The 72,089-nt window shown below is 44.9% G+C and overlaps 1 protein-coding gene and 1 long non-coding RNA gene across 3 annotated transcripts; one reads left to right on the top strand and one right to left on the bottom strand.

Moving 5' to 3' along the window:
- Positions 1–28,590: 28,590 nt before the first annotated feature.
- On the top strand, positions 28,591–33,556 carry LOC146567872 (uncharacterized). The gene is made up of 5 exons (XM_085283541.1): positions 28,591–28,640; positions 30,878–30,929; positions 31,785–31,940; positions 32,174–32,269; positions 32,441–33,556. Exons 3-5 carry the CDS (start codon positions 31,827–31,829, stop codon positions 32,678–32,680), a joined length of 450 nt encoding a protein of 149 aa, XP_085139667.1. The 5' UTR covers positions 28,591–28,640; positions 30,878–30,929; positions 31,785–31,826; the 3' UTR covers positions 32,681–33,556.
- A 206-nt stretch (positions 33,557–33,762) lies between these two features.
- Positions 33,763–37,749, bottom strand: LOC146567871 (uncharacterized). Of its 2 annotated transcripts, none has more exons than XR_014893540.1 (3): positions 36,880–37,749; positions 34,022–36,553; positions 33,763–33,934 (listed from the first exon to the last, which is right to left on the bottom strand). It is a non-coding gene; the product is annotated as an uncharacterized LOC146567871 (long non-coding RNA). The 2 variants fall into 2 exon arrangements; XR_014893541.1 differs by having other exon boundaries at positions 34,022–36,539.
- Between the last annotated feature and the right edge of the window lie 34,340 nt (positions 37,750–72,089).

Here is a 72,089-nt window from a genome sequence, read left to right as displayed (position 1 = left end):
TACCTGGCTGTCAGTTTGGGTGTGGAGGCAAACTAAATTAAAAGCTTGTAATCTAGTGTATTAATATGATTTTATTATTACATTAATATAGTACTCAGCACAAATATAATAATGACGTGTACCGTTTCCTGAAAGCTTTCTACATCATCAACACTTGTGTTGCATATGCACCTGTCAGTAAAATGTGTATTTCCTCGTAGCTGGAACGTGTAGCAGTAAGACTACACACCTTTAGAGCGGGAATCTCAAGCTCAGTTCCCACCCAGTATCCGGTAAGGGTCCTGGCTAGACCCCCCATACTAAAAACCAAGCCCTGGGGTGGCGCAACTACATCTGCAGTCTGTCCACAGCTCGGACACAAGCATTTCACTACATGTTGTACCCTGTGTGATTGTGTATATGGCAAATAAAGGTTGTTTGTTGTTTGTCTCCTACGACTTTATGCCGATGAAATGAAAGAGAATCCAGGCTCATCAAGACCACCACTCCCACTATTCTTGTGAAGTTTGTATTATTGTAGGATCTTTACAATATAAAGCACCTTGAGGCACAAAATAATCAGTGTGTGTGTGTGTGTGTGTGTGTGTGTGTGTGTGTGTGTGTGTGTGTGTGTGTGTGTGTGTGACGGAGTGACCCGTCTCAAGGCAGAGTCCGCTGAGTATGGCACCGCCACCATTAGATCGCCACCATTAGTTCGATTTGGCACCAGGGGCGGCGTATCTTCCTGTCGACCGAGTAGAGGAATAAAAGGGGTGAGGAGCAAGTTGTGAGCCGCATCGGGGGTGGCTAGATTTTGGTTCCCACTTACTTGTTAAGGGCATCGGTCGGGGAGACGTGCGGGGGATCGCCAATCGTGCAGGGTGACGCAAGCCGATGGTATGGGGGCGTGGGGTTTAAATAATGAGTTCACGTGTGTCTGGACCGTCATGAGAATGGCCTCATTACGTGGGCCGTTAATGTGTATATGAAGTCGGGTAGACTTCCGGGAAATAGTTGAGAGCCTGTATCAATGTATATGTTTTGTGAGTGTAGAATGAAAAAGAAATTCTGGGGGAGGGAGACGGGGATTAAAGTTAGAATAAAGAATTGGTGGTGACGCCAAGGGGGAGGGGTTACGGGATATAAGAGACGGCGAGCCGGATATGAAGGGGAGTGTGTTGTAACATACAGGCTGTGTAGCGCGGATCTCAGTTTTATGTCTTTGTAACCATCTTTTTATGCACTGGGGAGGCTGTTTCAAATAAAGTATCCACACTAATACCTTACCGACTACGCCTGTGTTTGTCCGGGAGAGGTCTGGAAGGGGACCCCGTGACAGTGTGTGTGTGTGTGTGTGTGTGTGTGAGTGAAGGAGAACTGAAGATGATACGAATGAATTTCAATTGAATAAAGTGACTTCCAGCAAATCAGTGGGATCGATCTGCTCACTCTGACTTCATGGGAACAAAAGGTGCTTTCAGAAAAATGAAGAAGATAATGTATCTTAAAAATATTGTTTAGGTTGATAACCAAATATATTCAAAGCCATACAGCAGCACTGCTGTTAGGTGTGTCTCCCCCACAAACACAAATCCATACCATCCTGTCCCATCTCTGTAGGTTCATTTCTCTCAGGGATCAGTGGTGATTACGGGCCCGATGGTGTGAAGCTCCGTGCTGAGATGGTCAACAGAAAGATCGATTTCTGTTTTTACCGACTTAATTTAATGTGGGCTATTTAAAATGGCAGGGCAAGAAGAAATTAGATTGTATTTGCTGAGTATGGATTTTTCCCCTTTGAAGGCAGCAAGAGTAAAAGGGAAGGTGGGGTGGTGATTTACAAGGCCCCAACTCCCATTTAGGTGTTTCGTACACGTACCAGGGTAATCAGAGTAAATTACCTTACATTGATTATTCAAAATGTTCCCAGATCATGTTGTTTTCATCTCTACCAAAAGTCTTCACAGATCATTGATACTCACTAACAGAGAGAAAGGATACTGGAGCCACGGCAGTGGGTAGCATTTTTACCAGCTTACACACAGACATAGCAGTGCCATGCAGTACATACGTGGTAGTGTAATGTTATGGTTTCCACAACTGCATGTGTGTGTCTGTATAGCACACAGACCACAGTTAATTTCCATCAGGAAAAATGGAAATGTGTGTCAAATGAAATCTGCTGCGCTGAGTACAGCAACCTTCTCAGTTCAGACTTTGTGTATTTAGGCTAAATTTCTTGTTTGTTGTCAGACAATATTGCTACTGAGAAGTTAGTACTCCTTGTTAAGTTTAAAAGCATAGCATTGTTCACCACTGCTTACTAAAAGACCTAAGTGAATGTATGTTAACTTGACACAAGAAATGAGGACATTTGTGTTTTGTTTGCAAATATCTGCGTTCTACTCCTTACATTTTAATTAATCAATTACGTGCCCATTACAGAAGTTAGCGAGCCAGGAGAAGTAGATGGAAATATTTTTGAAAACACTTCCATTTAGCTGATTTTTGTTAGTCTTTGTTTAATGTTTCACAGTTGTTGGTTATTCAGTGTTACCTTTTTTCACAATGTATGCAGAACAGGAATGTGGTACTGATATGAAGAAGAGTGTATACACTGAAAGGATTACAGCAACAGATACTGATGACCAAATTACAGAATTCTGTATGCAATTTGGCTGTGTTGACAAAGTTCGTCGAGTAAGACAGACAGGGCAAGGTACTGGTGTTAAAGCCCTGGTGGAGTTTGAATCTGTCATAAAGTTGGCTTCCACCCTCCCTCTGTACCTTCCCAGCGTTTCGAACCCAGACATTATGTGGCGTGTAGATGGTGCCTATAAAACTGCTCAGTCGTCAAAGACAATCTCACCCACACTTTTCTCACGTCAACAAATGAACCAGATGATAATAGATGGACTCCCCTGCTATGTAGACAGGCTGCGAAGAATAAAGAGTTTGAAGAGGTTGTAGCTGAAACCACTTCTAAAGTAAAAGGATGGAGAACGGTCTCCAAGCCAACTCACCCTGTCTCTCAACTAGCATTAGACAGTGATGTGTACAACCCACGTGAAGTCCAAAAGATAATCATGTCTTCCACACATGATGCAAATACTGGAGGATTTGAGGAATCAGGTAACTGTGTCAGCTTCCAAAAAGACAAAAAAACAAACTAAAAACCAGCAACAAACAACTTAAACATAAACAATTACAAAGAAAGAACAATACAGTATCCACATCTGAACCAAAAAGTAAAACAGTGAAATGTGGATTATTAAATATTAGGTCTCTCTCCTCCAAGTCTCTGTTAGTACATGACTTAATAATTGATCAACAAATTGATTTACTCTGCCTTACAGAAACCTGGTTGCAGCAGGATGATTATGTTAGTTTAAATGAATCAACACCCCTGAGTCATTCTAACTACCAGAAACCTCGAAGCACAGGCTGAGGGGGCGGTGTGGCAGCAATTTTTCACACCAGCCTATTAATCAACGAAAGACCCAGACAGACTTTTAATTCATTTGAAAGCCTGATGCTTAGCCTCGTCCACCCCAGCTGTGAAACTCAGAAACCAGTCTTACTTGTTATCATCTATCGTCCACCTGGGCCTTACACAGAGTTTCTGTCTGATTTCTCAGACTTTATATCTAATTTAGTTCTGAGCTCAGATAAAATAATTATTGTGGGTGATTTTAACATCCATGTAGATGCTAAAAATGACAGCCTCAACATGGCATTTAATCTGTTATTAGACTCAATTGGTTTCTCTCAAAATGTAAAAGGACCCACCCACCACTTTAATCACACTCTAGATCTTGTTTTAACATATGGCATAGAAACTGAACATTTAACAGTGTTTCCTGAAAACCCTCTCCTGTCTGATCATAACATTTACATTTACAATAATTGATTACACAGCAGTGGAGAGTAGACTTTATCACAGTAGATGTCTTTCTGAAAGCGCTGTAACTAAGTTTAAGAATATAATCCACCCACTGTTATCATCTTCAATGCCCTGTACCAACATAGAGCAGAGCAGCTATCTGAATGCTACCCCAACAGAGGTCGATTATCTTGTTAATAATTTCACCTCCTCACTACGTACGACTCTGGATACTGTAGCTCCTGTGAAAACTAAGGTCTCTAATCAGAAGTACCTGACTCCGTGGTATAATTCTCAAACACATACCCTAAAGCAGATGACTCGTAATCTGGAGAGGAAATGGCGTGTCACAAATTTAGAGGATCATCATTTAACCTGGAGGAATAGTTTGCTGCTGTCACGATCCTGGGTCTTATGACCCAGTGTTTTGAGTTTTAGTTCATTTTGATGTTTATAGTATGTTTAAGCTCATTAGGTCTCCTATGTTCATTTGCTTATTAGTTCCCCCTTGTGTTTCCAACCCATGTTAAGTCTCCCCTGCTCTTCATGTGTTTCATGTCTGTGTCTTACGTTGTCAAGTTCTGGTTGTCATGGCGGCGTCTCATTATGTTTCCTATTTTATTTTGAAGAGATCTCGTGTTTTTATATTATGGTTTATGTTTTGAGTCCTTTGTTGTACTGTTTCTTGTTTCCCTAGGTCTGTTATGGTTATCATAGGTTTAGTTCTTTGGCTTTGTAATATGGCTTCCCTGTGTTCCATGTTATGTCCACTGCGACGTTTTTGTACCATGTTTCAGGTCCCTATGTTCTGTCTCCCCAGTTGCTGTTAAGTTTGCATGTTTAGAATTCAGTCAGTGTGTTTCCTGTTTTACTTTGAAGGTCCATGTCTCATGTGAGTGTTTCTAGTTTTGCTTCCCTTGTCTCGTCCAGCCTGATTACTCCCAGCTGTGCTCTCCTTCTGTGTCTCATTCCCTCGTTATCCCTCTGTGTATTTAAGCCCTGTGTTTCTCTTTGTCAGTGTCGTAGTCTCCCTCATGCTGTGTGTGATTCTCCCCGTGTCTCCTGGTATACTTTATGATTAGCTTTCCCAGTTTAGTTTTGTATTGCCTGTGTTCTATTTTCCCAGCAAATTAAAGCTGTGCGTTTGAGTTCAAGTTCTGTCCCCGTGAGTTTGCGTTTGGGTCCTCTCCTGCCTGCCACACAGCCGAAACATGACAGCTGCTTTATAAGAAAGCCATCCGCAAAGCCAGAACATCTTACTATTCATCACTGATTGAAGAAAATAAGAACAACCCCAGGTTTCTCTTCAGCTCTGTAGCCAGGCTGACAAACAGTCAGAGCTCTTTTGAGCCAACAATCCCTTTAATGTTAACTAGTAATGACTTCATGAACTTCTTCACAAATAAAATTTTTATCATTAGAGAAAAAATGACCAGTAATCATCCCACAGATGTAATATTATCTACAGCTACTCTTAGTACCATTGATGTTAAGTTAGACTCTTTTTCTCTAATTGATCTTTCTGAGTTAACTTCAATAATTACTTCCTCCAAACCATCAACGTGTCTTTTAGACCCCATTCCTACAAAACTGCTCAAAGAAGTCCTGCCATTAATTAATGCTTCGATCTTAAATATGATCAACCTATCTCTAATGATCGGCTATGTACCACAGGCCTTCAAGCTGGCTGTAGTTAAACCTTTACTCAAAAAGCCATCTCTAGACCCAGCAGTCTTAGCTAATTATTGGCCAATCTCCAACCTTCCTTTCATATCAAACATCCTTGAAAGAGTAGTTGTCAAACAGCTAACAGATCATCTGCAGAGGCTTATTTGAAGAGTTTCAGTCAGGTTTCAGAGCTCATCACAGCACAGAAACAGCTTTAGTGAAGGTTACAAATGATCTTCTTATGGCCTCTGACAGTGGACTCATCTCTGTGCTTGTCCTGCTAGACCTCAGTGCAGCGTTCGATACTGTCGACCATAATATCCTATTAGAGCGATTAGAACATGCTGTAGGTATTACAGGTACTGCACTGCAGTGGTTTGTATCATATCTATCTAATAGACTCCAATTTGTTCATGTAAATGGAGAGTCCTCTTCACACACTGAGGTTAATTATGGAGTTCCACAGGGTTCAGTGCTAGGACCAATTCTGTTTACATTATACATGCTTCCCTTAGGCAGCATCATTAGAAGACATAGCATACATTTACACTGCTATGCTGATGACACCCAGCTCTATCTGTCCATGAAGCCAGATGACACACACCAATGAGTTAAACTGCAGGAATGTCTTAAAGACATAAAGTCCTGGATGGCCGCTAACTTTCTGCTTCTTAATTCAGATCAAACTGAGGTTATTGTACTCGGCCCTGAAAAGCTTAGAAATATGTTATCTAAGCAGATTCTTACTCTGGATGGCATTGCCTTCGCCTCCAGTAACACTGTGAGGAACCTTGGAGTCATTTTTGACCAGGACATGTCCTTCAACGCACATATTAAACAAATATGTAAGACTGCTTTCTTCCATTTGTGCAACATCTCTAAAGTTAGAAATATCCTGTCTCAGAGTGACGCTGAAAAACTAGTTCATGCATTTATTACTTCCAGGCTGGACGACTGTAATTCATTATTATCAGCATGTCCAAAAAACTCCCTGAAAAGCCTTCAGCTAATCCAAAATGCTGCAGCAAGAGTCCTGACAGGGACTAGAAAGAGAGGGCATATTTCTCCTGTTTTGGCTTCCCTTCATTGGCTTCCTGTTGTGTCCAGAATTGAATTCAAAATCTTGCTCCTCAGATACAAGGTCTTAAATAATCAGGCCCCATCTTATCTTAATGACCTTGTAGTACCATATCACCCTATTAGAGCACTTCGCTCTCACTCTGCAGGCCTACTTGTTGTTCCTAGAGTATTTAAAAGTAGAATGGGAGGCAGAGCCTTCAGTTTTCAGGCCCCTCTTCTGTGGAACCAGCTTCCAGTTTGGATTCGGGAAACAGACACTATCTCTACTTTCAAGATTAGGCTTCAAACTTTCCTTTTTGCTAAAGCATATAGTTAGGGCTGGACCAGGTGACCCTGAATCCTCCCTTAGTTATGCTGCAATAGACGTAGGCTGCCGGGGGATTCCCATGATGCATTGAGTTTTTCCTTTCCAGTCACCTTTCTCATTCACTATGTATTAATAGACCTCTCTGCATTGAATCATATCTGTTATTAACCTCTGTCTCTCTTCCACAGCATGTCTTTTATCCTGTCTTCCTTCTCTCACCCCAACCGGTCCCAGCAGATGGCCGCCCCTCCCTGAGCCTGGTTCTGCCGGAGGTTTCTTCCTGTTAAAAAGGAGTTTTTCCTTCCCACTGTCGCCAAAGTGCTTGCTCATAGGGGGTCATATGATTGTTGGGTTTTTCTCTGTATCTATGAAGCGCCTTGAGGCGACTTTTGTTGTGATTTGGCGCTATATAAATAAAATTGAATTGAATTGAATTGAAAATGCAACTTAACAAAAAGGAAAAGCAAAGGAAACAAAAACATGCTGATAAGAGAAATCCCACCCTAAATGCCTCCAGTTGCCCTACAAGAGTGGGCAGGAATAGCTCAGTAGGTAGAGTCGTCGCCCCATGATCGGAAGCTTGGGGGTTCGAATCCACTGGTACCCCTGAGCAAGGTACCATCCCTACACACTGCTCCCCAGCTGCCTGCTTAGTGGCTGCCCACTGCTTCACTGAATGAATGGGTCAAATGTAGAGGAAAAACAAGTAATTTCCCCATGGGGTTCAATAAAGTATACATTATTATTATTAAGCCCAACAAATGGCACCTAAACCAAAACCTTGGTTCTGTTTCAAGTGTGGCAACGATGGATATATAACCAGAGAGTGTGAAGGTCCTCCGAATAAGACTTTGGTTGGTCGGAAATACAAGGAGTTTAGAGAGAGGAAAAGAGAGTGGGAAGCCAAATATGGTCATTTAAACTGGGCCGGGTTGCAGTGGAGGGAGTCACTGAGCCAGGATGTCCCATAAGATTACAGGACAAAAGAAAATCAAATGTGAAAGCCATTCCCAAGCCCAATTACTCTGTGACCGTCTTCCAAAATGGCTTATTGGCCTGAAGTGTAACACAGCAGTCTTCATTGAAGGGATTCACTGTAACAGTCTAATTGATTCAGGTTCCCAAGTAACCACAGTATCAAGGTCCTTTTATGACAGGAACATTTCCAGTCAGAAAATCGTTCCCATCCGGGATCTGCTGGACATTGACGGTGCTGGTGGTCAGGAAGTGTCTTATCTGGAATACATATCCACAACCATCCATTTAAAAGCCACAGAAAACCGGTGTTTAGAAATGTCCCAGCTGGACATTTGTCAAAGCTGGGAAGGCGCCTAAAGAAAGCTCCAGCCGATCCAGGAGAAAAAAGACAACTGCTGCAGATGTACCCTTAGGGTAATTGTATCTAGCTCTCAGTTTAAAGAAAGACTGGTGACCCCTGTTATAGAGTAGGACAGCTGCGGGGATTATATACAAATATTCAACTATCCCAGAATTAAACCAGGTCTAAATAAAAACAAAAAGGAGTATCACTACAAAGATTAACCCACAGTGGTCCTCATACCACAGTTTGATATCAGCAAACACCGAGAGCATACACTGATATGACACCACAGCCATGTTGTCATTGCAAACACTGATAACAGCATAAATCGAATTAAATCGGGACTTGATGAGACCTTCTGAATATCACTAGAAATATTATCAGCATCAGCATTCACTGATAGCATACCACATCCATGTTAGCAGTGTATAAACGATAGTTTAGCATATATTAGCACAGGTATCAATGAAGGACTACCGAAGTAAACACTTTTACTAACCTCAGGCAGATGGACAGGCGCTCTGCAGGTGGGATTGAGCACCTGTAGTTGGTGTCTAGGTGGGCGATGCTTGGACCAACGCGGGACAGCAGGTCCTCAAACTGGGCGAGGGAAAGACGGTGGTACCGCTGAAAGCGGCCGTCATCCAGGCGCAGCTCCTGGAGCAAATGGTGAAACTCACCAAACTGCTCACGCCTCTGGAGGACCTGATGGACCCAGGTATGGCGAGGACGTCCTTAATGCCGCTGCTCTGCTCTCCACAGTAAATAGAGAAGGGAGACTCTCTCTTCAAACACTAGCTCGACAGCTGCCATCTTGCAAACATACCGTCTGGACAACTTCCTCCCACATTTCCGGTTCACGCGCGTCAAAATTGCATATTTTGATGCGCGATTAATTCGAGTTGTACACGCGTCAAGGTGCGAATTTGCACGCGTCAAGTTAGGGGCGTCTGGCGCTGTCTATCACGTTCGGTGTGAAACACATGGTCAGAGGTCTGCAAAGTCTGCAAAGACTTTGTGTGCATTCCAGAGTGCTCTGGCATTCACACCCACATCCTGGGAGCATTCTGAGAGGTCACACCTTCTTTTATTGTTTTATGGTAGGATAAACATATCTATGTCGGGCGACCGCGGCTCAGGGGGTTGGGAATCGCATCTGTAACCGGAAGGTTGCCGGTTTGATCCCTGGGCTCTCTGTCCTGGTCGTTGTGTCCTTGGGCAAGACACTTTACCCTACTTGCCTACTGGTGTTGGCCAGAGGGGCCGTTGGCGCGATATGACAGCCTCGCTTCTGTCAGTCTGCCCCAGGGCAGCTGTGGCTACAACTGTAGCTTGCCTCCACCAGTGTGTGAATGTGAGAGTGAATGAATAGTGGTATTGTAAAGTGATTTGGGTGCCTTGAAAAGCGCTATATAAATCCAATCCATTATTATTATTATGTCTGTTTTAGTCTAAGTGCCTTTTGTTTAGATGAACTGCTGGACTTCCAGACCAGCAGGTTTAGGGAAGTTGTTTATGGGGTCACACTCTGACCCCACACACACACACACACACACATACTTACACGACACACACAGACAAGTTATTCTTTGTCCACATGAATACCTTGTTCATTAACATATGACGTTTCATATGTTAATATGAAACGTCATATGTTAATGAACCTAAGCATATTCATGTAACCACAATAAAAGGAGTGCTATGGGGAACCTGGCTGAGAGTCTGACGGAGGTCAAGTGGGTGGAACGACACTTGGCTCCAGAAAGCCTCCCTCATGCATGAGTAACACAAAGAACTTTGCCTACTTGTGTCTTGCTTTTTGCTGTGTAGTAAATTGTCTTGAACGTTCCAGCGAATAGGTTTATGCTACAAACCTATCAGTTATGTGTTGTGCTGTATAAATGCCATAGTCTTCTCTATAAAACAGCATAAGGAGGTGTTCTAGTTTTCTTGTTTGACTCCAAGGTAATGCCATCCAGAGTAAGAATCTGGTTAGATGCCATATTTCTAAGATTTTTAGGGCCGAGTACAATAACCTCAGTTTGATCTCAATTTAAAAGCAGAAAATTGAAGGGCATCCAGGTCTTTATGTCTTTAAGACATTCCTGCTGTTATGTGCTGGATTGTCTCAAGGGGATCTTTACATAGCCTGGGGTCTTGCCTTGTGTGTAGCCTCTATGGATCTTGTACTTAGGGCGTGTTCCTGATGATGAGTGTCTCTGTGGTGTCTTTCAGGCCAGCTTTGTTCAGCCACTGGATGGATTTCTGGATGTCAGCCACTTCCTCCATCTCCCGGTGGTATGTACCATGCAGGGGCCTGACCTTTTTTGATGGCTCTTCTCCTTGCACCTCTTCTATCTCAGGTTTCTGCTACCTGAGGTACTCACTAAGCTTGCAGTGGGTTGTGGCCATCTTCCTTTTTGTACTCATGGATGTTCATTGTCTCATTCTGGACAGTGGTTCTGACACTCCTCAGTTCCCGGCCTCCTTCATTTCACTTAGCATACAGTCTCAGGGTGCTGGCTTTGGGGTGAAACCACTCATGTATGGTCAGAAGCTTACTTGTCTTGATGTCAGTGGCTCATTTCGTCCTTTGGCCAGCTTATTATCCCAGCAGGGTACCTGATCACAGGCAGGGCGTAGGTGTTGATAGCCAAATCTTATTCTTCCCATTCAGCTGACTCCTCAGGACTTGCCTGATCCTCTGCAGGTATTTGGTGATTGCCACTTTCCTAGCAGCCTCTTCATGGTTCTCATTGGCCTGTGGCATCCCCACGTACGGTTCTCGATGGTTGCAGTGTTGCCTTCTGGTAGTTGAATCTCCTTAGTTCTGACTACCTTCCCTCTCTTTGTTACCATTTGACTACACTTCTCCAATCCAAATGAAATTCTAATGTTGATGGTATTCGGGACAGAGTATCTCCTTGATAGATCCCACACTTGTTTGACACACTTGGTCAGTTTAGTTTTGCAGTTTTATGTTACTGCTCTGTTTACATGTTATTTCACCCCTCTGGTAAGTTATATACTAGTAGTTGGATAGTCCTTTCAGGGGGTCCTTGGGGATTAGGACTCTCTAGCTTTCAGTTAGAAAATTTGGGTTGTTCAGGGAGGTTGCTGTGATCTGCTCTTATATCCACCAGCCACTGAGCATTACCGTCATGGGTTGCATCCTTCTCCCAGATGCTCTTCCAGTTTTGCTCCATCTCCAGCTTTGGTGGGGCTGTTCTCATATTGTTCCCTTGGCACCAAGAGGCACCTTGGATGGTTCAGTAGAGTATAGTTGGCTTACTCTCTTGTCTTCTTTCACTCTTTAATCAACCGGCCCAGGCTGTGAGTCATTGCTTAGCTGTTTCCATTGCCTCAGGTATGGCATCTTGCTGGACTTGTTAAGCACCCCTTTCTCTTTCGCAACTTTCTGCAGCTCCAATAGTTAACTTCCCGCCATGCGACCTTGATCTTGGCCTCTAGTCTCCTTCTTAGTGGAAGATACTGCTCCTTGTGGCTGTTCATCTTGTAGCCAAGCATCTTTGTGATCATTGCTGCGATGGATCAGCTGGTTGGTTTCAGTGATGTTTGCAGTAGGGATTGTCCGTAATGCTGCATTTCCATTTTCTAGTAGACCTTCAGAAGATGCTACTTCACTTAGTCTTCGTAACCGGTTTTGGAGGGTCCAGGTTTCCAGCTTCACCATGATCCGGTCTTTCAGGTCAGCTCCTCTCACACTATTTATACATATAGGTCCAGAGCTCCAGAGAATTGCACGATGGCCATTGTTGATGCTGGAAAGGTCAGCTAGCCTGAAGAGAGGAAGCAGGGTCAGGTCTGTAGGGGTGAGTTTTTCAAAGGTTATTGTTATTGTTATTTTACCCATAGCTACTTCTCTATATGAATGCCCCTGAGACATACAATGGGGATATAAAGCACACCATTATGTTTTATGTTTATAGTCAATACTGATTTGTTTTACATTAAACTACAGGGACAGCATCTTCTGCCAGCATCTACCATTCAAAACATTGTTGAAGATATATAAAACATACATGAATTTGGACAGATGTATACATTGAATACACTAAGCCGATGAACAGAATCAACTTTTTTGGGATTTACATGCCTGGATGATTGAGCATCAAGATGATACTTTTGGCTTGTTTAGTTTCATGTTCGGTTGCTTCCACACTAATACACTGGTAACAACCATATAGGTTCAGCCAGTAAGACATTCAAACCCTTGTTTTAATTGGTTGTCATTGTTTGGGGTTTTTTTGTTAGGTTTTTTAAAATTCTCAGGTTCCTCCTGCTTCGCTGCTCAGACATGCGTGTTGAGCATTGACAAGACCGCGTCACAACCTTCACATCTGCCATCTGCCTAATGGTTGGCAGTTGCTACTGCTTTAATATACACTACCCTGTGGAACTACGATCAACGCTGGAGTTCCTTCAACGGTAAAATTTCTTTTATTATGGGTTTATTTTTGTGTATATCAAACTTAGCCATTTGATATCCCACCTCAGGTTGTTAATTTCCTCAATCTCTCTCACCCTTTTTTTCATAAAGTTGTTTCTTTTCCATAAATCCTGATAGAGGCACCAAGGTTGAATGCAAGAAGAAAAGAGTGATCTTAGTCATTCCCAGAGTCCTCACTCTCATCTCAGACATTGCTGACCATGAGTGGATCTACCCCTCTTGTTTGAGATGTGATAAAGAAGTGATAAATGTATCCTGTGCTACTTACTCGGCAGATGTTGTGTTTTTGAAACAGTTGTTACATTTCCAATTGTGAAAGGGAAGTTTTTAACAATGTGAAGTTTTACTAGACACAATTTGTAAAAGTACATTCATACAGTTCTGCTTTTGCTTCACTGTTTTATATCTGTTTCAAATGTTTCATTCTCTATATTTGCATTTGGATAAATTGAAAAAGCAAGATTCTGTGTTTACTGATATTTATGTAGTGAGAACCAGAGGTGGGACCAAGTCATTGTTTTGCAAGTCTCAAGTAAGTCTCAAGTCTTTATCCTCAAGTCTCAAGTCAAGTCTCAAGTAATGTCAGGCAAGTCAGAGTCGAGTCTCAAGTCACTGGTGTAAAAGTCCGAGTAAAGTCACAAGTCTGAAACTTTGAATTTCAAGTCCTTTCGAGTCTTTAAAAAAAACGAAAAAAAAGCATGTTGCAGTTATATGCTAAATGTAAATATTAGACCATGTAATTTTTAAATCTGTGTTTTTCTCAACACATGACAAAATAGTGAACTTAGAAAATATACACAAATTGTGAAATTGCACCTCTTTAAAATGCAGCTCAATTAAACCTAGCTCCAAGAATAATTTTCACCGACAGCTCTGAGATAAGCTGCATGTTATTCTTGGATGCGGTTGTAGGACCGGCTTAAAAATCGCATGACAAAAATATCATACATATTAAAAAAAACTGCATCACCAACGTAGCCTGGACAACATTTGCTAGTTAGATGAAGTCAGCTATCTCATTGTAGCATATTTATATGCATATTTATAATCATACGGTTCTTGGAGTGAGTGCATACACTAATGAAGTTTAGTAACTTCAGGTCACTGCAACAAGCCCAGGTACAGTTTACCGACGGATGGGTGCAGGACCTTGAAATGCACCGTGTAGAAAGTAAAGACCATCGTACGTATCATAAGTTTACCAGTCTCACAAATCGTCGTCATAAATACACATTCGTTAACCGTTTATTAATAGGACCTTTGAGCTCAAGGGTAATTAATTAGTAGTGGAAATAATTTGTGGTTCATCACAGAAATGTAGCAGTGACAATAATACTGTATGCTGTAATCGCACTGGGCAATTAGTGATACAAAACAACTGTTTTATCCTGTGAATAAAAGTATATGTTTTTGTCATTGTACCATGGTAATAACAGAAGCGAAACACAATATTCTGTCAGGACAATTCACTATTTATGCACAATAAATAAAGGAGCATAGCGCCACAATTTCTGTTCAGCGCCAGACTTGCTTGTAACCTATATCACCAATTATGTTAAGAAAAATGACGTATTAACTACAACAGCAGACTGACCTTTGTGGAAATGCTTGGAGCAGACTAACCTATGAGCTGGAGTGTTCTGAGACGTTATATTTGGTCTTTGAATGGCTGCAATCCAGGCCATCCGTCGCGTCTTTGTTACTTCGGAAACACGGCTCAAACAATTTCTCTTCAACGACGTAATCCGATAACAACTGATCTCTTTACCCGTCGGCTTCCCGTGGCTGTCATGCGACCGGCTATTGCAGTTAATAATACAACAGCTTCTTGACATTTTTGTGTTTCTTTTTATCGCTGTGTGACTGATTTCAATTGAAAGCCTGCGTGTGCTAGTACCTCTTGCCACGAGTTCCCAGAATCCTTTGCGGTTTTACCCCTGAATGACGTCACATTTTCAATCTCTATATAATATGCATGTTAAATTTTATATTTGGGGTGAAATATCAAGTCTTTTCAAGTAAACCGGTTCAAGTCTAATTCAAGTCCCAGGTCATTGGTGTAAAAGTCCAAGTCAAGTCACAAGTCTTACAACATTTTTTCAAGTCAAGTCTAAAGTCATAAAATTAATGACTCGAGTCTGACTCGAGTCCAAGTCATGTGACTCGAGTCCACACCTCTGGTGAGAACAGCACCAATAACAGTTAAGTTCTCTAAGTTATAGTAAAGGTGTCTGAACTGTCTGCTACAGGTAATGTAAGATATAATGTATGCTCAACTTACAACACTGGTTTTGCACAATTTGAACAGAACTTGTAAAAAATCAGTAATTGTTTACTCTTGCTGTCATGGAGTTAACTAGTAACTATTTGTAATTTGTTGCGTAAAAATGTATACATTTGATGTTCACAACATCAAAGATGTTAAATAAAATACTTTCTTGGAAATTTAAAGTGAACATTTTTGTGTTGCATTTAGGAATTTGAATAGAATCATGGTTTGTGTATTAAGCATACAGAGTAGAACAATTAAAAGCCCTCTAGTCTAAAAAAGGTTCTGTATCATCCGCTAACAGCAACTGAACTGCTAAGCACGCTGCATATTTTACTTATACTCACAAAATATTTGTTTGTATGAAATAAAGTAGTTGATAATTGATACTACAAATTGAACAGTGAAAGGTGATCATATTTCATGAGGTAAAAACTCATGATAGTTTGTGATGTCATATTAAGTTATGGAAAAAATAATTTATTCAAACAGAAAATCCATCCATCTTCATCCGCTTTATCCGGGGCCGGGTCGCGGGGGCAGCAGCCTAAGCAAAGAGGCCCAGACCTCCCTCTCCCCAGCCACCTCCTCCAGCTTATCCGGGGGAATACCAAGGCATTCCCAGGCCAGCCGAGAGATATAATCTCTCCAGCGTGTCCTGGGTCTGCCCCGGGGCCTCCTCCCGGTGGGACATGCCTGGAACACCTCACCCAGGAGGCGCCCAGGGGGCATCCTTGGTAAATGGTAAATGGCCTGCATTTGTATAGCGCTTTTCTAGTCCCTAAGGACCCCAAAGCGCTTCACACTACATTCAGTCATTCACCCATTCACACACACATTCACACACTGGCGATGGCAAGCTACATTGTAGCCACAGCTGCCCTGGGGTGCACTGACAGAGGCGAGGCTGCCGGACACTGGCGCCACCGGGCCCTCTGACCACCACCAGTAGGCAAACATGGGGTTAGTATCTTGCCCAAGGATATTTGGCATGCAGCCAGGAGGCAGCCTGGGATCGAACCACCGACCTTCTGATTAGTGGCTGACCTGCTCTGCCACCTGAGCTACAGCCACCCCAGATGCCCGAACCACCTCAGCTGGCTCCTTTCGATGTGGAGCAGCAGCTGCTCTACTCTGAGCCCCTCCCGGATGGCTGAACTTCTCACCCTATCTCTAAGGGAGAGGCCAGCCACCCTTCGGAGGAAGCTCATTTCTGCCGCTTGTATCCACGATCTCGTTCTTTCGGTCACTACCCACAGCTCGTGGCCATAGGTGAGGGTAGGGACGTAGATCGACCGGTAAATTGAGAGCTTCGCTTTTACACTCAGCTCCCTCTTCACCACGACGGACCGGTGCAGCGTCCGCATTACTGCAGCTGCAGCCCCAATCCGTCTGTCGATCTCCGGCTCCCTTTTCCCATCACTCGCGAACAAGACCCCGAGATACTTGAACTCCTCCACTTGGGGCAGGAACTCATCCCCGACCCGGAGTGGGCACTCCACCCTTTTCCGGCTGGGAACCATGGCCTCAGATTTGGAGGTGCTGATCCTCATTCCCGCTGCTTCACACTCGGCTGCGAACCATTCCAGTGCGAGCTGGAGGCCCTCACCCGATGAAGCCAACAGAACCACATCATCTGCAAAAATCAGAGATGAGATTCTGAGGCCACCAAAGCGAAAGCCCTCCGCCACTTGGCTGCGCCTAGAAATCCTGTCCATAAAAATTATGAACAGAACCGGAGACAAAGGGCAGCCCTGGCGGAGCCCATCACCCACCGGGAACGAGTCCGACTTATTGCCGGCAATGCGAACCAAGCTCTTGCAACGGTTGTATAGGGATCGAATGGCCCGTAGCAATGGGCCAGACACCCCATATTCCCGCAACACCTCCCACAGGACACCCCGAGGGACACGGTCGAATGCCTTCTCCAAGTCCACAAAACACATGTAGACTGGTTGGGCAAACTCTCATGCACCCTCAAGTATCCTGGAGAGGATAAAGAGCTGGTCCAGTGTTCCGCGGCCAGGACGAAAACCGCATTGTTCCTCCTGTATCCGAGGTTCAACTAGCCGACAAACTCTCCTTTCCAGCACCCTGGCATAGACTTTCCCAGGGAGGCTGAGGAGTGTGATCCCCCTGTAGTTGGAACACACCCTCCGGTCCCCTTTCTTAAAGATGGGGACCACCACCCCGGTCTGCCAGTCCACAGGTACTGCCCCTGATCTCCACGCAACATTGCAGAGGTGTGTCAACCAGGACAGCCCTACAACGTCCAGAGCCTTCAGGAACTCGGGGCGGACCTCATCAACACCAGGGGCTCTGCCACCAAGGAGTTGTTTAACTGCCTCAGTGACCTCACCCCCGGAAATTGGCGAGTCATTCCCCTCATCCCTAGACTCTGCTTCCTCCTCGGAAGACGTGTCAGTGGGATTAAGGAGGTCCTCGAAGTATTCCTTCCACCGCCTGACAATTTTCTCAGTCGACGTCAGCAGCGCTCCGCCAGCACTATACACAGTGCAGGTAGAGCACCGCTTTCCCCTCCTGAGACGTCTGACGGTTTGCCAGAATCTCTTCGAGGCAGTCCGAAAGTCTTTTTCCATGGCCTCTCCAAACTCCTCCCACACCCCAGTTTTTGCTTCAGCCACTGCCCGAGCCGCATTCCGCTTGGCCTGTCGATACCTGTCGGCTGCCTCCGGAGTCCCACAGGCTAACCAAGCCCGATAGGACTCCTTCTTCAGCCTGGTGGCTCCCTTCACCTCTGGTGTCCACCATTTGGTTCGGGGATTACCACCACGGCAGGCACCAACCACCTTGCGGCCGCAGCTCAATGCAGCAGCTTCGGCAATGGAGACTCTGAACATGGTCCATTCGGACTCAATGTCCCCAGTCTCCCTCGGAATGCTGTTGAAGCTCTGCCGGAGGTGTGCGTTGAAGATCTCGCGGACTGGGGCCTCTGCTAGACGTTCCCAGCACACCCTCACTACGCAGGTGCACCAGGTCTGTCCAGCGTCCTCCCCCGCCACCTGATCCAACTCACCACCAGGTGGTGATCAGTTGACAGCTCAGCCCCTCTCTTTACCCGAGTGTCCAGAACATATGGTCGCAGGTCTGCTGATACGATTACAAAATCGATCATCGACCTACGGCCTAGAGTGTCCTGGTGCCACGTGCACTTATGGACACTCTTATGTTCGAACAGGGTGTTCGTTATGGCCAAACTGTGATTAGCACAGAAGTCCAATAACAAAGCACTGCTCGGGTTCAGATCAGGGAGGCAATCACGCCCCTCCAGGTCTCGCTGTCGTTACCCACGTGAGCATTGAAGTCTCCCAGCAGGACAACAGAGTCTCCAGGTGGAGCACCCTCCAGCACCCCCCCCCCCCCCCCCCCAGGGACTCTATGAAGGCTGGGTACTCTGAACTGCTACTCGGCGCATAAGCGCAGATGACAGTCAGGACCCGTTCCCCGACCCTAAGGCGCAGGGAACAAACCCTCTCGTCCACCGGGAAAAACCCCAACGTACCGGCAGCAAGCCGAGGGGATATTAGGATACCCACCCCAGCCCGCCGCCTCTCACCAGGGGCAACTCCAGACTGAGACAGAGTCCAGCCCCTCTCCAGGAGACTGGTTCCAGAGCCCAAGCCATGCGTAGAGGTGAGCCCGACTATATCTAGCCGGTACCTCTCAACCTCACGCACTAACTCAGGCTCCTTCCCCACCAGAGAGGTGACATTCCATGTCCCTATTGCCAGTCTTGGCAGCCGGGGGTCAGTCCGCCAGGGCCTCCGCTCCTGGCCGCCACCCGGCACACAATGCACCCGACCCCTATGGCGCCTCCTGCGGGTGGTGGGCCTGCGGGAGGATGGGCCCATGTCTCCTCTTCCCCATGGACTAAGGCCCGGCCACCAGATGCTCGCCCTCGGGCAACCTCCCCGGGCCTGGCTCCAAGGCGGGGCCCCGGTAACCCTATCCCGGGCAGGGTAAACTGTTCCCTCGGTGTCCTTTTCATAAGGGTCTTATGAATCGCTCTTTGTCTGGTCCCTCACCCAGGGCCAATTTGCCATGGGAGACCCTACCAGGGGGCAAAAGCCCCCAGACAACAGAAAATTATTTTATAAAACAATAACAGAAGCAGAAGCAACAGAAGTAACATCCTTTTAGTTGTACTAGAAGATGTTTCAGTATAATATTTACAGGGAAGTTTTCTTATCTTTTTTTATAATCCTTAAAAAGGGAAACTTCTAATCATATTTAAAGTAAATTATGGGAATTTTTTCTGAATAATATTTTGGACTTCTTTAAGTTACTTGAAGACGTTTCACCTCTCATCCGAGAAGCTTCTTCAGTTCTAAGGTCAAATGGTGGAGAGTCCCAGATATAAACCTAGTGGGAGTATCCCCCCACAGAGGGACAAAAGGACCCCCTGATGATCCTCTAATCGCCTGAGCCAAGGTGTGAAACTGGGTGTGGGTCCCAATCAGCCAGAGTTTCGGGTGAGATCATTGTGAAACCTGGCCCCACCTTATCTGGGACTCTCCACCATTTGACCTTAGAACTGAAGAAGCTTCTCGGATGAGAGGTGAAACGTCTTCAAGTAACTTAAAGAAGTCCAGACACTTTTCTTTGCAAGCTCCTTTGACTACGATGACCTGGATGACTGAGAACCTTCACAGACACTGAATAATATTGTATTTTATCATTTTCATAGTGGATTTTACAGTGAAGATTTTTTGCATTTTGTAGCACAAACTTTATTTTATAGGTCATTTTTATGTAAAATTTAGGAAGACATTGTTTTTTCTTTCTTCTACAGTAAAATACTGACCATAGCACTATTTGTAACTGTAAAATCAGCAATAACAATACCTTCTTATGGTGAAAGAAAAAAAATGTTTAACCCGTAATTTTACAGGGATTTTCAGCAACCACAGCTGACAGCGTTTTACCGTGAAATATATGGGGTTCTTTTTTTGGGGGGGGGGGGTTACAGTGTGGCTTTATGATTAGTAGTGCATTTCACTTTCTGTGGTCTGACATACTAGTGCCTGCTTGTCTGTTTTTCTTATGCCTTGGTTGGTCATTGTGTGTGGTCATGGCCATCAGTCCTGGCAAACTCCCTGTTGGCAAGAATAATTTTTTGGTGACAGCTCACATAGCTGCCATCGTTTTCCCTGTTACACTTTGTATTTGTTGAGTTTGCTTGTTGCATCCACTGAGGAACACACGCGACACAAGAAATGTAAGACAATGGAAAGTGTGTGTGTCTTTCCATTTCTCAGCATTAGTGAAATCTGTGATTAGTTCTGAATGAGGGGAGATGAATTGTTCTAATTTTTAGTTCATACCACTGAGATTGAGCTCCTCTCACTGTGAATGGGAAGCACTAGTAGAATCTCAATCTACTGTCATGAAAAGGGTCACATTTGAGCACCGACTTAATTTTCTGACTCAGTGCTCCAGGTTCCAATGGTATAGATGGGTTGGTGGGTGTGGAGGCTGACGAGGATCCTGCTGAATGGTGGAACACAGAAAATAGATTAAAATGGTGCGCCACAGTTTGCAACATTCAAGAAAATGAACTAAGCCACATATAGGCAGCACCTAGAAAAATATTCATCTTTCTGTGTATCATTTACAAGCAGATGTATCACTGCTGTAACACCTGTAACATTCAGCAGTCGCCTCAAAACTATTGACTACACTACACACTAACTACACACTAACAACACACTAACTACACAAGATTTGCGCTAAACGTCGCAAATCTCTCACATCTCAAAACACCGTCGTCACTCCTAAAACTTCCCTCTTCCTAAACAACTAAATGCCATGTTGCCATATCATTTTTTGATTGGTCGACATGGTACATTTTTCCACCAATAGGAAAGGGTGGGGTTTTTTCGATTTTGTTTTTGTTCACAGGCTTTCCAGCGTTTTCCTTATAAAACGCCGTTTTTACCGTTTCTTCCCGCAGTAAATATAAACAACGACAGTATTCAGGAAGAAAACCAAACATTGCAGATATTTTATCATAACTCTGGTTTTACGTGGCCGATCAACACAATTTAAAAACTGGTATAAAGTCCACACTTTGTCCGTCAGTTGTTCCGTCTGTCCTGCTCACATCTCCAGTGGTTGTACACGTTGTCATTAACGTGGCTTCACTCTACATCAGCCGCTTTGCTAAAACACCGGTGTCGGCTAGTGATGCACGAATCATGAACAAATCGTTCAATACTCGAGAATCACTTTACTGACTCATGAATCATTATTCACAAGCCCAACTGACTCACTGACTCATCCCTGTTGCTGTTAGCAAACTAATTTCATTAGTAGAAATATATCTATCTTATATTTAAAATTGTGGAGAAAAACACAACATCCAGTACCTTAACAAAAAAAATTCTGCTCTGAACTGGAAGAAAAAATCCTGAGTAGAAGCTCACATCAAGACAATAGCTCCTCGGTTCACAGTAGCATCGCTCTGCTAACATGCTAACAGCACATTTGAGCAACTCACCCCGTCCCTTCCTGTGCTGAATCGTAGCGTAAGCGAATCACTCAGGACTCACTAACCCCCTCCCTCCTGTGCTCAGTGGCGGGCCTGTTTGGCGCCCTGGGTGAACACTCCCTCTGCCATTATCCAATGACACATCTGCTTACCTGTATCCTTTGCTCGTTTCTCCTCCTCTTCTTTTCTCTTTTTTCTAATCTGACCACTTGATGGCTTTGAACTTTTCTTGTCCATCTTCCATTGGTTTTAATGTTGCACTACAGTATGAGCACCCATCCCCCAACTCGAGGATCACCACAACATAACCTAATAGACCTACACCTTCAGATTCACTTTGTCTAAGGTGTATTTCTGGGATTTCACACAACCCAGGATTCAAATCATGAATACATAATGGGCTTGGATTTACAACATTATGAATGAAATGTGCTCTATTTGGAAGCAGCTGGCCCCTCCCCTTTCGACGGGTTGTGTGTGAGACTTTAAATCATCAAACTGTAAATTATACATTTTAAATTGTTATTGATCCCTTTACCCCGAGTCCTAAAGTGTATATTTATTTTCTTATTCTTCTTATATTTATTGTTTGTTTACTTGCACTGCTGTAACTGGAGCCTCGTCGTCTCTTCTCTCTATATACTGGACTGTATGTAGCAGAGATGACAATAAAGTTTACTTAAATAAAGTATAGAATTTCAAAAAAACATCGGTGCAAATTCTGTATCATGATGTCTGGTATTTTCGTGTTTGTTGGTTTGTTTTTATTTTGTTTTATTTTGCGAGTTGGTTATTAGATGCCGCTCCAGCCAGCCAAAGAATCCCCCGCCGCCCCGCCCTCTCCTCCCTGTGCCGCAAGCAGCAGGCGCACCTCGCAAACGGAGGGCGCCCTTACTCCCAGCAAATGGGGGACAGAAAACCGATCGGTGCCTATGCCATTCCCAATATGCGCTGGCATGATGTCGGGGCAACATGAGTACGAGCAATTTATTTATTTATTTGGTTTTTTTGCCGATGCCCGTGATGCCGCCCCCCACCACAATGCCGCCCCGGGCAACCACCCGTGTCGCCCGTATCAAAAACCGCTACTGCCTGTGCTGAATCATAGCGTAAGCGAATCACTCAGAACTCGCTCATCCCCTCCCTTCCTGTGCTGAATTGCAGGCTGTGTCCCAATTCAGGGTCTGCACGCTTGAAGTACGCGCACTACGTGTACTACGTACGGTGCGTACTATAAGTACGAGAAGTGCGGAAGTGAGAGGCTTGTGAAATGGGACGGTCTGGCCTTCGTCGCGCTGTTCAGGTTGCCTAGCAACCATGATACTAACAGCGAGAAACGTTACATACATGAAGGAGAAAAAATGTTTTGTTGGTCATTCATTTTTGTCATGACATCACTTTGATTAGTTGTGTATCTGAGGCTGAGACCACAGGACTGTAAATCATGATTGCTGGGCTTCATTTCTGTACCGAACAATTATATAAAAAAAAAAAAAAAACAGCACGCCCCTGCGGGCGGTTTATCCTTCAAGCTCGGGTCCTCTACCAGAGGCCTGGGAGCTTGAGGGTCCTGCAGTATCTTAGCTGTTCCCAGGACTGCTCTCTTCTGGACAGAGATCTCCGATGTTGTTCCCGGGATCTGCTGGAGCCACTCGCCTAGCTTGGGAGTCACCGCACCTAGTGCTCCGATTACCACGGGGACCACCGTTACCTTCACCCTCCACATCCTCTCGAGCTCTTCTCTGAGCCCTTGGTATTTCTCCAGCTTCTCGTGTTCCTTCTTCCTGATATTGCTGTCATTCGGAACCGCTACATCGATCACTACGGCCGTCTTCTTCTGTTTGTCTACCACCACTATGTCCGGTTGGTTAGCCACCACCATTTTGTCCGTCTGTATCTGGAAGTCCCACAGGATCTTAGCTCGGTCATTCTCCACCACCCTTGGGGGCATCTCCCATTTTGACCTCGGGACTTCCAGGTTATACTCGGCACAGATGTTCCTGTACACTATGCCGGCCACTTGGTTATGGCGTTCCATGTATGCCTTGCCTGCTAGCATCTTGCACCCTGCTGTTATGTGCTGGATTGTCTCATCTTTACACAGCCTGGGGTCTTGCCTGGTGTGATAGACCCCAGCCTCTATGGATCTGTGCTCAGAGCTTGTTCTTGTGCTGCCATGATTAGTGCCTCTGTGCTGTCTTTCAGTCCAGCTTTATTCAGTTCAGTTTTATTAATGACCTCCTCTATTTTATTTGAACTCTCTATGTTCTTGTTGGTTAAAATACTGTTGGAAAAGCAATAAATAAATCTTTGAGAAAAAAAAATTGTGACCTTAGTGAGCTCTTTTACTGAAACCGTTGCAGGCCTGGTCGTTGCTCGGGCTCGTTGGGCCAGAAAACACACAAATGGCCGCTTCACTTGTTAAACAAGCAGAAAATAAAAGGCACGCGCTCAAGTCTACTCACAAGTCCTTTGGGCTAAGTGCGAGGGCAAGCTGAGGGGCAGGCTCGGTTTGTGACCATGCGGCCTCCACTCGCCAACGTGGTTGGAATTAGCGGCATACCTGGGCTGCTGAGTACACTGGGACAAACCCACGGAAATCCTATCAACAGCAGACGGGTCCAGAGAATTCTTCTCGGTCCATCATCACAGGGTAAAACAATCCATAACAGGTAGACTCTGCATCCATGGCTATTGTTTGACTATTCTCCTGTTAGCTCTGGTATACAACCACCTCCGGTAATGTGTAGCTGCCGACTCTCACTAGCTTAGTTAGTGTTCGTTTCTTTCGCCTCGCTTAGACCCGCCTTCCTTACGTCTGATTGAACAAAAGGTTTACATCAACCAATGGGATAAAAGAAAATACAAGATTGATAACCCAAAATGAACTTGTAAAACAACTTGCAGCAAATACAAAGTTTTCCTTGTTTCACATTAGATAACAAACTTTTTGTTCTTGTAATTTTTAACTCCATGAACACTTACATTATGATTAACTTCTATTTATTGTGATTTTAAACACGTTTTTATTGCATTTGAACTCTTTTTTGTTTTTTAAACAGATATATGAAATATTTACAATAAAGTCTTTACATTACAATATTTATATCCTTTTAACATGTAGGGTCTAAAATAGATATTTGAGACCAGGCTACACCCTCCCCGTCCAAAACATTTAGACGTCCTCATCTAACGCAGGATTTTAGTCTTAGGCTCAGAGTAGTGCCTTCGGTGTTTAGAGTGTTTTATATGATGGTTTTTATCTGTGGTGCTACTGAGGTTCAACTGTATAACCATGCCTTGGTGTACAATAGTCACAGGCTTCTCAGACTGCATTCCAGGTTTGTCATAGGTCAAACGGATTACTGGTTGCACCTGTCGCATTGACTTTTGGGTTTTACGTCTTGTGAGAGTCCTCAACTCCACCTCGGTGTCTGCAGCCACTGGTATCTCCTTCCACATTTGATGGCTGACATTCCTCTTCATCCCTTTCAGAAGGTCCTTCCTCCAATTCCGGTTCACTCTCAAATGAGGGGGAATTATCAGAGGGAAGAGGTTCTGTGTTAGATCTGTCTGGCTTGAATTCATGTCTCTGAATATGGTCACTGGTAATGGTGGGGTACGTGCAGACATACTCGTTCTCAGATTCTGAGTCTGGCAAGACATCAGATAATCAATCTTCTTGGTCCCGTATCTGACGTCTGCTGGCATGACGTCTTCTGGTAACTGGTGTTCTTACTCTTTCAGGTGAAACTGAGTTATCTGCAATTCTGACAAGATAATTGCAGATAACTCAGATAGTCTCTGTGTAGAGTTTTGACACCTCCAGATCCCTGTTCCGGTTTTACCTTGTACACAGGTAGGTTCGGCAGCTGTGTGATGACAATGTAAGGTATTGACTTCCATCGGTCTTGCAGTTTGCGTTTACCAGTAAGGCCAACATTTCTTATCAGGACTCTGTCTCCTTCTTGTAAAGGTTGGTCTCTTACTCTTTGGTCATAAAGTGACTTGTTTCTCAAATGGTTCTTTGTTGCATTCTCGGTAGCTAGATATTATGCTTGTTTGAGTTCTTTCCTCATTTTGTCGATGTACTGCAGGTGAGTCATCTCTGCGTCATCTTCAAGAACAGCACCAAAGCAGATGTCAATGGGCAATCTGGCATTAAGTCCAAACATTAAATAGTATGGAGAATATCCAGTAGACTCATTTTTTGAGCAGTACTAACTGGCTAATGTGCTGACTCCAGTTTTTGTTTCTGTACATTTTCAAGAGTTCCAAGCATTGATAGCAGGGTTCTGTTGAAAAGTTCTGGCTGAGCATCTCCTTGCGGATGATATGGTGAAGTACGTGATTTTCGGATACCTAGCATAGACAAGAGCTCTTTGATAAGGCGGCTTTCACACATTTTGATGTATTGGTCCACATCAGCATTCATGTGTGGCCAATATAGTCTTTTGTCTCTTAGTTCAAGTTTTCCGCTCTCACTACTTAACAAAGACATATCAGGTGGTTGATTTTTGGATGTGACAAGTTGCTTTCCAGTATGTATGGCTTGTTTGACTGGTCCAATGACTGGGTCCAGATCTTGAGCGACTTGTAAGTCTGTAGGAGTCAATTGATCTTCCAAAGTTGCTTTTAGGTTTACTGGAAGAACGTAAGCTTCTGGAATCATCGATGTAGGAACTCCAAGTTGGTCTACTAGCCTGAGAGAGGACTCAGTAGTTTCATAGATAGATTCCTTTTTACAGATGGCTTTTATGGCAGATTGTGGAACATCTGTCCATTCGGTGTCATTGCTGTGTTGTCGGGACAATAGATCTGCGTCTATGTTGTGACGACCAGGACGATATTAGATGTTGAAATCGTACGTGGCTAAAGCTGCAAGCCAACGATGTCGAACAGCATTTAGCTTTGCAGTGGTCAACACGTAGGTTAGGGGATTTTTGTCAGTTCTAACCGTGAACTTAGCTCCATAAAGATAGTATGAAATTGTTAAGGTTCAAAAATTGAGGAAGGAGAGTACAAACAACCATGGTCCAGAAGATCTTGGTCAAACAATTGATTTTAATGAATACACGCGTGGGAAGACCATTCTGTATGCAGACAGGAATTAATCTTCGACTTAATCAAAGCATACACAGATTTTTATAGCATCAGGGTTTGAATTAATGACGCCCCTTCATACGTCACAGACAGAATACATACATACGTCAAATCAAAACCACAATGACTTTTAACACAGTTTAAAAGAACGTTGTCTTCATCTCGTCTGGAACACGAGCCCCACATCCTGCCAGACGCTGTTCCTCTTTCCAGAGACAAACATGACCAACTTCTCACCTATAAATGAGTCTACTAATGTGTGTGTGTGTATTTGTTGACCCTACATGCCCTCTCATCTCACCCGTTGCACTTCTGACCTTTTACCAGACCAGAGGCTCATCCTTATGTGTAATAACCTAACTGAAACTACATGTACTATGTTGATTAAATGTTTTAATCAAGAACCTCTACTAAGAGCTTAGTAAAAGAATATAAAAGTATAACAGACAATTTGAATAACCTAGTAATTCAAATAGCCTCGTCTAACCTGCTCAGAATAACTTAGACTCTGCTTTCACTTCTGCAAACTCTCTGGAACTTCCTGTCAACTGCAACTTATTCTTTCTAAAACACACACACTGTTTAAACCTCTGAATACAATATCAATGCTGCAGATTCTATTATTAATGCAATGGTAATGATGATGATTATTTAACAATAGCAGTAAAATAATTTCCCTGCTCCACACTCCCTCTCTCGACCTCTGGAACACCAGAGGTCGCAATACATTGTGTCCTCGCTCTGACCCTCTCTGGCTCAGCAAATCAGACAACCTCATGTCCTCTAATTGGTCCAGTAATAAACACCAGCTCCCATTCGAGAACACTCCATGCGTAAGCTTAGGTTTTCTTGGTCCCTCTCTTGTGGTCCATCAGGCCTCGGACCTCCAGGATCCTCACCCCCCTGTGGTCACCGAGATCTTCTGCAAAGGAAACAAAACACCTTTTCCTGCACCTCCCTAACTTATCATATTTGGGACTTCTGTAATCAAAAGCCTGATCCTAATTATGTTCTTAACTTATTGACTTGTAATTATATAGATATTCTTCAGCGTTACTCATCACTTTAAAACTCTTCAAGCGCTGCTTTCACGTCCGGTTGCTTGCTCTATTTTCCCTTATCTGATCATCAACTTCCTTTACACGAACTGTCGCTGCTCAACAAGAAAATCATTATAAGCGCCTATTCTACTAAAAGCTCCAAAAGAAAACAACCACTTTAATCAATTAAGTTTAAGCATATAAGAGAAACAACTCCTGTGTGTTAACACTAACTTCATTTTAACCTCACATTTCCTATGTTATAACCTGTTTTTGGTATAGCCTTTTTATTTCATTTTGCTCATTTTAATGTAACAATACCTCCTAATTTTAGTTTATCAGACTTAACCAAAATATATGCTTTCCTTCCTCTTTGGTCCGTCCTTAAGTTCAGTTAAAAGCTAAATGAATTTGAGGCCTTTTGCCTGGAATTAATACTGTCATGTGTGTTTATGGACTCTGTGTCTGTAAGCGCGTGCAATCCTTCAATAACTCATATCATCCTCACAGTAGATTGGCTAATCATAGCGCTAGCCAAAGGCTCGTGACCCTCAAGAGACAAATTGAGCCACAACTCCTTTAAAGGCACAAAATGCAATATGTATAACAATCATTTCTACGTATAAGCTCTCCCGTTTATCCCAAAAATAAATCTATGTAATATCTGTATGTGTAAGCCTACACTGAAAGAAGTGATATTGTCTCCTTTTAAATATAGCATATTATATTTTGGTATATCTTTTCAATTCAAATGAGTAATTCCTGTCTACATATATAATTCGAGTAACTCCAGAATACATTCCCTGCGTTTTAATCCAATTAATTTTAGTTAATTAAATGTAGCTCAAAATGCTTAAGTATGTTTTTCATAGCCTCCTGCTGGGCCATTTTGCGCATGCGTTAGGACAGGCCACCATTTTGCACGCGGACTGAAGAAGCGGACTCTTTGTGTGCTGCAAGCAGGCTCAAGTTAATCGCACAACTTCATATAAAGGTGGTCTAGCTTCGGTAAGTAAACCTTTTACGGTCGTTTTTGTTTTATTTTTTTACCTCAGTCAAAGCATGTTGACTCTTTAAGACGTGTGCACATGGAGAAAGAAGTCTAAGTAGTTGTACACCTCTGAACTTTGTCATGAATTTGACTTAAGCTAGCTATGTGCTCTATTAGCTACTGCTCTATTAAAAGAGTAATTGTATTGATGCGTTAAAATGTCATATGTTTTTAGCTTAGTTCTTGTGGCACACTTTGTACTAACAAATTATGGAACGAGGCAATTTCTCTGTAGTTAGCTGTAAAGTTCACTGTACAGTCGCCTGCAGTTTTAAGTTAAGAAATTGTCCCTCCCGCCACAACATTGGCATTAAGGAATAGTCGGGCGGGGGAGGGGGCTTCTGAACGCACCTGCACAGTCAGGGGTGCAGTAGGAAATAAGTAGGATTGGCATTGCACAACGTCTTTTGTGCAGAAAAAAATAATGGTTGTAAACTGTGGAGGAGAATAACTCAGTGGTTGCCAAAAATGTGAGATCAAAAGGCACTGAGAGTGATGTTTGTCAGAACTGAAATTAACTCAGAAAAGAAGTTGCTTCACTTGATAGAGCTGTTGAGTGCGAGACCTGTCAGCGGTCTGGTTTAGCATTTAAAGCCTCGCTACGTGCTTCCAAACCGCTGCATTTAATCTCAGAGAAAACTAACACAGAGAAGTAAAGCAAGTGTGTAAGTTCATCTCTTTATGTTTGCATAGTATTTCCATGTTGAGCTTAACAACCGATGTATGGAGCCACAGCTGGACTGGCTGTCGGAGTTTTGTATTGAGGGGGAAAGGAAGCGATTTGTTTTATACTTCAGCTAGAATGAAAAAAGACACAAAGCTGGAGTTATTCGGTGTCTTCATGCTGAACAGCTAAAACTTCTTTCTTCATTCTCCCCCCTCCCTCTCCTGTTGCTACTTCAATCATGAAACTGATCGATTATCAGGTGATCGGCTTTTCTGTCGCTAGTCTCTCTCATTTGTTAGTCACCCAGTTTGCGCTAGAAAGAGGAAAACGGCAGATAAACAACAGCAGCACGTTTAAACTTGATAAGCTGTTGCTAGAATTTTTTTAATATTACTTCTAGTATCCGCTTATGTTTTCTGGAGCCACAGCCGTAATAGCTGCTGGTCATGATAGTTTGGATATGTGGTGAGAAGGAAACATGAAGGTGAAACCAGGAGAAGTTTTTACTGAATCATTAGAGCTGAACAGGTAATGAAGAAACAGGTTTACATTTTAGGTCACATGAATGAGTTGAAGGGAAGTTATGAACTGTTTATGAGAGACAAATAACACCAGGATCCTTTTCTATGTAGCTGACATCTGGTAACTGTGCAGGGGCGGATCTAGCAAAGTTTTGCCAGGGGGCCAGGTAGGGCATTAACAGGGAAAGGGGGACACAAAGACATAATTTTCTTTCTTATTCTCATTTAAAATGTCTAGCTTTTAATAAATAATTATTCTAAATCTTACTACCAAAGTGGTGATCTGGTTAAATGTATAGAGATCCATTATTGTATGTAGTAAATATTAAGTCTAATATATGCCCTAGTAATAGTAGTACATATAGCACTTTTTCCTTTGGGAAGGTACGCTGTCTGCGCTGTCTGCAACTGTATTGAAGAAAAATGTTGAATCAAATTATTATAGAAAAATAATTGATTTCTGTGCATTAAAGTAGATTACGTCAATTAAGCATTATCAGGCGAAGGGTGCGGGGTGGTTTCCTAATATTTTTGCTGGGAGTTGGCAGTCCTATTAGTTAGTTTAATATTTCTATGTACTGTTTAGAATACCTGAATAAGGAGGATGGTGTAAGTTTTTTAGGTTGATCAGTATTGCTGAAGTATAAAATATTTTGGGTGCAGTGTATTTTTTGCATACAGGTATAACAGAATAGCTTTAATGTTTTGTTTTTAAAACTGAGTATGAACTTATACAAAATGCAGCAAAATATTCTTAAAAACAGTTTTATTTATTATAAAATACACTATATCAGATTCATATCGGCATCGGCAGATAATCAAATTTATGATATCGGTATCGGACATAAAAAAGTGGTATCGTGCCATCTGTAGTTTGCACAGAGGCACAAGTAAGATTTGTTTTGTTACAAGGGAGTATCATGAAGTAATGCACTAATGGCTTGGAAACGGTAATTGTTTGTCTTTCTAAAGTTTATTTTTTTTATTTGTCTTCCTTTTCTGGCAGATTTTCTTCCCCTTATGTGTTACTGTTTATTCAAGAAGATGGTGTTATTTTGGTAAGTACATGCAAATTCCTTACATATTTATCACAACAGTATTTGTCACAGTATTGCAGGGACAAGTTTATCTATCTCATCTTAAGGGGTCTTGTGATTATTAATATTGATATTAATTAATATCAATTAATATATATGATTAAATTTCTTTTATCCAGGACAAAAGAAAAAAAAAACTTGCGAAAGTGAAATGAAAAACAAGAATTTAGTTCTTGTGAGTTAAGAGGATGCAGAGCATAGGGTTAGATGGAGGTGGATCATTCACTGTGGTGATCCCTGAAGGAAACAGCCAAGAGAAAAAGGATCAGATTGCAAAAAAAAATGTGGTTTGTTTGCATACATGAGTCTTTACGGTACCCACAGGACTCCTGAAGTATAAGTACTCTGAAGTTTGCAGAGCAATTTCAGAGATGTTTGGGGCTTACATGGCAAGCATGTTTTTAGTTGCACATCTAAATTTTCTCTGCTCTCTGTTGCTGATGGCAGAGTTCTGCCCCGCTGACCTCACAGGTGAGACACTCCCACCAGTGGACAAAGAGCACAGGAAAATGTGTTGCCAACCACCTGAAACAGACAAATATCTGCTTTTTAAAACCCTTTAAACCCGTTAAATGGACTGATGCCATTCATTTCTTCTTTGATTAACAGTAGTAACATCCTTCATGCACTGTATACTAACCCATATGATAATCATGCTTTATGAAGTGATGGCAATTGCATTGTAGCATTTAATGAAGAAATAACAAAATAATCATACCAATGATTAAGCACCAGTCTTCTTTTTTTCTGTGTGTGTGTGTGTGTGTGTGTGTGTGTGTGTGTGTGTGTGTGTGTGTGTGTGTGTGTGTGATACAGGTAAATGCTGAATTCCAGTGTATTACAACACTTCAACTGGAGATGACCTTCGCGGCACAGTTAGACAGAATTACACCTCAGTTGATGACAGTTTTCCAGAAGAAGGGCGGTGTTTCTGGGCAGAAACTTGCCCACCACTTGCAGATCATGCAAGAGGTAAATCTGAATATTGCAAATTCTATTTGGATTTCTTTTGTCTTAAGTGGCAGGTCACTGGTGAGTCCAATAAGCCGTTTTAGGTGACCAGCCAAGCAATCTAAATTTTGAAATTTCATATATAAATTTTATTTACTATGTTTGAACTGACATATGATAACATTTACTTATTGCGAATGTCAGACATTGTTCTTTTTTCCAAATTGGTTTAATCAGCAACTCTCTTTAAACAGGCTGAAAGTGATGTTAAAGTGAAAAGGGAAGCAGTTCTCAGGGCACTTTGCCTCTACCTTGGTGAAGAGGACGGAAGCCTTATTCGGGAGTTCTTTGTAAGTCATTTAAGTCATTGTAAGCAAGTCATCTATACACACACTTTTTAGATAGATATCTGTGTGTGTGTGTATTACACACACACACACACACACACACACAAACGACTAGATTGGAATTTAATTGTAGAGTTAATTGTTTTTTCTTTTACCTTTTTATTAAATGTTTAGGACATTGAAGGAGATGATATCCAGAGAGACCTGAAGAAGCACACCATGGGCATTTATGTCATCAACAGGGAGGATGGACAAAATGGACATTATGATGACATTGGAATATTTGTTGAAGGGGAGATAGTCATGGACAACATTGGATCTCTGGCCCAAGCTTGTGCATTGATGCTTGGAGTAATCTATGCACTAAACCTAGCCTTCCCCAAGGAATTGAAGGACTATTATGAATTCATTTAGAAAGTGTTGATGGGATTCGATGGTGAAAAGCTCTCCCCCAAAGTCTTTGGGCTGAAGAACAAAATTGCTACTGGATAGGAAGATTTCTAAAATAACACATCAAGAGAATGCTGTTATGTAAATTACCAATGACTGGTGCTCTTGTGAATAGGAGTGAAACTCTTGTACAACCATCATTTGTTCTGTGTTATGTTTCGATTGAACATTTTAACTTTCAATAATGAATGTTTCACGTGTGGTACATTTGAGTAGCTTGAAGAGCAACTTTGTAATTATTCAGTTATAGCTGCTGCCCTGCGTATAATCAGTGTTAACTCAACCGGATAAAAAAAAAAAAAAAAAAAAACATTCATGATTACCACACTGCAGCACACTGGTAACACTTTAAAGACTATTAATTGTTTTGAAGCGAGTATGTTAGGTCAGAAAATATGTAAAACATTCAGAATCTTCAAGGAAGGACTAGAATGGAAAGACAGTGGTCAATAAGCAGTAAGGAAAACACAAGTTTAATTTTAAGTCTAATTACCTTATTAAAATGCAATTTCTAAATATGGATCGCAGAACAGCAAGTCTGAAACTGGTTAGTTTGTGGATGCATCAGTTTCTAATTGTGATACATTATACTGCTGGTAGTGTTTTATTCTTTTATGTAAGGAGTTTGTTTGTTTTTTCTTTTTTAGAGGAAGAGAAACATTGGTTAACATTTCTCTTGTCTGTTGTTTCTGTTTTGTTTGAATACAGCTTTTTAAAGCTACTAGTTCATAGGCAAAAGTTTTGTAATTTGTATTATACAAATTGCAGCAATTTCCCTTAGAGATGTGGATTCTTATTCTGTTTGCAACAAATTTTGCATTAATAAATGATGTGAAAGAATGTTGTAGTTTTCATTATTGACGTTTTTAAAAACTACAAATCAGGGTAAGCAATTTTTTTTAAGTAAACTTAACTTAATTGAAATAGAGAGAAATTAACAATTTGATTGATTTGAATATAAGTTTGGGACATAAGTGTAAAGGAAACAAATTATTCTGGTTGTCACGGTCTGGCTGGCAGACCGTGGGGATGTGGGGAAGGAGGACCCAGGCGCGGAGCTCAAAGTTCAAGCAGTGCGTTTATTTACAGAGGGTGATATCAAACAACAATAAATCCCCGTGTCTTTCCCCAGACTCCCGTGTCGTGTCCTCCAAGTGCTCTCTGCTCCCGTGTCTGCACTCCCGGTGCTCGCTGCTCCTTAAGCCTTCCACGCTCCTCCTGCGGGAAACAATAGCGGCAGTAGTCAGGACACTGAACAATGGCAGGCATACACTACACGACCAAAACCTAAACTGGGTAACTAACGTGGAGTCCCAAGCAATGATCCCGCGTCGGTGGGAGCTCCAAGACTCTCCTAAGTAGCTCCCCCGACGAGCCCTGATCAGCGGCAGGTGTGTGGCTTCGGGTGTGGCCAGTCCTTCCGCAGGGCCACACCCCTCAGGCCTGCAGGTGGCTGAGCTCCATCCTCCAAGCATCCCCGCAGACATAAACACACACACTCACATCTACAATCATGGAGGAGAGCAGCAGCAATACCAAAATAGATATAATAATAATAATAATAATATAATACATAACTGCTCAGGGATCCTGGGTTGCCCAGTCCCAGGACCCTGACACTGGTACATTTAACACGACCTTAGTTGGACTTACTAATAATATTTGACTAAGACGTATCCACAACAGTTAAGTTAAAGTAGCTTAAAAATATATGTTGGTTTTACTCGCTTAAATTAAATTCAGTGTACTTAAAAAATATTTCTGGATTCAAACAAATTTATTTCGTGCAACCACTTGTCATAAAAAAATTGAGTAAATTGAACAAAACATTTTTTTCAGTGTACATTATAACCACTACTTCTAGACATCAAAAAGAAATCAAACCTTTTCTACTCCTTCAACCCTCACTAATTTTCCCCCAAAGCATATCTTTTTGTCAACATGTCCCACAATTTCCCTCTAAGATTTGTACACAGCTTTAAGACACTGGCATTGTATCTACTAAACAGGATTCAGTTCACTTTAATCCTTTAACCTTAACATAAAAATAACAGTTTCAGTTTTACCATATCCAAATGATCAAAAAACCCAAATGTCCTAATATGATCCTAAATTATTAAACAATTAAATTAATAAACCCTAAACCCCCCTTTATTTTGACACATGAAATGTGTCAAAATACTATACAAAACTAAAAATGCTCAGTTTCCCCACTCATGATCCAATCTATGTCTTAAAACACAACAATTATCAGTCATGTGTTTCTTCAATTAATGGTAACATGAGTTATATCAAAAAATGTTTCCCCTTTAGCATTTGGCATTCTCCCAACAATATACTATAATACCATAATCTAACCCCACTCAATAAAACAGAAATTTTCTCTGGTAATAAGCAAATTGTTTGTCCACATTTATTCATTCACACCTTCATCCAGTCACACATTCACTCACATGCAGTCACACCATATTTTTTGCTAATAGTGGAGACCCCCGCGCAAGTGATCAGATTCTCCACCCTCAGCAAAATGAGCTCATTCATTTTTTCTATTTTCCATAGGAAAATATTTCTTTATGCTTTTGAACTGGATGGACTCGCTACAATCCTTTTTCAGACAGGGACTTACGACCTCATCAGGTCCCCACAGGTAGCTTTCTCCTCAGCCAGTTGTAATCTGGAAAGCCCACCTTATATTTGCTCTTCCCGAGAATTTGTCAGCGCTGTTATTCACTGTTGCAGGCCTGCTTAGAACAAAAATGAGGAAAAAATAGAGCTGATTATTAGCTCATGAAAACACAAAACAAAATCACCTGACAGGTTTTCTCTAAGTGCACTGTTACAAAAATAATGGGCCCCCTCTTAGACATGTCCATGTTTCCTAAAACTCCCTCTATTAAAAACAAAAAACAAAAACAATCCCAACCTAACTAACAGAATCAACCCATCACCACAACAACCTAAAAAACCTTAAACACACAAAAGTTTTGCCACCACATAATTTCACCTCCTCAATACACCGAAAGTCTTGTTAACGCCACACAATTTGCACACAACAATCACCCCCTTTATGCACTTTAACATGCTTACATTCAACATAAAACATAACCCCCTTACGACAACATATAAGCACTAAACTATAAATTTCCTACCCAAATCTGCACTCCTCTTCTCTGGCATGCTTCCTCTTCTGAAAACCTCAGTCACACACACACAGGAAGCTCCTTCGTCACCACTCACTTCAGCTAATTTGCATACTGAGTCATCTCTCAATGAGTTGCCGTAACAAGAAAAACACATGTTTAAACATTACCAACTTACTAAATTATTTTATTTATTTCTACAGTGATCACTGGTTTTGATCACTCAGTACCAGGGCACTCCTAAGTCACTCTTTTAAAACCACTCATACAAATAGCAAGCTGTTCTTCATTGCATATGTTTGTGTTCTTAGCCAGGTTTAATCAGTGTCTATGCATTAATTTCCACAAGCTTGTCTTGTCTTTGTAGGGTTAATGCATTTTCTGTTTGTGTGTGTTAATTTGCATATGTTGCTTTTGCAGTGTTTCAGACTCCTTCACAATTTTGCCTTTAAACAGTCAATTTTCTCCTTTCCAAATTTGCTAACCCAAATTCTGATTTCCCACCTTAAATAACAGCATTCCTTATCCTCAGCCACAAGTTAGGGCTCCACTTGTCAGGTTTATGGAGACATGGCGCTGTGAACAATTCAACTAGAAACTTGCCTTGGCATGTCCAGTCAAGTTAACCTACAGGTTTCTTCCGACCGCTGCATGTGGAGAATTGATCCAGGTCTGTTTCGCCCCTAAAGAAACACAACTGAGACATTTTCATTATTATCATGAGTACTTAAACTACCCATTTCCCTCTCTCTGGTCAGAAATACCAGCTTATGTTATGTGTATAAGTGTAAGCAGGTCTTCATTGCTTTTCCTATGTATGTTAATGTTCAGTGAGTGTAAGCTGCTTTCTTCATTGCCTCTGTATGTTATAATCAGGTTTAATTCATGCATCTTTTCACTGATTTCTTAATTCAAAACTATCTCACTTATTCTTTCCAGAAATAATTTCACATGTAACACTTTGTGTATGTGTGTTTTCTATTCATTGATGTAATTGTCAATTATTTTCTCTCTTTATTTTACCTCCTTTTAGTTTTCTGGTGGACATCTCTAAACACCATCATGAGTTCAGGCTTCAATTTCAGTCCAATTATACCCTGTATTCTTGCAGTCGAACTCGTCCGGCTTCACCTCGCACTGGTCCCTGTCCTCTTCTCTCAGTGTCCTTTTGTTGTCTTGAATTCTCCAGCAAACACAGTCTGTTTCTTCTCTGTTTCTCTTCAATATTTTCCTTTTGGATTAAGTCCCAGCCTGGCAAAATATCACATTCAGTGCCTTTAGACAGTCATGTCTCTGTTCTTACCAGCCTGCAGTTCACCGTCCATGTTTCATCACGTGGTTTCTTCTTTTCTGTTGATGCTTTCAGTCGTCTCTTTCAAGATTACTTCAAGCATGGCAAATCTGACAATCAGTGTCCAGTGCTTTCCACAGCTCATTATCCCACTGTTCAACTGCCCAGCCTGTAATTTACAGTACATGTTTCCACCTCGTGGTTCTTTACATGCTGCTGCTGATGTCACCAGTCGACAGTGTCAAAGGTTCAGTAGCACTGACTTTTGCCTGCTATTAATTCTTCTCAAATCCACGATGTTCTGTTGGTCTTCATCAGGAGATTAACTGTCCTTTGAGCTTCTTCTCAGGATGGTGACAAGTGCGAGGTCAAGCTATAAGCCAAAATCTGGCCTGTTTTCTCCCCATTATGCTACTCTACTGGTTTTGGCGCCGTACTCAAAATTCCAGGTTGAGAGAAGTCCACCTTTATTCATTTGTAACCTGTATTGACACACTAAAGCATACGATTAATATCCTTTTCATTTATTTTCTTAAAACCTCCATTCGCTTTATCTGCCTAGAGTTTAACCCATCTGGGTGCTCACTCGTCACAGTCTCTCCTTCTATGGGCATGCAACCTTCCTGTCACCCACACCATTTCCTGTTACACACACACAGCACTCAGAGCAATATTTTCGGTTCCTCTTTCCTATTTTACAACCTAATCAAACTGTTTAGTTTTACTAAGTTTTGATCTAAAAACAATGCACCCTTATTTCACGCACACACACTTTTAAATATACTAAATTCTTTGCATTTGTCAGCATTCACATCACAGTCTTCCGCGTGCTCGGCCGAGCTCTTTCAAACTTCAGGAATCGTCTCACACACACCGCCTTTTCCTCTCACACTTCCTTTTGCACTCACTCTACTATCAACTTTCATAGTAGTATTATTATTTATTATTTGGTACACATCGCACCCAATCCCTCAAAGCCTACTACTCACAGCATTCACACTTAAACTGTGACAGGAGTTGAGGAATATACTCACAACACGCTTTCCTAAGAACATTTTAGACATGCCTTTCATAATCAGAAAGAGCAAGTCAAAAACAAACAAACAAAAATTGAAACCTCCATTACTTCTCACCGCACACACAAGAAATTGAAAAAATAAACACACCAGCAACTATTGCTGGAGAGAAGCTACTACTGAGAGTAATATGTTAATCTTAAATATATACAGTGCACTCACTATATTTATATATCTACATTCAAACTCAGTCAATTACTATACATCCACTACGGCAACTCAAAACTTTATTTATAGTCCTCTAATAAACATAAATGGCATCTTAAACACACTCAACAATGTTTGCAGCAGTATTTGTAAAACCAACTGTGGCTTAAACAGTTCACTGCTTACTCATTTGCATTTTCACACTCACACACACCGTCTAAAAATAGCTCCAGCATTGCCTCAGACTCCTTTCACACAGAGATCTCTTATTTTATATTACAAAGACGTCTTATATTTACAACCACTGTCAGATCTGTCAGCTTTAGCGCCTAACCAATTTCGACAAATTTAAGTTGTCATGGTCCTGGGTCGGTGACCCAGCGCTTTTAGTTTGTTATCATTTTCTAGATGATGATTGTTTAAGTTCTGTGTTATTTTCGATCTGCCTCTGAGTCTGCGTCTGTATCTGTCTGTCTATGGTGTCTCCCCATCTGTTTGTGAATCTGTCTGTTTAGTTCAATGTCTTGTCTGGTTCCATGTGTCTGAGTTTCCCGTTTTATTGTGAAGGTCCGTGTCATATGTGAGTGTGCTCAGTTCACGTTTCCCCTGTCCCGTCAGCTCAGATTCCTCCCAGCTGTGTTGCCCTCCTGTCTCTCATCCCCTGATTACTGGTGTGTGTATTTAAGCCCTGTGTGTTCTCCTGCCTGTTGTCGGCTCGTCTGCGTTCATCCCCTCTGTCAGTGCGCCCCAGGGCAGCTGTGGCTACAATGTAGCTTACCATCGCCAGTGTGTGAATGTGTGTGTGAATGGGTGAATGACTGAATGTAGTGTGAAGCGCTTTGGGGTCCTTAGGGACTAGAAAAGCGCTATACAAATGCAGGCCATTTACCATTTACCATGTATCACTGCGTTCCTCTGTGTAACTCCGCGTCAGTCTGTGTAACTCCGTGTCAGTCTGTTACCCTGTGTTCCACGGTGTCCTGTTCCTCGTCTGCATCTCTCTGCTTCTCATCCCGTTGTCATATGCTCCCAGGTCTGTTATTTTTAGTTCTCCCAGTTTAGGTGTCTTTAGTTATTTGTTATGCCCCACTGTTTGTTTGCCACTACACCTCTGTAAATAAAACCACCGGTATCTCATCCACTGCCTGCATCTTGGGTCCTTCTTCCAACTCCACACGGCTCGCCTCGGCACCCGTGACATTAACGGTCTAACCGATAAAGTCCAACTTTTTTGTAATCAATTAACCAGTATCTGTCCAACAGTTTCTGGCCTCATCTCTAAAATCCCTAACTCAATTTAAGAGTGTCCAACACCCAAGGTCCAACCTTTGCTGCCCAAAAAAGCGCAGATTACCGTTCCAAACGGTAAAGTGGTCCAACCACTAGTTATTCTGGAGTGCCCCAAGTTCCACAGTGACCAACTGACTATCCCTCTTCGAGGACAATGCCTAAGCGTCCTTGGCATTGGCAAGCGTTACCTCTGAGCACTGCGCTTCTTACCAGTCCAACTGGCGTTCTTGAATAATTTATACTACTTTGAAACAACAGTAAAACATCCAACCAAGTGTATGACTGAAGCAGGTCCAACCTTATAACCAAAAAATAACCAAATTCCCTAACATACTAAAATCATTTCCAGCAGTCCAACTGCTTTGCTTTCCGCGGTCCAACCGCATTAATCCTTCAGCGGTCCAACCGCATTAAATCATTTTCAGCAGTCCAACTGCTTTAAATCCTCAGTACTGTCATGAGATTCTCATCAAAATCAAAGCAGACATTTACCGGCAACTTTTACTGAATAGACATTTAATTTTATCATCCAATTCAGCACACTTCGGATAAAATCAACAGGCCTGTGCCTACCTCTTTTTAAAGGCGCCTGTCCCCTCAGTTTGGTTGCCGGGTCACGCCTGCCTGTCTGACCACAACGGACCACTAGTAATTCAAATAGCCTCGTCTAACCTGCTCAGAATAACTTAGACTCTGCTTTCACTTCTGCAAACTCTCTGCAACTTCCTGTCAGCCTGCAACTTATTCTTTCTAAAACACACACACTGTTTAAACCTCTGAATACAATATCAATGCTGCAGATTCTATTATTAATGCAATGGTAATGATGACGATTATTTAACAATAGCAGTAAAATAATTTCCCTGCTCCACAAAATTCATCCACGACCACCCACTTTAGTGCTAAGAACTCAAGTTGATGGACCGGATAGTTTCGTTCTGAGTCATTGATCTTTCGGCTAGCAAAAGCAACAGGCTTAATGCCCTCAGGATACTCTTGATTGAGCACGGCACCTAAACCGTTCAGGCTAGCGTCCACATGTAGGACATAAGGTTTGGTGGAGTCTGCGAATGCCAAAACAGGGGCATTGGTCAGACATTCAATGATTTTTCTGAATGCGTCTTGGCAGGACTGGTCGCATCCCTCTTTGAATGGCTCAGAAGGTTTGAGATAGGTTTTGCTTGGGTCTTTGGTTTGAGCTCGCTTGGTTTTCTGAGTAGGTGGATAACCTTTGGTAAGCTCAGTTAATGGGCGGACTATCCTTGAATAATTTGCAATAAATCTGCGATAATACCCACAGAAATCAAGGAATGAGCGAAGGGTTATCAGATCTGTTGGCTCGGGCCGGTTCCTGACATCCTCGACTTTTTCTGGATCAGTGGCTATACCATCTTTTGAGACAATATGACCAACATATTTGACTTGGTACTGACAGAACTGACATTTGTCAAGCAACACTTTCAGACCAAACTCCTCAAGGCGATCTAAGACTTTGAAGAGACGTTGCTCATGCTCTTCGAGTGTTCTACCAAAGACAATTATGTCGTCAAGGTACACTAGGACTTGGAGAAGGTGCATATCACCCACAGCCTTCTCCATGAGCCGCTGAAAAGTGGCTGGGGCTCCTGTGATGCCTTGTGGCATTTGTTCAAATTGGTAGAACCCTAGGGGGCAGATAAATGCAGTCTTTTCCTTATGTTGCTCGGACATGGCAATTTGGTAATACCCACTCCTAAGATCAAGGACTGAGAACCATTTACTGCCTGTAAGACAATCTAAGGCATCGTCAATATGAGGGATGGTATACTGGTCGGGAATGGTACGACTGTTCAAAGTTCTGTAGTCGATGCAGATTCTGATTGTCATGATTCGGCTGTGTGGCAGGCAGGAGAGGACCGAAACGCAAACTCACGGGGACACGGGGAATAAACTCAGAGAGCACAGCTTTATTGCTGGAAAGACAGATCACGGGTAATACAAAACTAAACTGGGAAAAACTAAATATAAAGCTCACCAAGAAACACCGGGAGAATCACACACAGCATGAGGGAGAACGCGACACCGAACTGAGGGAGACGCAGACAGAAATACACAGAGGGTTAACGAGGGAAGTGGGAACACACGGGGAAACCAAACAAAAGACGAGGAGCATGAACCAAAACTGAGTCCACAAAGACACAAAAACAATTCAAGACAGGGAGGCAAATGTCCAAAGCGGTCAGAAGGTCAACCCGGGGGGCGACAGCACAAAAGTTCACAGTTCAGCTGTTCCGGGGGCCGGCCACGTGAAGAGTGGCAGTGGCGGCAGAACAGATCCGGAGGCCAGCCGTGCGGAAGACAGCGGCGGCTACAGAGCGGGTCCCGAGGCCGGCCGCGTGAAAGACGGCTCCCAAGCGTCGGGCGTACTGGTCGAGGCTTGGTGGGCACAGGACCAGATGAAGCAGGACCAGACGGTGGCGTGGCAGCCACAGGCGAAGGCGAAGCGGGGGCCGGACCAGGCGAAGGCGATGCGGGGGCCGGACCAGGCGAAGGCGATGCGGGGGCCGGACCAGGCGAAAGCAATGCAGGGGCCGGACCAGGCGAAGCTGAAGCCGAGGCCGACGCGGGACCAGGCGACGTTGAAGGCGAAGCTGAAGCCGTGGCCGACGCTAGACCAGGCAACGTTGAAGGCGAAGCATAGGCCGGACCAGGCGTGGGTGCAGCTGATGCAGAGGCCGGACCAGGCAACGGCTGAACGGGCCCCTCGGACCCTCCAGCGGAGACGAGGAGGTGCTGGCCGGGCTGACCAGAGCCGCCAGCGGAGACGAGGAGGTGCTGGCCGGGCTGACCAGAGCCGCCAGCGGAGACGAGGAGGTGCTGGCCGGGCTGACCAGAGCCCCCAGCGGAGACGAGGAGCGGCTGGAGAGGTTCCCCTGAACCCCCAGCGGAGACGAGGAGCGGCTGGAGAAGTTCCCCTGAACCCCCAGCGGAGACGAGGAGCGGCTGGAGAGGTTCCCCTGAACCCCCAGCGGAGACGAGGAGCGGCTGGAGAAGTTCCCCTGAACCCCCAGCGGAGACGAGGAGCGGCTGGAGAAGTTCCCCTGAACCCCCAGCGGAGACGAGGAGCGGCTGGAGAAGTTCCCCTGAACCCCCAGCGAGAACAGATGCAGAGCCAGCAGGTGCAGAGACTTCTGGCTGAGGGGACGCTAACTGTAGCTGCACAGGGCACGCAGTCAGCTTGGGATGCAACGGCTGGGGCTGTGCAGGGCAAACAGTCTGTCCAAAGTTTGTCAGCACCACGCAGTCCTCAGCTGGCGGAGAAAGCTCACAAAGGCTTCCAGCTGAGGTTGGCAGTATCTAAATGGGTTGCTGAGCTATTAGCTTGGCTGGTGACTGAGCTAACTGAAGTAAAGACTGAGCTGGTGACCAAACAAGGAACTGGGCTGATAACTGAGCTAATGACTGTGCTATGGACAGAAGTGCAAGTTGTAATTGTGGTTGTAGTGATGGTGGAACAGCAGGTAGTTGAACTGGTGACTGAACAGGTGACTGACTCTTGGCTGCTCTCCTCCGAGAAACAGGAACGGGTGCTGGGCCTGGCCGAACACCAGCCATCCCCACCCGAGGAACAGATACGGGTGCAGGGACGAGCTGGGCTCTGGCTGCCTTTACCCTGGGGACCGGTGTAGGTGCAGGAGCTAGCTGGACCTCTGCCGCTCCCACCCGAGGAACTGAGACGGGTGCAGGAGTCGGCAGGGTCACAGTTGACCTCACCCGGGGAACCGAAATAGGCGCAGGCGACGGCTGGGTGTCCATCAACCCTACCCGAGGAGCAGGTACGGGTGCCGGGATGAACGGAGCCTCTGCCAGGTGGGGACAGAAGCAGGGACCAGCTGGACCTCAGCCACCCTCTCCCGAGGAGCTGATACGGGTGCAAGGGAAAGCTGGGCCCGCGCTGCTCTGGGTAGAGGAACTGGAGGTAGAGAGCGAAGCACAGGAGCGATAACAGTCACCGGGTAAAAAAGGTTAATGGTGCCAAACACAGTTTCAGCAAACCGCGACTCATGGTGGGCTGGTTCTAGCAACTCTGCTGTGCTTAAGTTGTCCATGTCATAATTAGCAGTCTTAGAAAGAGTGAGTGTAGGAGCAGCCACAGGTACTGGAGAACTCACACAAGCAGCGTCTGGATAACCTGGATGTGAAACAACACTACACACAGTCGTACAGGATGTAGCCCGAGACGTAGTGCACACAGAGTCCATGAAACTTGTCATGAATCGCCGTGCGGCAGGCAGGAGTAGGACCCAAAATGCAGGACTCACAGGCACGAGGGAATAAACTCAAAAGGCAGCTTTATTGCGTAACAGAAGACGATAGGCGATACAAAACTAGACTGGGAAAAACTAACATAAGGCTCACCAGGAAACACGGGGGAAATCACAAACCAAGAATTCACAGAGAGGCACAGGGAGATCCACACACGGCATGAGGGACGACGTCACGCTGAACAGAGGGAGACGCAGACAGAAATACACAGAGGGTTAACGAGGGGAGTGGGAACACACGGGGAACACAGGTGACACTGATAACCATAACGAGACAGGGCGGGGTGAACTGAACACTGACGGGAGAGGTGAAACAGGGAGCACAGAGGTTCAGACAGGAGGAGAGAGAGCACGAGTAGAACACCAACGCAACAGGCAGGGGAGACACGGAACAAACACGAAAGGGGACGAGGGCTCATAAATACATAGAGGGCACACAGGGGGAAGAGAGAGCACGGGGAGAACTTAGACATGATGGGCAGGGGAAGCATGGAACAAAACACAAGGAGAGACGAGGGCCCACAGACACACAGAGGGGCACACAGGGAGACATGAAGGGCAAGGGACCAAAACCAGAAGCCATGGAATAAATCACACACACAAGTACAACAACACGAAAATCACAAAGAACTAAAAACGCTGGGTCAGGAGACCCAGGACCGTGACAGTACCCCCCCCTCAAGGGCTGGCTCCAGACAGCCCAAACACAGAAAAACAAAACCAAACAGAAAACAACCCAGGGCGGGCGGCGGGGGCCCAGGACGGAGGGCTCGGAACAGAAAACAAAGAGCACAGAAAACACCGGAGCCCAAGAAAACAACCCAAAACACAGAGCAGTTCAGGGGGCCGACCGTGCGGAAGGCAACGGCGGAGACGCGGAAACAGTTCAGGAGGCCGACCGTGCGCAAGGCAACGGCGGCGACGCGGAAACAGTTCAGGAGGCCGGCCGTGCGCAAGGCAACGGCGGCGACGCGGAAACAGTTCAGGAGGCCGGCCGTGCGCAAGGCAACGGCGGCGACGCGGAAACAGTTCAGGAGGCCGGCCGCGCGCAAGGCAACGGCGGCGGCGAAGGAGACGACGGAGCAGTTCAGGAGGCCGACCGCGCGGAAGGCAGCGGCGGCGGCGAAGGAGACGACGGAGCAGTTCAGGAGGCCGACCGCGCGGAAGGCAGCGGCGGCCCTCCAGTCCCAGGCGTGCCGGCCATGGCCCGGTGGGCGCAGGGCCAGACGAGGCAGCTGATGAGGATGCTGGACCCGACGAGGCAGCTGAAGAGGATGCTGGACCCGACGAGGCAGCTGAAGAGGATGCTGGACCCGACGAGGCAGCTGAAGAGGATGCTGGGGCAGACGAGGCAGCTGAAGAGGATGCTGGGGCAGACGAGGCAGCTGAAGAGGGGGCTGCGGCAGACGAAGGCTCTGAAGAGGGGGCTGCGGCAGACGAAGGCTCTGAAGAGGGGGCTGCGGCAGACGAAGGCTCTGAAGAGGGGGCTGCGGCAGACGAAGGCTCTGAAGAGGGGGCTGCGGCAGACGAAGGCTCTGAAGAGGAGGCTGCGGCAGACGAAGACTCGGAGGCCGGGCCAGGCGAGGTTGCAGAGGCTGAGGCCGGGCCAGGCGAGGTTGCAGAGGCTGAGGCCGGGCCAGGCGAGGTTGCAGAGGCTGAGGCCGGGCCAGGCGAGGTTGCAGAGGCTGAGGCCGGGCCAGGCGTAGCAGAAGCACAGGCGGATGTAGCCGGGCCAGGTGATGACGAGGCGGTCGCAGATGGCGGCTGGACAGGCTCCTCGGGCCCTCCAGCTGATGCGGCGTGAGGCTGAACGGGCCCCTCGGACCCTCCAGCGGAGACAGGAGGCTGAACGGGCCCCTCGGACCCTCCAGCGGAGACAGGAGGCTGAACGGGCCCCTCGGACCCTCCAGCGGAGACAGGAGGCTGAACGGGCCCCTCGGACCCTCCAGCGGAGACAGGAGGCTGAACGGGCCTCTCGGACCCTCCAGCGGAGACAGGAGGCTGAACGGGCCTCTCGGACCCTCCAGCGGAGACAGGAGGCTGAACGGGCCTCTCGGACCCTCCAGCGGAGACAGGAGGCTGAACGGGCCCCTCGGACCCTCCAGCGGAGACGAGGAGGTGCTGGCCGGGCTCACTGGAACCCCCAGCGGACGAGGTAGATGGCGGCGTGGGAGCCACGGAGTCCTGGATGAGCTCATCCGAGCTTCCAGCAGGAGCTGATGTAGAGCCAGAGAGGTTTGGGACCCCTGGCTGAATGTTAAGCCGAACAGAAGACCGTATTGCTATCGGGGACTGAGCTGCAGGACACACGGGGACCTGAGCTGCTAACGGTGGAGAAGTAAATGACTGCACAGGGGACTGAACTGATGTCTGTAGTAACGGTGGTGGTGAGAGTGGAGTAGGTGGTGGAGTTAATGACTTCACAGGGGAATGAACTAGAGGTAGTGATGGTTGTGGTGCTGGTGGTTGAGTGGGAGACTGCACTGGAGACTGCACTGGAGACTGCACTGGAGACTGCACTGGAGACTGCACTGAGGGTGGCTGCGAGGGAGCTAACTGAGCTATGAAGGGCTGCGAGGGAGCTAACTGAGCTGTCGATAAGGCCGATGATTCCTCTACCAACTGAGCTATTGACTGGGCTAAGGATTGAAATAAGGTTTGTAGTAAGTCAGGCTGTGGATGTGACTGTGCTATGGGAAGCGAGGCTGAATGTGGTGGAGGTGGCGACTGAGCTTCGGGCCGGGCGGCTAACAGAGCTTCGGGCCGGGCGGCTAACAGAGCTTCGGGCCGGGCGGCTAACAGAGCTTCGGGCCGGGCGGCTAACAGAGCTTGAGACGAAAATGGTGGTGGAGTGGGTGTCTGGGCTACAGGCGGCTTCTGAGCAGGAAACACAGGACACTGAGCTACAGGTGGCTGCTGAGCAGGTGACTGAGCTGAAAGCGGACGGGCAGCTGGCTGAATAAACATAGCTCCAGAATAAACAGTTCCAGATGAAACAGTCTCGTGCTTAAAAGGTGCGGAGGTGAACTTAGAAACATTATGAGCCCTGGAAACACAGTCATATTCAAACTCACTATTCGTTTCTGATGTGTTACGGACCTGAAAAACAGCGGACTCGGGAGCAGAATATTGTCCGAGTTGGTCCGACTTGGAAGTGGCATGGAAGAAACAGTTAGTGTCACTCACTACCGGAGTTTGCTCAGAAACGTTAGGGCGGCGGCGGCGTGAGCGCCGTTTTCGCCGAGAGGGGGGAGGAGATGAGCCGGGCCGCGAATCCTCCAGCGGACCGGGCTGAACGTCCTCCGACCCCTCACACTGGAGAGGCAGCTCCGGGCGGACGCCTACGGTGGAAACAAGGAAGTCCCGGATGTGGGGGTGCAGCGCGCCGAACAGCCACGGGAGTCCGGACACCATCCGCTGTAGACGGGCAGCTACGACCTCCCGGTGTTCGTCTCCTGGCAGCGCCTCCCACTCCTGACAGTGGTACTCCACCGTATAGATCAAATCCTCCCGGAGCTCAGCGGAGGGGTTGTGAGTTGCTGGGTCCATTACTGGTGACGTCGTACTGTCATGAATCGCCGTGCGGCAGGCAGGAGTAGGACCCAAAATGCAGGACTCACAGGCACGAGGGAATAAACTCAAAAGGCAGCTTTATTGCGTAACAGAAGACGATAGGCGATACAAAACTAGACTGGGAAAAACTAACATAAGGCTCACCAGGAAACACGGGGGAAATCACAAACCAAGAATTCACAGAGAGGCACAGGGAGATCCACACACGGCATGAGGGACGACGTCACGCTGAACAGAGGGAGACGCAGACAGAAATACACAGAGGGTTAACGAGGGGAGTGGGAACACACGGGGAACACAGGTGACACTGATAACCATAACGAGACAGGGCGGGGTGAACTGAACACTGACGGGAGAGGTGAAACAGGGAGCACAGAGGTTCAGACAGGAGGAGAGAGAGCACGAGTAGAACACCAACGCAACAGGCAGGGGAGACACGGAACAAACACGAAAGGGGACGAGGGCTCATAAATACATAGAGGGCACACAGGGGGAAGAGAGAGCACGGGGAGAACTTAGACATGATGGGCAGGGGAAGCATGGAACAAAACACAAGGAGAGACGAGGGCCCACAGACACACAGAGGGGCACACAGGGAGACATGAAGGGCAAGGGACCAAAACCAGAAGCCATGGAATAAATCACACACACAAGTACAACAACACGAAAATCACAAAGAACTAAAAACGCTGGGTCAGGAGACCCAGGACCGTGACAAAACTTGTCCGAAAAGCATGGCACACAGAGTCAAACTGACATGACCGGGGAACAGAAAAGTTAACCTGTGCAACCAGCTCTGCTGTGCTCAAACTAAAATCCTTTGCCAGTCTATGTATAGCAGATGAAACCTTGCGGCTCTTAACCTTAGCAGGCATTGAATACACAGTTTCAAGGAGTGCACGAGGAAAAACAGAAACAGTCTCCTGCTTAGCAGGCACGAGAGAAGGTGAGGTTACACAGGTAGCGTCCGAGTTAGCATTTTCAAGTTGTGGCACAGAAAAAACCACAGCCTGAGAAACTGATGGAGCAACACTGGGAGTCACAGATACAAGAGCTGGTTTAAACATTAAACTGTTCACAGCAGAGGAATGGCTACTAGTCTCTGTGTCACCTGGCTCAGGCAGAACGCTAGGAGTAGACGTTAAATTTGCTTGCTCAGCAACACAGGTCTCATTCTCAGTCACTCTTTGAGGAGCTGAGAGAGCAATGGCTGGTTGAGGAGTTGGCTGAGAAATATCAGGAATGTCTAAAGACAAAATAGGCCGGAACAGGAAACAGTAAATAGGAGGAGCATTAGCTATAGAACACACAGTTTCAGGGGGTATGTGTTTCTCAGCATGCACCGTTACATCTAAAAAACAGTAAAACAGTTCTGCGGGGCTACAATGCTGGTAGCAGTATGTAGGTGAGTCTGGTGTGGAATAACAGTCTTAGGTTCGGCTAACTCTACAGGTGAAACATTCATATCGGCTAACTCAGGGAGATCACCGCGAGCATTACAAGAATTTGAGGGCTCAAAAACACAAAGATTACTAGCGAGAGCAACTGGTGAATAATCTGACACTGAGGTGCCTCACTGTATAGTGTCTCTAGAGTCCAAACACAAAGTGGCGGAGTTATCCGATTCAGGTAACACAATGGCGGGCAAAACAGAGCTACTCACAGTAGTGCATAAGTCATGAAGTCCAGGATCAGAAAACTTGGGCTGAGAGCGTGACGCACAGTCACTCTCTCCCAAGGGCGCAGCCAGCTCAGCTGTACTGGCGCGACAGCGGCGTGAACGCCGCTTTCGCCGAGAAGGGGGAGGAGACGAGCGAATCCTCCAGCGGACCGGGCTGAACATCCTCCGACCCATGATACTGGAGAGGCAGCTCCGGGCGAATGCCTACGGTGGAGACGAGGAAGTCCTGGATGTGGGGGTGTAGTGCGCCGAATAGCCATGGGAGTCCGGACACCATCCTCTGTAAACGGATGGCTAGGGTTTCCCGGTATTCTTCCCCTGACACCGCTGCCCACTCCTGACAGTGATACTCCACTGTGTAGATTAAATCCTCACGGAGCTCAGCGGAGGGGTTGTGAGTTGCTGGGTCCATTGTCTGGTCGCGTTCTTCTGTCATGAACTGGCTGTGTGGCAGGCAGGAAATAGGACCCAAACGCAAACTCATGGGAAAACAGGACTGAACTCAAAATACAGCTTTATTGCTGACAAAAGATGACAACGATACAAAATAACATGAAACCAAACTGGGAAGTACTAAGGAACGGACTTACGAGGAAACACACGGAGGGGCACACAGTCATGAGGGAGAACGCGACACCGAACTGAGGGAGACGCAGACAGAAATACACAGAGGGTTAACGAGGGAAGTGGGAGCACACGGGGAACACAGCTGACACAGATAACCATAACGAGACAGGGCAGGAGTGAACACAACATGACGCATACTGACGAGAGACTGTCAAAGTAAAACAGGAAGTGCACGGAGGTTCAGACAGGAGGAGAGAGAGCACGGGGAGAACACAGACATAACGGGCTGGGGAAAACATGGAATAAAACACAAGGAGAGACGAGGGCTCACAGATACACAGGGGCACACAGGAGATAACCAAATAAGGAGCACCTTAACTAAATAACCTAGGAACCAAGGCATAAATAGGGAACAAAATACAAAACACACAAAAACTAAGAATACTGGGCCAACATGGCCCAGGACCATGACACTGATGGAGCCATTCTTTTTTCGCACTACAACAATAGGTGTTGCAAATGGGCTTCAAGACTCTTTAATAATGTCTGCAGCTAACAACTGCTGTAGGTGTTGTCATACATCATCAATAGCAGCCGGAGCTAAACGACATGAACGCTCTCTGAAGTGGGTAGAGCTTGCTAAGGCGGATGTTATGTTCTATGTCTTTAGCTAACCCCACGTCCCATTCATCTAGAGAGAAGACATTACATCTCTGCGCTAACTTTTGTTGTAGTCTTTTCTTCCATTCTGTAGGAGCAGGAGAGTCACCAAAATCAGAGTTTGGGAGCTATGGTACTAGCTTCAGACTCTAAAACTTTAGGGTCGGTGACTACGTCTACTCCATGCATCTCTGCAATAACTGTGCCAACTTGGATAGAGGTAGGTTTCTCTGACTCATTCTGTAATAGAAAGATAAAACTGTTCTCATCCATGTCACTTTCACGGAGAACATCTGGCTGGACCAACACAGCGGATGGGAGTTGGGGCATGGCAGGTGCTTCAACCAAAATAACATCTTGAGGTTTGGTTCTTTTCTGCTCTACTTTACACGTGGCATAACATTTTTTCCCGGGAGCAATGGTAAGTGGCCCTGGACCTTGCCATTTCACTTGCCCTATGGGATCGTCTGCTGTATCTGTCATAAACTGCCTGTATTCTCATGCAGCTGACTTTGTTCTCACTACCGCTATCTCTGCACAGCTGAAATAGGCAACTGAACAGAGAAGCGTAGGTACCAACCACTACAGGGGTTTCATGACCTTGTGGGGGCTCAGGACAGATGAGAGCGAGGACATTAAGAGGACCCTTGACACCTGCTACATCTTCAGGGAACTCTATCTCTACTACTACATACCCATGGTCAGGATAGGACTCAGCTGATAGGCCCCAGATGGCTAGACTGGAAATGGGCTGTATAGGGACTGTTGGTATGTTGGCTCTATACCAATCCTCAAAGATAATGGTCACTGTTGACCCTGAATCCATAAGACTATGGCATGAGATGTTATTGACCTTGATAGGAGCTATGGATGATGGACCGGTAAGACCTTCTGGTATGTTGACATTTTGAGTTGGAACATTGGTAGTATTAACTCAAAGTGTCAACATACCGGAAGGTCTTATCGGTCCATCATCCATAGCTCCTATCAAGGTCAACTCGAGCAACACACTGATCTTGAGCGTCTGTACTTTGACTTTGTCCATGTGGGCTTCCATGCACTTGATGAATAAGCTTTTTGATCACCTTTTGAGCTGTACATTTGGTTGCAAAATGGGCATTTTCTCCACATCTGTAGCAGAAATTATCTGACTCTTTACTACTCTTTGGCTTGAAGGTAGATGACTTTTGACTGAATTCTGCTTTGAACTTAGAATAGTGGCCTCTCTCTTTTGCATAATGTTGTGGCTTTACTGACATTACACTTAACTGTGTTTTCAGCTCTGACTTCTTTTCTTAACTCTTGCACTTCGTTGTTTGTGTCTGATTTCTCTTTTTTCTTTTCTCTGGACGTCTTTTTGTAGCTTGACTCTGTAGACCGAGACTGCTTGTTGAGCTCTTTCAGCTTTTCTTTTAGCTCTTGAATTTCGGACTGAAAATCATGTTGCTGACAGTCTTTAGAGTCTGTTTCGCTTGCTACTTGCACAGCATGTACGTACTGTCTCTGTGCTGTTTTTGAGTTTTTGTCCTGTGGCTTCACGCTCCTCTTCTTCTCGAATTTCTTTCAGTAGGTTTAAAAATGTTGGGGGATCACCTCACTTATCTCTTAGACCTAGCTGAAGAAGCATGAAGTCTGATTCAGTGGCACCTTTAGTGAGTTGCTCTAGTCTTACTTTTTTGGCTTCACCCACTTGTAGGCCTCCTTTTTGCACTACTTTGTTCAGTAATCTTTCCAGTCTCAGTAAGAAGTTAGACAAGCACTCACCTTGTCTTTGATGCATAGCTCTGAATGTGAGATACAATTCCTCACCGGATTCTGAGGTTCCAAAGGTACTTTCCAGTGCCTGTATGTAATCAATATGGTTTGCCATGGGATTAGACATGCGTACTGCTTGAATGATCTCCAGCGCTGGCCCTTTGAGACTCTCAACAATCCTTCTGCGTTTCTCCTAATCTGAGCACTCATACTCATCAGTCATGAACCTTACTTGTTCTAACCAGCTGTCCAAATTGTCTTCACCAGGTGGAGTGGGGTGGACTCCAGAGACGATTCTAAAACGCCGGTATAAATTGCTTTCATTTGGCTTGGACTGCAAAACATCACCTACCGCCTGAATGATACTGTAGACTCGGGGTTGCTGTTCCATGAGGTGCTAGGATCACATAGTTTGTATCATCCTTCAATGTTTTCCCTTCATCACGTAGAAATCTGTCCAACTTCTCTGTGAATAGGTCAGAGTTTATTTCTTGTTCTGCAACAACTATTTTCCATTTACGTCCTTCTTTAAGGGAAATCACCCCTGGTGGAACTTTGGTAGGATTGACTTCTTCTCGGCATTCACATAGCATGGTCAGGGGTTGATTATTGGCATCAAACATTTTGCCTCTTACTCTTACCTTGCCCAAGGTTTTTACTTGTTCGAGTGTTTCTTCTACTGTGAATATCTCCTCCTCTTCAGGCAAGTAGAATTGCATGTGCCTGATCAAGCCCTTCACCTCTGCACCAATTTGCAAGATTTGGTTGTGAAACATTACTTTTAGTGGCCATAGTTTTAACAAGTTACTTTAATAATAAAAAATTTATTGAAGTTACTTTTTAGGACAAGGGTTACTCTTAGTTACTTTTAAGGTTACAGCAGATTTAGTTGTAACTTAAAATTTATATAAAACAACAAAACAATCCCAGCGGTGCCTCCAATGTGTAGCACCCAGCCAAGTAGCTCAGGATTAACCCTCGGTTAAGGTGGTGATAGTACTATGAGCGGGGCCCTGGGTACGTTACTTAATTTTACTGGTAAACAGGAGAAGCAATAATTAACCAGTTTTAACCTTTGTACTGAGAAGTTTTAATATTGGCGGTGCCTCCACTTAGTGAAAATAATATGAGTTCTGTTTAGTGTCCGCTAAGAATAATGAATTTATCTAACATATTAAACCTTTTTTACTTTTTAGTAACTGTTATCACTTAAAAACTCTGTAAATAATAATTATGACACAACACAAAACTTTAAATTCTAAATGTACAATTTAGTCAAAATAAAGTATGATTTAAATAAAAAGAAATACAATACTCCAAGTTCTGAAGTGTTTCCTTACAATTCAATTGGATAGTTTTTTCTTCACAACTCACAGTCAATGTTTTAGAAAACACATTTATCCAAAATACTCCTGTTTAAGTTCAGTTCAAATTTGTAACCTTTGTGAGCTCTTTTACTGAAACCGTTGCAGGCCTGGTCGTTGCTCGGGCTCGTTGGGCCAGAAAACACACAAATGGCCGCTTCACTTGTTAAACAAGCAGAAAACAAAACGCATGTGCTCAGGTCTACTCACAAATCCTTTGGGCTAAGTGCGAGGGCAAGCTGAGGAGCAGGCTCGGTTTGTGACCATGTGGCCTCCACTCGCCAACGTGGTTGGAATTAGCGGCATACCCGGGCTGCTGAGTACACTGGGACAAACCCATGGAAATCCTATCCACAGCAGAAGGGTCCAGAGAATTCCTCTCGGTCCATCATCACAGGGTAAAACAATCCATAACAGGTAGACTCTGCATCCACGGCTATTGTTTGACTATTCTCCTGTTAGCTCTGGTATACAACCACCTCCGGTAATGTGCAGCTGCCAACTCTCCCTAGCTTAGTTAGTGTTCGTTTCTTTCGCCTCGCTTTGATCCCGCCTTCCTTACGTCTGATTGGACAATAGGTTTACATCAACCAATGGGATAAAAGAAAATACAAGATTGATTACCCAAAATGAACTTGTAAAACAACTTGCTGCAAGTTGTTTTACCAGGCTACACGTGTTACTTCACCCTAGTTTAGTTCTATTTTAAGCATCTCATGTATCCAACATCTTGCACCAGTTCCTGTTTTGCCTCTTGCATTGATTTTTGTTCAGCCTCTAATAAATGCAAGATGTTGGATATATGAGGTCCTTACATGCAAATTCAACAACCGCCCTGTTGTATTTTTTTCAGTGTGCTAATGAACCTAAAATAAAGTTGGTCATCACTGCTTTGTACAATCAGATAAGATTACAGGTAAACAGGTGTAATCATTTTCTAGGTGATACTGAAGTTAAGGCAAAAGGATGTTTTCTTTGGTGTTGCTGTTGACAGCAGTAAGACTTCCCCCCATATAATATCCTACATGAATCACATTAGCCAGGACCCCCTTTTCAGGGCGGCATTGGCCCGGAGCTGGGGACACATTAATGGTGAAACACAGCTCATTAGATCACAGAGGTCAGACACGTTGCAGTCATTACCAGCCTCTTTTGTCCCTGTAACGGATGGTGACGCATTTGCGAGCGGATGGGTGCAGGGATTTGGGTGGACATATGTGCCTCCCTGCAAAGACTCGTCAGTTTGCTGTGAGTGCTCCGACGGGAGTGCTAGTGCTGTCTGAGAAGTGATTGGATGATGACCTTGAAAGACTTGTTGGCATTTTGGGGAGAAAGCGAGATTAATACAGAGTTGTTAATGTTTGTGCCTTCCATTGATCTCTGTTTCTCTTTCTTTGTTTCTCTTCTGCTTTTCCTGACTGATGGCAGAAACTAAACCTGTAGTCTGTTCAAATGACTCGAGCTCACTTCCTGCAAACGTTTTACCCAAACAAAGCTAATGCACCTGGGATAGTTTCAGGTGTTAAAGTGGCCTGGAACAATCAAGAACAGATTTCCAGCACTTTGATTTAATCAGTAATAAAATCTAATTGGCACCTTGATGCAAATCAATATTGAATGAGCTCATTTCTTGTGTGCTGCAGACTGGCGTTGCTTCCTGTGTGGAGACACATAAGAAAATATTAATGTCCCACATTGTTCACATGCTAACAACAAGTCCCTTTTTCCTTCTCATCCCTGCGACACACTCATGGTGCAAATATAAAGGTGTGTTCCTGGTACCTAGGAAACTTGCTATTGCTCCTGAGGACATGTGAGCCCAAAAGGAGTAACCTTTTTAAGTGCCAGTTAATTTCAAGTGCAGCTTTTCAAACAGCTCAACAAATATCAGCCAAACACACAAATTGTTGTTGCACAGTTTATCATGCAATGTGCTGATTAGTTAAAACTACAGTGGCTGTAATTTCCACAGAGAGAGAGAAAAAGAATTGCTCAGCAAGTGAAATTTACTTTCCCCACATTACAGCGCTGCACGCCATCTTACTGTTCATCCACCTGACAAAACCCAGATTTACTTGTGGTTAGTACCCAGTGTTGGGGAGTATTTAAAATACAAAATATAAGTAACTGTATTCCGTTACAGTTATAATTTTAAAAGGTGGTATTCAGAATACAGTTACTTTGTTGAAATAAATGGATTACACGGCACTCTTTTCCTGTTTCATATGTTAGGCTGTGCGCTCTCTATTTTTGGCTTCCACTCCGGTGGAAATCCAAACAAAACACGCGTTAAGAGGCTCTAATGTCTGTGTCTCAATCTCGCGGCCCATGTCATCTCTACTTGCGGCCATAATGACGTGAAGAAATTTTTTAAAATTATTATTCAAAAAATGATTTAATATGAAGGCAATAGGCCGAGTGTTACAGGCAATGCCCTAAAGAATGTAGCCTCATGGGCAGTGTTGTCCATGCTGCAGGGAGAATGGACTGCCATACCCTTATGTGTCTGTGAGCGAAGGAGGAGCTAACAAAGTTGACCCAGACAACAAAGTAAAGCTAGTTTTCGACGAACCCGACGTATTACCCAGAGGTCCCTTTGCTTACCTGTTTTATATATGAGGAAATGGTTTTCTATACTAGATCGCTGCAAAAAAGTGCAGCCTTACGTAATGTCCACCTACTGTTACTCATTTATATTAACATTTAAACATCTGGTTGGTGTTGGTATGGCGAGTAACCTTCAGTAATAGTAATAAATCACACAGCAATAGAACATTCATGTAGTTGTAAAAAGCATGATGATATATTAAGTAATCCAAAGTATTCAGAATTTGTTACTCTCATTGAGTAATGTAATAGAATACGTGATAAAATACATTTTGGGGCATGTAATCTGTAATCTGTAGTGGAATAAAAGTAACCTTCCTAACACTGTTAGTAGTCATGGTTAGCCGTTTAACCATCTCACAACAAACTGAGACAGAAGCTTTGCTTGTTCGAGGCCTAGTGCAGTGATTTATGATTGGCCAGCGAGCAATCAAGCAGTGATCCATCATGGTTCAAGATGGGGATCATTGAGATGAATGGATCTGCTCTGGATTCACTCATTATCTCAGCACCAGAATGTATGCCCGACCCCTTGTCTTCAATTACACCAGCACTTGCACACCATCAACACTTGCATGGGCTGTGATGAATAATCACCAGTGGAGGGATTTCTAATTGCTCTTCTCAGAGTTTATTGGAGAGGACGTTTTTATGAAGCTATATTGGCATTGAATGCTCTCTGGAGCTTTTTTTTTCTGCGTGTGTGTGTGTGTGTGTGTGTGTGTGTGTGTGTGTGTGTGTGTCTTTGGTTGTTGTTTTTGTTTTGTTGTGTTATTCTTTATGAATACACACATCGTGTGAAATGTGTGATTTTGCAGTTACTGGCTATTGTCTCCCAGTGTAAAATTCCCACTGAACTCACAGTAGTGATGGAAAAGTCTTAAAATACCTTCAAACAGAGTGTTTCTAGAGTTCTTCCAAAACTTCATCAAACTGAATGATAAAAAATCACTGTTCTGTTGAGGAGAGTGTTATCTGCAGTTCACTCCTGGATGCTAGTGAAGCTACTATGACCGTCACAGTAGCTTATTATCCCAATACAGCACTTCACTATCAGGCTGCAGTATTACTACACAGGGATCAAATACTCTATCATACTTTAACTGAATTTTTAGGTATCTGTACTTTATTTGCATATTTATTTTTCTCACAACTTTTTTCTTTTACTCTGTTTTTCTCAAAGATCTTGACTTTCTATTCTTTACATTTTCAAAACATGCCTGTTACTGAAGACATTTCCTGTTTAGGTGTGGGAGCAAAGTCACCCATCTACAATACAGGCCAAAGCAAAGACAGCTAGGTTTTTTCTTTTGCCACCACTGGGTTCCAGGAGTATTTAAAAGTAGAATGGGAGGCCCCAGTTATGTGGAACCAGCTCCCAGTGTGATGGTCCTCCAGCTGTCTCTGGTGCCCTGTCAGCCTTTGGCCAACGCACCTGCTGACAGTCTACTCACCTGCTGTTCATCATCCTCATTTTACCGGACACTTCTTAAGGCAGCAGCTGTGTGGTGTTCATCATCGTTGTACTTGCTGTAGTTAGTGTGGCGTAGCTCTCTTAATTATTCTTGCTTCCTTTGTCATGTTGTGGATTTCTTTTTTGTCTTTTTCAGATTTCTTCGATAGACAGAGTACAGAGATAGCAGGGGCAGATAGAGAGGGGGGAAGACATGCAGCAAAGGGCCGCAGGTTGGACTCGACCCGGGCCGGACGCTCTCAGTCGTATGGCATGTGGTCGCCTGCTCAGCACACTGAGCTAAACCCCTGCCCAGCTTTTTGTGGATTTCTAACATGTGCTTCTTCTTCGTGTACAGACCTCCGTGAATTCCTCCTTGTTTCCTCTTCGATCCCATCGAGTGAAAGAGTTTGTGAGCGAGCATCAGTGTGGTGTGCGAGCTGAGACGAGCGGGTGACTGGCGTTGTGAGGAGAGGAGCTTGGACATGTTTACCTTCTTTGGATTCCCTGGAGCCCCTTTCCTTTCACTGTATTACTCAATTCAATTCAATTCAATTTTATTTATATAGCGCCAAATCACAACAAAAGTCGCCTCAAGGCGCTTCATAGATACAGAGAAAAACCCAACAATCATATGACCCCCTATGAGCAGCACTTTGGCGACAGTGGGAAGGAAAAACTCCCTTTTAACAGGAAGAAACCTGCGGCAGAACCAGGCTCAGGGAGGGGCAGGGCCATCTGCTGTGATTGGTTGGGGTGGGAGAAGGAAAACAGGATAAATTACATGCTGTGGAAGAGAGACAGAGGTTAATAACAGATATGATTCAATGCAGAGAGGTCTGTTAATGCATAGATACTGGCGTTTGAGTCCTGCCATTCACCTTGAAACCCAGTTTGGATTCAGGGCAGAGACCCCCTCTCTACTCTCTAAGATGAGGTTGGGTTGGTTCTTGGGCGCCCGGGACTCTTTTTTTTGGCTCGTACCAGAGTGGCCGGCCTCCAGCAGTTCGTTACGTCTTCCCACCCTCATTTTCAAGTACAATCAAGTACATTTCAAGTGGCAAAGACCCATATACATACAGGGAGTGCAGAATTATTAGGCAAGTTGTATTTTTGAGGAATAATTTTATTATTGAACAACAACCATGTTCTCAATGAACCCAAAAAACTCATTAATATCAAAGCTGAATGTTTTTGGAAGTAGTTTTTAGTTTGTTTTTAGTTTGAGCTATTTTAGGGGGATATCTGTGTGTGCAGGTGACTATTACTGTGCATAATTATTAGGCAACTTAACAAAAAACAAATATATACCCATTTCAATTATTTATTTTTACCAGTGAAACCAATATAACATCTCCACATTCACAAATATACATTTCTGACATTCAAAAACAAAACAAAAACAAATCAGCGACCAATATAGCCACCTTTCTTTGCAAGGACACTCAAAAGCCTGCCATCCATGGATTCTGTCAGTGTTTTGATCTGTTCACCATCAACATTGCGTGCAGCAGCAACCACAGCCTCCCAGACACTGTTCAGAGAGGTGTACTGTTTTCCCTCCTTGTAAATCTCACATTTGATGATGGACCACAGGTTCTCAATGGGGTTCAGATCAGGTGAACAAGGAGGCCATGTCATTAGTTTTTCTTCTTTTATACCCTTTCTTGCCAGCCACGCTGTGGAGTACTTGGACGCGTGTGATGGAGCATTGTCCTGCATGAAAATCATGTTTTTCTTGAAGGATGCAGACTTCTTCCTGTACCACTGCTTGAAGAAGGTGTCTTCCAGAAACTGGCAGTAGGACTGGGAGTTGAGCTTGACTCCATCCTCAACCCGAAAAGGCCCCACAAGCTCATCTTTGATGATACCAGCCCAAACCAGTACTCCACCTCCACCTTGCTGGCGTCTGAGTGGGACTGGAGCTCTCTGCCCTTTACCAATCCAGCCACGGGCCCATCCATCTGGCCCATCAAGACTCACTCTCATTTCATCAGTCCATAAAACCTTAGAAAAACCAGTCTTGAGATATTTCTTGGCCCAGTCTTAACGTTTCAGCTTGTGTGTGTTGTTCAGTGGTGGTCGTCTTTCAGCCTTTCTTACCTTGGCCATGTCTCTGAGTATTGCACACCTTGTGCTTTTGGGCACTCCAGTGATGTTGCAGCTCTGAAATATGGCCAAACTGGTGGCAAGTGGCATCTTGGCAGCTGCACGCTTGACTTTTCTCAGTTCATGGGCAGTTATTTTGCACCTTGGTTTTTCCACACGCTTCTTGCGACCCTGTTGACTATTTTGAATGAAACGCTTGATTGTTCGATGATCACGCGCTTCAGAAGCTTTGCAATTTTGAGACTGCTGCATCCCTCTGCAAGATATCTCACTATTTTTGACTTTTCTGAGCCTGTCAAGTCCTTCTTTTGACCCATTTTGCCAAAGGAAAGGACGTTGCCTAATAATTATGCACACCTGATATAGGGTGTTGATGTCATTAGACCACACCCCTTCTCATTACAGAGATGCACATCACCTAATATGCTTAATTGGTAGTAAGCTTTCGAGCCAATACAGCTTGGAGTAAGACAACATGCATGAAGAGGATGATGTGGACAAAATACTCATTTGCCTAATAATTCTGCACTCCCTGTATACAGATACATGTACATATACAAATACTGTTTATGTTCGAGGTGCTGTATCCTTTTATTATTCTTGCCCTATTTTCTCCTTGTAGCTGCCCACTTGGAATTACCACTCGTGACTCAGAGAGCTTCGACTGATGCAACTTTATTCTCTCCTCTTTTAAACAACCAACAATATGGCACCGTGAAAACTATAGGGATGCACAAACAAATGCCATTATAACATTTTAGTAGAAAGTGCAGAAATGGTCACATTTTACTATATATTATTTTGATGAATTCAAATCATGACATTGACATAAATCAATAGCTTTTAAACTATTTATGTTACCACATCTCTTAGCCAGTCTTTCCACACCACAAACAAATGACATGCATATATAAAAAAAAAAAACTAATTCAACCACATTGTATAAACTTTCCCAAGTTATAGCATGTGACAGGTAAATAAACTAAAGGGTTCATATGAATATTTCCAAAAATAAATGTTTTTTACTCAGTCTGAAGCAACGTGTTTGTGTCGTTTCACTGAGAACAGAACAGGAAGTCTGACACAATAAAATAGGAAGTGCTAAGTTACTCTTCAAAATAAAAGTGCAAAGTAAAGTTGCTTGGCCGGCATTTACACTCCCACCAAATTTTGATACAATGAACGAACAAATTCACAAAACAAGTGAATTGTACAGGATTTCTTAAACTAATAAATGGATGACTGTATTGAACTATCAGAGGTATATAGGTGATGCACTTCATGCATTAAGGAAGTATGAACATAACTATTATTGTCTTAACATATTTTGTTTTATTTAATTCTCAAGGAGTAGTACTAGTTTTTGGATTGGTCTCTCAATAACTGAAGGTTTAGAAGGGGCATCTTACTTTCCTCGAGGCTTTCTCTCCCCAACTCGTACTTTAACTCGACGGACTAAACCAACATGGTCTTGAAAGGTCTCCACAATTCGTCCTAGCTGCCAATGGTTTCGTGGAAGGTTGTTGTCTTTAATAACGACAATATCATTGACCTTGAGGTTACACCAAGGTAAGTTCCATTTTTGCCTTGTTGATATGTTAAGCAGATACTCTCTTTTCCAGCGGCCCCTGAACTGTTCAATGAGATATTGGACTCTTCTCCATCTTTTTGTAGCATACAAATCTTCCTTCACAAACACTCTGGGGGGTGGAAGACCAACCTTTGTTTTCATCATGATGAGGTGATTCGGCGTTAAAGGTTCCAGAGCATGAGAACCATTGATTCCATCAACTCATAATGAGCGACTGTTGACAATAGCCATGGCTTCAAATAGAAGCGTTCTGAGAGAGGCATTATCAAGTCGACCTGGGCACTGTGTGAAGGTAGCATTCAACACATTCCTGACCGTTCTTATTTGCCTTTCCCAGACACCTCCTGCATGGCTGGCAGAAGGGGCGTTGAAGACAAATTCGCACTGTTTTTCAGATAAGAGGGTCTCCAATTGCTCAGTGTTGCATTGCTTAAGTGCTTCCTTGAATTCGTTCCTGGCACCAACAAAGTTGGGAGCTTGGTCGCAGTGTAATTGTTGGACAGCTCCTCTAAGGCTGATGAAGCATCTCAACGCATTGATGAAAGAGTCTGTTGACAAATCTTCAAGCATCTCAATATGGACAGCTCTTGAGTACAGACACATGAAAATCAGACCATGTCTTTTATGTTCTTTGCGGGCTGACTTTACAATGAATGGGCCAAAGCAGTCCATACCCCTAAATGTGAAGGGTGCTGAGGCTTCAATACGTTCTTTAGGGAGTTCAGCCATTCGCTGGCTCTCTGTAGGTCGTCAAAGTTTCCTGCAAGGCACACAGGTGTGTATCATTTTGGCCCCCAGCTTGCTCCCACCAATGACCCAGAATCCATTTCCTCTAAGCTCCATTTGTGTCTGGCTTTGCTCTTGATGGCATGTCTTAGCATGGTGGTGGGACACAATCAGCTTGGTTATATGACTGTTGCTTGGTAAGATGAGTGGGTGCTTCACTTTGCGGCAAAGAGACGACCACTTTAATCTCCCACCAACACGCACAAGTCCATCAGACCAGATGGGGTCAACACTGAAGAGAGAGCTTGAGTTTGGAAGGTCCTTTTTGGCTTGAAGCATTTTTATTTCATGAGAGAAGGCTTGCTGCTGTACGATTGCTTCACTGCTTTGGAAGCCTTCTAACGCTCCTCGATCATCGCATGTTCAGCATGTTTTTATTGAAACCTCAGTCTTTTCTTGAGGCACTGTAGCAGTACTGTGGCTAACCTCTTGTTGTTTGGCAGGGTGGGTGGGCTGTTGCTTTGAAAGGGCGTAGCATTTCGTAATGTCTGTCTACCCTTTATGTGATGTGGTTAATGAGGAACTGTATGAAATGGACATCTTCTTGGGACGCATATTTGTTCTCATAGGTTTTCTCAGCAAAGTCCAATTCCAGGGCTTTTAGAACATCTGTCACTGACAAAGCTCTGGTTTCCTTGTCTGTCTAGGTGGAAGTTTGATGAGCCAATTATACTCCATCCTAGTTCTGACCTTTGTGTAAAGGGTTCATGCTTGTCACCCATGATGACTTCAAGAGGAGCCAGCGCTGATGGGCAATCATATCCAATCAGGAGCCCTACATCACAATCTTGCAGAGGCAGCAACTTGTCCTCCTGAGACCCTGGAATGATGTTGTGTTGGACAGGCTTCACAAAGGCAGGGATTGGTTAGAAGGTGAGGGAGGAAAATGAAAAAGAAAGAAACTGCACATTTAAGCCTTCGAGCTGTTTCCATCACAACTAAGAAACTTGGTGCTGGCATGCGGTAAAACCCTTTGGAAAAGTCTGCCACTGTAGTCCTGCACTGTTAGACACTGAAACTGCACCGCCTCAGATTATCAGTTATCAGTCCATACAATGGGCATTATCGGCAGAATCAGCCTCATAGAAATGGGCCAGTAGGTTCATCTCCACCTGCTAGTTTGTTTAGAAGGTTGTTATCATCCATTCAGGTGGAGGGTCACTAACAGGACTCCACAATCCACTCTGGCTGGATCCCGGTGGATACCGCAGTGTCCAGCTTTTCAGCACCAAATTTCATAACCATGTTTACAGCATGTCACCATATCAAGAACTTGTTTAGATCTGCTGATCAGCATCACCAACTGTAAAGCGCTATGCCTTTGTTTGGTGTCATGCCTTACACTGTTGGAGCACAGTGCTCTAACGGAACAGCTGATTTTCTGACTGCTTGGTAGTAGAACAGCAATCTGTAATGACACTGGCACAGTGGGTGTAGGTTTGTATAGGTATGTAACTTCTTTGGATTGTCATAAATCATTCAGACAGATATTTCGTGCTCATTCATAAAATCGAATCGTCCCATTTTTCCATTTTCAAAGAATGACTTTTAGACTGTTATGATACATTTAGTGATTTTGTGCAATGTTAAAAATCTCAACATTTTTTATGTTAAACTAATTTAGCTCAACAATCGGATAGCAAGAAGAATTTGTTCACATGACACAAGGCCCATCTGCACAGTGAGGTGGACAAAAAGTATAAATAATGTATAAATAACTAATAACTAAACACAGCACCCTCAGGTCCTTTTCCTGATCTCTGTGGACTTTAATCACATCTCCCTGTCCTCCACTCTCCCCACCTTCACCCAGTATGTCACCTGCCACACCAGAGAAAAAACATTGGACTTATTGTATGCTAACACCATGGAGGCATACAGCTCCTCACCTCTCCCTCCTCTAGGGGGCTCAGGTCACAACCTGGTTCATCTCCAGCCTGTGTATAAACCTCTAGTACACAGAGGACCAGTTGTGAAATGCACAGTAAGGAAATGGTCGGCAATTTCCCTTATCTTCAGGGACTGCCTGTCCTTCATCTCAGGACTTCACACCTCTCAGCTTCACACCTCCCAGCTCCCAGCCATCACACACACCCCGGCTTCTGTGGACTCCAACATACACCGCCTACCCCGAAATCCCCTCTCTCTATCTCATCACTTCAAGTGAGGAACGAGCTTCACAAGATCAAGGTGCAGAAGGCTGCAGGTCCAGATGGCATCACCTCCAGACTCCTGAGGTGCTGCACAGATGAACTGTGTGGCATCCTAGGATATCTGTTCAACCTGAGCCTGTCACTGGGGAAAGTACCACAGCTGTGGAAGACCTCCTGTGTGGTACCGGTACCAAAGACCTCCCATCCCAAGGACCTCAGCAGCTATAGGCCGGTAGCCCTGACATCGCATCTGATGAAGACCCTCGATAGGTTGGTTCTAAACCATCTGCGTCCCCTGGTGAGGTCTTCATTGGATCCGCTGCAGTTTGCTTATCAGCCTGGCATTGGGATGGAGGACGCCATCATCTACCTCCTGCACCGAGCTCTGACTCACCTGGAGAAGCCTGGAAGCACTGTGAGGATCATGTTCTTTGATTTCTCCAGTGCTTTCAACACCATCCAGCCACGACTTCTGAGAGACAAGCTGGAGCTATCGGGAGTGGACCTCCACATGTCCCAGTGGATACTGGACTACCTCACAGAACGTCCACAGTATGTGAGGTCACAGGGCTGTGTCTCTGACACGCTGGTCTGCAGTACGGGGGCCCCACAGGGAACTGTGCTGGCACCGTTCCTCTTCACCCTCTACACTGCAGACTTCTCCATCAACTCCCCACGCTACCACCTACAGAAGTTCTCTGACGACTCTGCCATAGTCGCCTCATCACAGGTGAGGATGACTCAGAGTACAGACAGTGGACTCTGGACTTTGTGGACTGGTGTCTGCAGAACCACCTGCTGATCAACGCCGGGAAAACCAAGGAGTTGGTGGTGGACTTCCGGAGACGCAGACCCACCACACTGACACCGGTGAACATCCAGGGAGTGGACATTGAGATAGTGGACTCTCATAGGTACCTGGGTGTTCACCTGAATAATAAACTGGACTGGAGCCACAACACTGATGCTCTTTACAGGAAGGGTCAGAGCAGACTCTACCTGCTGAGGCGGCTGAGGTCATTTGGAGTCCAGGGAGCGCTTTTAGAATAGAATAGAATAGAATTCAACTTTATTGTCATTGCACATGCACAGGTACAGGGCAACGAAATGCAGTTTGCATCCATCCAGAAGTGCTTAAGTGATATAGATATATTACAATATATATTAGCAATAATATAGATATGTGAGTATATTGCAGAAATGGGTCTATTATGGTATGTTATAATGTACACGGTATGAAGTATGTTGTGAATATTCTATAACTATAAGTATGTACAGGCTGTAGTGAGTACAAGCTATGTATAGGATATGAACAGGATATAAATATGAAAAACTATACAGAATATGAAATAAATAACTTTACAGAAATCTGAGATATACAGTTAAACAGAAATGGGAACTATGCAAGTTGTAAACAGTTGTAGGGTTAAAAATTATCGAATGTACAGAATGATTATTTACACAGAGCTATACAGTAGTGCAGTTAAGATAAGTGAGATATAATTTCTACAGAGGTATATAAAGTGCTAGTGGTTGTGAGTGGTGGTTCAGTCCATGTTATTATTGTGTGTTTGAGGGTACAGTTGTCCATTGTGTGTGTGTGTAGGTGGTTGTGGGTGAGTGTATGTTCAGTCCATGAGTTTAACGTGGGTCAGATGTCAGGAGGCAGAGTTCAGGAGTCTGACAGCTGTGGGGAAGAAGCTGTTCCGGTACCTGGTGGTCTTAGTCCGGAGGCTCCTGTGGCGCCTCCCAGAGGGCAGGAGGGTGAAGAGTCCATGTGATGGGTGACTGGGGTCTTTGATGATTTTCCCAGCCCTTTTCAGACACCGCTTCCTGTAGATGTCTTTTATGGCAGGAAGTGGTGCTCCGGCGATGCCCTGGGCAGTTTTCACGACCCTCTGCAACGCCTTCCGGTCCGAGGCAGAGCAGTTCCCGTACCAGACTGTTATACAGTTGGTCAGGATGCTCTCGATGGTGCAGCGATAGAAGTTCACCAGGATGTCTGAGGACAGGTGGTTCTTCCTCAGAGTCCTCAAGAAGAAGAGGCGCTGGTGAGCCTTCTTGACCAGCTTGGAGCAGTTGGTCATCCAGATGAGATCCTCGGAGATATGGACTCCCAGGAACTTGAAGCTGCTCACACGCTCCACAGCCGTCCCCTTAATGTGGATGGGTGGATGCGGGTCAGCATTCCTCCTGTAGTCCACGATGAGCTCCTTGGTCTTCTCGGTGTTAAGCAGCAGGTTGGTTCTGTCGCACCACTCAGCCAGACGATCCACCTCCTCCCTGTAGGCGGCCTCATCGTTGTCACTGATGAGGCCAATCACCGTGGTGTCATCTGCAAACTTAATGATGGTGTTGGAACCATCAGCAGGTCTGCAGTCGTGGGTGAAAAGGGAGTAGAGGAAAGGGCTCATCACACAGCCTTGTGGTACACCGGTGTTCATCGTGATTGTAGATGAGCAGCGGTTATCCAGCCGGACATGTTGGGGGCGGTTGGTCAGGAAGTCCAGTAACCATTTGCAGATGAGGGAACTGATGCCCAGGTCTGTCAGTATCCTGATGAGTTGTGAGGGGTGGATTGTATTGAACGCTGAACTGAAGTCTATAAACAGCATTCTGGTGTAGGTGTTGTTGTTGTCCCGGTGTGAGAGGACAGAGTGCAGCGTGATGGAGACTGCATCCTCTGTGCTCCTGTTCTGGCGGTATGCGAATTGGTGGGGGTCCAGGGTGGGGGGGAGACAGGATTTGAAGTGTGCTAGGACCAGCTGCTCTAAGCACTTAGTGATGATGGGGGTGAGTGCTACTGGGCGGTAATCATTGAGGCAAGATGGGTTGGAGTTTTTGGGTATCGGGACGATGGAGGTGGATTTGAAGCAGGCCGGTACCACAGCGTGGGCCAAGGACAGGTTGAATATGTCTGTGAGCACTCCTGCAAGCTCCCCAGAACACGCTCTGAGAACACGCCCGGGGATGCCATCAGGACCTGCAGCCTTGTGGACATTGATCCTGCTCAGCACCGCTCCTACATCGGTGGGGGAGAGAGTCAGAGGTTGGTGGTCTGGTGTCATGTCTGCTTTGGTTGTGGTTGTGGGGTTCCCTCGCTCACTGTCTTTAAGTTGGTGTGGTTGAAGTCGCCAGCAACAATAAAAGCAGCCTCGGGGTGTTTATTCTGGTGTTTGTTAATGGCTGCAGAAAGTTTTAAAGACCTTCTATGACTCTGTGGTTGCATCTGTCATATTTACAGTGTTGTATGTTGGAGCAGCAGTTTATCTGCAGCAGAGAGGAAGAGGTTGGATAAACTCATCAGGAAGGCCAGCGCTGTTCTGGGATGCACCCTGGACCCAGTGCAGGTGGTGGAGACAGAAGGACTCTGGCCAAAATAACATCTCCGATGGACAGAGTCTCCCACCCCATGCATGTAAATGTTTCTGAACTGCAGAGCTCCTTCAGTGACAGACTGCTGCATCCTCGATGCATGAAGCTGCAGATCCTTCCTCCCTGCAGTTGTCAGACTGTACAATCAAAACTGCTCCAAACAAACAGAGGCTTACATCAGCGCTGTAACTTGGCACTATTTTATCAACCGATTCACACTATAACCTGGGTTTGCCTCTTATCTGTATTTAATTTTCTTTAATTTTAATAACGGTACAGTACTCTGTTTTTGGTAACCATTGTCCTTGATGTAAATATGTAAAAATCTTGTTTGTTTCTGTCCTGTGTCCCGTGACCTGTTTGTTTGTATATGTGTTGTTATTGCTGCTGTTACAACCAAATTTCCCCTTGTGGGACAATTAAAGGATTATTATATTCTAACGTATGTAAACTGTATGAAAAATACTGAAACGTTACAAACAGCTGACAAAGGAAGAAAAGCACAACATATATTAGTGACGTGTTAACTGCAGTTTATTGTTGCTTTCACTGACAAATCCAAGATGATAATTCAATACTCACTAACATGTGATTAAGTAATCATGCAGTTCAATGTAATCAGTGTGAGACTCCAAGCATCATAACAACAAACAGCATCTTCACACAAATGCTGAGCACTGTTATATTGTCAGCTGCAAAACTTTACTCAGTGTAATAGAGACAGAGTGTTTGCGCCCTGCTTGGACACACACACACACACACACACACACACACACACACGCACACACACACACACACACACACACACACACACAAAGCGAGCCGTTCCCTCCCCACAGAGCCATGACATGAAAAAAATGAGTCCCAGAGAACAAAGGGAAACAGAGAGTACTGCAACACAACAAGGGAGAAAGAAGAAAGGTTTCCAAGTGCTGAGAGTGATGTGTTTGAAATACTTCATGAGCACTGGGTTTTGTCAGGAGGACTCAGGACAACCTTGAGCAGAGGAGCCAAGAAACAAAACCTACAAATGGGTTATGTGAATAACTTTGTGATTTTAAGAAAGGAGGCACAGAATGTATCTGTCTGTGTTATAGATGGACTCTGCTACCCTGCTAAACTGTTTCAGCCTCACTGTCAGAGAATATTACGACTCGACACAGACCACAGGCCGTGAGGGCCAGCTCAGTGGTTATAAGCTGTGATGATATTGGGGCTGCAAAATACTCTGCTTAAACCTGGACCCTGTTTTTCATTCCGTTTTTAAAACCATGGTATGTTGAAAAGAACCCGACACCAAAACTGAAGAGGTGCTGCTGGTATTGAATGATTCAGGTCGGAGGTTCCTGAATGCATTCAGCAGACTAAGAATGAATGTGTAATCATGTTTTGTCTCTTAGCATTATACAGTGGCACAATTAGCAGGAAATTGTGTGTTGCAAACATTAATAATTCAGTTAGCTTCCTGTTCATATATATATATATATATATATATATATATACATATATATATATATATATATATATATATATATATATATATATATAACCACCTATACATTAAATTACATTTTCTACAAATAACCATTGATATTCAAAAATAAGCTGTCCATACCTGAGGCCTTGGAAACTGCCAAGCAAAGACTCACAGCCTTGGCCAGCCGCTTAGCAAAGGTGTACTCTCAGTGGCAAGGGAACAATAAGAGAACAGCACCACCAAGGCTGGAGACGGAGCAATACTGGAAGAGCATATGGGAGAAGGATGCAACCCATAACGGCAATGCTCAGTGGCTAGAGGATCTGAGGGCAGACCACAGCGACCTCCCTGAACAGGGTCCAGTAACCATCACAGTGGCAGATATCCAAGAAAGGGTCTCCAGTATGAAGAATTGGACAGCACCAGGGCCCGACATGGTTCACGCCTACTGGCTGAAGAAGCTGACTGCACTCCACGAGCGTCTGGCAGCACAAATGAACCAGCTGCTAGTTAACGAAAGACACCCGGAATGGCTAACTGAAGGCCGGACGGTCCTGATCCCCAAGGACCCCAAGAAGGGACCGGTCCCCTCCAACTACCGACCAATAACCTGCCTCAGTACTACATGGAAGCTCCTGTCAGGCATCATATCAGCTAAGATGAACAGGCACATGGGTCAATACATGAGCGGGACACAGAAAGGAATTGGCAAGAATACCAGAGGTGCAAAACACCAGCTACTGGTAGACAGAACAATCAGCCGAGACTGCAAGACCAGACTGACCAACCTGTGCACTGCCTGGATTGATTACAAGAAGGCCTATGACTCAATGCCCCACAGCTGGATACTGGAATGCCTAGAATTGTACAAGATCAATGGGACCCTAAGAGCCTTCATCAGGAACTCAATGGGGATGTGGCGTACAACACTAGAGGCCAACTCCAAGCCCATAGCACAAGTTACCATCAAGTGCGGGATCTACCAAGGAGATGCTCTGTCCCCACTGCTGTTCTGCATAGGCCTGAACCCCCTCAGTGAGATCATTAACAAGACTGGCTACGGATACCGACTACGGAACGGAGCAGTTGTCAGCCACCTCCTGTACATGGATGACATCAAGCTGTATGCCAAGAGTGAACGAGACATCGATTCACTGATCCACACTACCAGGCTATACAGCAATGACATTGGAATGTCGTTCGGACTGGAGAAGTGTAGTCGGATGGTAACAAAGAGAGGGAAGGTAGTCAGAACTGAGGGGATTGAACTACCAGAAGGCAACATTGCAGACATAGAGGACAGTTACAAGTACCTGGGGATCCCGCAGGCAAATGGGAACCATGAAGAGGCCGCTAGAAAGGCTGCAACCACCAAGTACCTGCAGAGGGTCAGGCAAGTCCTGAGGAGTCAGCTGAATGGTAAGAACAAGATCCGGGCCATCAACACGTACGCCCTGCCCGTGATCAGGTACCCTGCTGGGGTAATAAGCTGGCCAAAGGAGGAGATAGAAGCCACTGACATAAAGACAAGAAAGCTCCTGACCATGCATGGAGGGTTTCACCCCAAGTCCAGCACCCTGAGGCTGTACGCTAAGCGGAAGGAAGGGGGCCGGGGACTGGTGAGTGTCAGCACCACAGTCCAGGATGAGACAACGAACATCCAAGAATACATTGGGAAGATGGCCCCAACTGACCGAGTGCTCAGTGAATACCTCAGGCAGCAGAAACCCAAGAAAGAGGAGGGAGACGAGGAACCATCATGGAAGGACAGGCCCCTGCACGGTATGTACCACCGGCAGATAGAGGAGGTGGCTGATATCCAGAAATCCTACCAGTGGCTGGACAAAGCTGGACTGAAAGACAGCACAGAGGCACTAATCATGGCAGCACAAGAACAAGCTCTGAGTACAAGATCCATAGAGGCTGGGGTCTATCACACCAGGCAAGACCCCAGGTGCAGGCTGTGTAAAGATGCCCCAGAAACAATCCAGCACATAACAGCAGGGTGCAAGATGCTAGCAGGCAAGGCATACATGGAACGCCATAACCAAGTGGCCGGCATAGTGTACAGGAACATCTGTGCCGAGTATAACCTAGAAGTCCCGAGGCCAAAATGGGAGATGCCCCCAAGGGTGGTGGAGAATGACCGAGCTAAGATCCTGTGGGACTTCCAGATACAGACGGACAAAATGGTGGTGGTAGACAAACAGAAGAAGACGGCCGTAGTGATCGATGTAGCGGTTCCGAATGACAGCAATATCAGGAAGAAGGAACACGAGAAGCTGGAGAAATACCAAGGGCTCAGAGAAGAGCTCGAGAGGATGTGGAGGGTGAAGGTAACGGTGGTCCCCGTGGTAATCGGAGCACTAGGTGCGGTGACTCCCAAGCTAGGCGAGTGGCTCCAGCAGATCCCGGGAAAAACATCGGAGATCTCTGTCCAGAAGAGCGCAGTCCTGGGAACAGCTAAGATACTGCGCAGGACCCTCAAGCTCCCAGGCCTCTGGTAGAGGACCCGAGCTTGAAGGATAAACCGCCCGCAGGGGCGTGCTGGGTGTTTTATATATATATATATAAAAGAAGGCATCGGTGGGCAAGAGACGAAAACAGGGCGTTGTTGGAATGCTACTACGCAAGTAACCCCGGCGGAAGGGGCTACATGAATAGGATGACGGACCTATGGATTCTTCGATACCCAACATCCACAATGACGGCGATACCAAGGGCTCAGAGAAGAGCTCGAGAGAATGTGGAGGGTGAAGGTAACGGTGGTCCCCGTGGTAATCGGAGCACTAGGTGCGGTGACTCCCAAGCTAGGCGAGTGGCTCCAGCAGATCCCGGGAATAACATCGGAGATCTCTGTCCAGAAGAGCGCAGTCCTGGGAACAGCTAAGATACTGCGCAGGACCCTCAAGCTCCCAGGCCTCTGGTAGAGGACCCGAGCTTGAAGGATAAACCGCCCGCAGGGGCGTGCTGG

This window comes from Mchenga conophoros, linkage group LG8, assembly GCF_057382185.1.
Source record: "Mchenga conophoros isolate Kocher_MC1m ecotype Shallow Benthic linkage group LG8, M_conophoros_male_GT1.1, whole genome shotgun sequence".
NCBI lineage: Eukaryota > Metazoa > Chordata > Actinopteri > Cichliformes > Cichlidae > Mchenga > Mchenga conophoros.
The sequence above is the reverse complement of the archived record's forward strand: the minus strand, read 5'-3'. Positions and strand labels throughout refer to the sequence as shown.

Coding starts and splice junctions, on each gene's coding strand:
- LOC146567872 (XM_085283541.1), top strand. CDS start 31,827: ATGACCTTCGCGGCACAGTTAGACAGAATTACACCTCAGTTGATGACA. Junction 31,941..32,173: donor ACTTGCAGATCATGCAAGAG/GTAAATCTGAAT, acceptor CTCTTTAAACAG/GCTGAAAGTGATGTTAAAGT. Junction 32,270..32,440: donor GCCTTATTCGGGAGTTCTTT/GTAAGTCATTTA, acceptor TTAAATGTTTAG/GACATTGAAGGAGATGATAT.